Here is a 66886-nt window from a genome sequence, read left to right as displayed (position 1 = left end):
TGTGCCGATGACAATGTCGTCTTGGCCGGAAAGACGTGACAGGACAGCGCTCCAAGCAGCAAGGATGGTCATGAACAGCGTCGTTCCATGCTGTTGGCTCAGCTGCTTGAGTGCATGTGTGGTCTCTGCACTCACACAGATAGGCACTCGTGCACCTGCAAACGACTGTCGAGGAGGACGAGGTCGATCGGTAGGCAAGTCGATCGACACTGGAGCATCGCATAGTGCTGTGCGCCAGTATGCACCTTGCTCGTGCAGGCGGTCTTCGCTGAGCCACTCTCGCTGCCAGGCAGCATAATCGGGATACTGGATGGCAAGCGGTGGCAGAGGGTTAGACTGACTGGAGCAATAGGCTGTGTAGAGCACACTCAGCTCACGGATCAGCAGACCCATGGACCAACCGTCGGACACGATATGATGCTGAGTGAGCAAGAAGACATGCTCACTGTCAGCAGTCTGAACCAGCTGTGCACGGACCAAGGGACCCGTTTCCAGAATAAAAGATGCGCTGGCCTCCTGTGTGCTCAGGTTCTCCAGCTGCAGGTCTGAATCGAGCTGGCCACGCAGATCCTTATAAACAACAGGCAGTCCAGTGTTTGCGTTCAAGAGTTGGACCCGAGGCTGGCCATCGACTGCTACAAAGACAGACCGCAATGACTCATGGCGAGCGAACAGGGTATCCAATGCGCGCTGCCAGACATCCCGGTCGAAGTCACCTCGCAGTCGCAGAGCTAGTGGCATGTGGTACACATCGCTGACGCCCTCCATCTGGGCCAGGAACCATAGCCGCTGCTGTGCAAACGACAGTGGCAAAGTGCCATCACGAGAGATAGGGGCAATCGTCGACAGCGCCTGGTGCTCTTCCTCGAGCTCTCTGGATACGATTGCTGCGAATGCCGAAAGAGTAGGGGAAGCAAATAAGGATGACAGCGGCAGCATCGCTCCAAGGTTGGAGACACGGTTCATCAGGCGAACGGCAAGGAGAGAGTGACCGCCGAGCATGAAGAAGTTATCCTTGCGGCCAACCTTGTCGACCTTGAGCAGCTCGGACCAGATGGTTGCCAGTGCTGTCTCGATCTCACCCACAGGTGGCTCATAGTCCTGACTGGCAAAGGCATCTGCTGCAGGCTCGGGGAGAGCACGCCGATCGAGTTTGCCGATAGCCGTCAGTGGCAGAGCATCGAGTCGGACAAATGCTGCTGGGACCATGTACGCTGGTAGCTTGGACACAGCATGAGATCTGAGTGCACCAGCGAGTCCCTCAACAGGCTGGGCGACGACATATGCAACAAGCTGCTTGCCACTGCCATTGCCGCGTGCAACCACAACTGCCTCGCTCACAAGGTCGTGCTCTGCAAGCCGAGCCTCGATCTCGCCGAGCTCTACACGGTAGCCTCGTATCTTGACCTGATGGTCGCTGCGGCCCATGAACACCAGATTGCCATCGAGTAGGTACCGCACCAGATCACCGGTCTTGTACATACGCGCATCTTCCTTTTCTGTAAACGAATCTGGGATGAACACTGCGGCTGTCAAGTCTGGTCTGTTGAGATAACCACGTGCAACACCGGCTCCTCCGATATGCAGTTCTCCTACGGCTCCCAATGGGACGGGTCTTCCATGGGTGTCCAGGATGTAGACCCGCTTGTTGGCAATCGGCCGTCCAATCGGAGCCGAGTCACCGTCAAACCCAACGGGACATCGCCATGCTGCAGCTGCAACTGTGGTCTCAGTGGGACCGTAGTCGTTGACGATGCATCCGTGAGGAACCAGGGTCTGCAGGGTCTGCAGCAATGAGAGTGGGAGTGCTTCACCGGCCATGATGAGTGTCAGTGATGTGCTCAGGGGCGGTAGATCCTTGCAGTCCTGGAGCACCGCAGGCGTCAAGATCGTCTGTGTGATCGCATGCTCCTCAAGGTAGGTCCACAGCTGGGATCGGTCGAGACGGATGCGATCTGGCACGAGATGCAGACTTCCACCAAAGCACAGAGCCGAGAAGATCTCACAGATGCTGCCGTCAAAGCTGAAGGAGAGGAACTGTAGGACCCTGCTGGACGGACCACTGCCAAAGACTGCAGGTCGTGTCCAGACGAGGTTTGTGACACCTTGGTGCTCGATCATCACTCCCTTTGGCTTTCCAGTAGAGCCCGAGGTGTAGATGATATAGGCGAGGTGCTGTGGGGTCAGTTCTGCAACGAGTGGATTGTCTGTGTGTCCCTGCAGCAATGTGCTGGGATCGATGACGACAGTTGAGGCAGGGACAGAAGCGCCCAGTGCATCACGTCCAGGCTGATCTGCGAGAAGGACTGCAGGAGCGGCATCGGCTAGGATGTCGCACAGACGGTCGCTCGCAAAGGACGGATCCATAGGTACATAAGCACCTCCAGCCTTCAGGATGGCGAGTAGGCCGATAAACATCGCCAGCGACCGCTCCACGCAGAGACCTACAGGTGCATCTGGCTGCACACCTAGCTCGATGAGATGGTGTGCAAGGCTGTTTGCACGCTCGTTCAGGTCCTGGTAGGTCATCGACTGTCCGTCGTGGACAAGTGCAATGGCATCCGGCGACCGCTCGACCTGGGTCTCGAACAGCTGATGCACGCAGAGGTGGTGTGGGTAATGACTATCGGTGGCATTCCACGTGTGCAGCAAGAGGTTCTGCTCGGATGGAGAGAGCATATCCAAGGCGCTAATGGGCTGTGTAACATCAGTGGCCATTGAATCGAGCATGGCACAGAGATAGCCGACATGTCTGTCGATGGTTGCGCGGTCGAAGAGAGCTGTCGAGTAGCTCAAGCCTCCTGCAATGCCATCATTGGTCTCGAAAAGCGTGAGCTCCAGATCGAACTTGGCAATGTCATATGTCAACTCCTCAGGGACTACTGCAAGTCCAGGCAATTGCAGGTCATCAGTATCATTGTTTTGCCATGCAAACAGCACTTGGAACAATGGTGTCTGGTCCATTCGACGCGGCGGTTGTACAATCTCCACTACCTGTTCGAATGGCAGATCCTGGTGGGATTGAGCTGCCAGTGTGCTGTTGTGGACTCGCTCCAGAAGCTGTGTCATGCTTGGGTCGCCAGAAAGATCAATCCGGAGTGCCAGGGTGTTGACAAAGAACCCAATCAGTTGCTCAATCTGCTGGTGGTTGCGGTTGGCAGTTGGTGTGCCGATGACAATGTCGTCTTGGCCGGAAAGACGTGACAGGACAGCGCTCCAAGCAGCAAGGATGGTCATGAACAGCGTCGTTCCATGCTGTTGGCTCAGCTGCTTGAGTGCATGTGTGGTCTCTGCACTCACACAGATAGGCACTCGTGCACCTGCAAACGACTGTCGAGGAGGACGAGGTCGATCGGTAGGCAAGTCGATCGACACTGGAGCATCGCATAGTGCTGTGCGCCAGTATGCACCTTGCTCGTGCAGGCGGTCTTCGCTGAGCCACTCTCGCTGCCAGGCAGCATAATCGGGATACTGGATGGCAAGCGGTGGCAGAGGGTTAGACTGACTGGAGCAATAGGCTGTGTAGAGCACACTCAGCTCACGGATCAGCAGACCCATGGACAACCGTCGGACACGATATGATGCTGAGTGAGCAAGAAGACATGCTCACTGTCAGCAGTCTGAACCAGCTGTGCACGGACCAAGGGACCCGTTTCCAGAATAAAAGATGCGCTGGCCTCCTGTGTGCTCAGGTTCTCCAGCTGCAGGTCTGAATCGAGCTGGCCACGCAGATCCTTATAAACAACAGGCAGTCCAGTGTTTGCGTTCAAGAGTTGGACCCGAGGCTGGCCATCGACTGCTACAAAGATAGACCGCAACGACTCATGGCGAGCGAACAATGTGTCCAGAGCCTTTTGCCAGGAGTCCCTGTCCAAGTCACCCTGCAGACGCAGGGCCATTGGGATATGATACACACTACTGATGCCCTCCATCTGAGCCAAAAACCACAGTCGCTGCTGTGCAAATGACGGCAGCAACATGCCATCGCGAGGGATGGAAGTGATAGTGGTTGATGAGAACTTTTCACCTACAAGATGTTTACCAACTGTCTGTGCAAAAGCCGAAAGGATAGGCGAAGCAAAGATCGAAGACAACGGCAACTGAACGCCGAGCGCTGAAATGCGATTCATCAGGCGCACGGCGATCAAGGAATGACCACCTAATAGGAAGAAGTTGTCATGACGCCCAACTCTGTCGACTTTGAGTAATTCAGCCCAGAGGGTTGCTATCGTCGACTCGAGCCTGCTCTGAGGTGGCTCATACTCTTGAACGGCAAAGGCATCACTTCTTGGATCAGGTAGTGCGCGACGGTCCAGTTTGCCGTTGGCTGTCAGTGGCAACCGGTCTAGACGCACAAATGCTCCAGGCGTCATGTACTCTGGCAGTCTCACAGAGATATGGGAACGCAGCAAGTGTGCAAGGCCCTCGTGTGCCTCAGCAACCACATACGCTACCAGTCGCTTGTCTGTGCCTTCGCCCACTGCAACCACCACTGCATCCTCGACCAGCGAGTGCTCGACAAGACGTGCCTCGATCTCGCCAAGCTCTATGCGGAAGCCTCGGATCTTGACCTGTTGGTCGTTGCGGCCGAGGTACACAAGACTGCCGTCTGGGAGATACCGAACGAGATCGCCGGTCTTGTACATGCGGGCACCTTGCACCTCGCTGAATCCGTCGAGAGCGAACCTTTCTGCTGTCAGCTCTGGCCTGTTGAGGTACCCCCGGGCCACACCTGCACCGCCGATGCACAGCTCACCTATTGCTCCCAGCGGCACCGGCTGGCCGTGCCTATCCAAGACATAGGTGGTCAGGTCTGGAACTCGCACTCCGATCGGACTGATTGCCTGCGAACAGTCCTCGGGGCCCATCACACGGTATGTCGCATAGACCGTAATCTCGGTTGGACCGTACATGTTCACGACCCGAGAAGAGTCCCTAGGCCGGCTTGCATACCACGGCTGCAGAATGGCCGGATCCAGTGCCTCGCCTGCCAGGATGACATTGCGTAGTCGGTCGTGCTGCTCACTTTCAGCCTGGACCTTGATCAGCGGCTTGAAAGCACTGGGGGTCATGTTCAGGACTGTGACCCCTTGGTCGCAGATCACACGGTAAAGGGCCTCGGGAGAGCGAGCGGTGTCGTTAGCCAGGAGGACCAGCTTGCCACCGTAGCGAAGGGCTCCCCACAGTTCCCACACGGACACGTCGAAGCTGAAGGAATGGAACATGCACCAGGCATCGCTCTCGTCAAAGCCGTACCAGGACGCAGTGGCATCGAACAAACGGGTGACGCTTGCATGCTCGACCATGACCCCCTTGGGCCTTCCAGTAGAACCAGAGGTGTAGATCACATAGGCAAGGTGGTGGGCGGTCAGAGTGGGGACTTGCGGGTTGTCGATAGGGCCCTCCGGCATCAACTCCAGATCCACCACGGTGAACGAAGAAAGAGCCAGCTCACCTATGGTGCTGCGTCCATGGTTGTCAGCCACAACAATGGACGATGCGCAGTCGGAGAGGATATCGAGAAGGCGCTCGCTGGCATGGACGGGGTCGAGGGGCACATAGGCACCGCCAGCTTTCAGGATGGCAAGGATGGCGATCACCATTGCCGGAGTGCGCTGCACACAGAGTGCGACAAGTGAGTCCGGCATGACACCGAGACCGATGAGATGGTGAGCAAGTCGGTTGGATCGTGCATTGAGGTCCGCATAAGTCAAAGCCTGATCTTCATAGACCACAGCAATCGCGTCCGGTGTCTGAGCAGCCTGCTTCTCGAAAAGCTGGTGGATGCAGTGCTGGTCGGGATACGGACCCTCAGTCGCATTCCATGAGCGAAGCAATAGCTCACTATCTTCAGCTGGCAGGACCTTCAGCTGGTGCGCAGGCATCTGTGGCGAGTGTTCGAGCGCATCGGCCATGCTGACAAGCGTCTGCTGCATGTATCTGCACACCTGGGCAGCGTCGATTGGCTGCAGGATTTGAGCTGACAGGGCAAGAGCAGATCCGAAATCGTCCACGGACATGACGAACGGGTAGTTGGTGCGCTCTTGTGCATCGATGATCTCCATACCAAAGTCCCCAGAAGCCTGGTCAGCAGTGGTCGATTGATGGCGGTAGTTCAGCATCGCACTGAACAGCGGCGTTCCGGCAGAGACGCCACTGCACCGCTGGGCAAGCGCCAACGAAGCATGCTCATGTTCGAGCAGCGAAGCCAGGTCTGTTTGCACCTGACGCACGCTGGCTTTGACGCCGGTGTCGTCCACATCTACTCGGAGTGGCAGCGTATTGATGAATAGACCCATTGCACGGCTCGAGCCCGATCCAGCATCCATGCGTCCAAAGAGCACGGTGCCAAAGACCACATGTTGCTGTCCGCTAGTGCGCGCGATCACCTGTGCCCAGGCGAGGTGGCACAAGCTGGCCAGACTCACTCCCAGACGCTTGGAATGACTTCGCAGGCGGTCGTTCAGACTCTGTGGCAACACCATATGCGACTCCACGACATCGAGGCCATTCTGGTGGACATCAGATAGGCCGTATGGCAGAGCAGCAGTGTCGATGTCTTTCAGCATCTTGGAGAAATAGCGCTCGTGGTCCTCGATGCTGACGCCAAGGCGTGCTTGTGCGATAAGGTTACGGAACGGCTGTGGTGGAGCCAGCTCTGCACCTCGGCCTTGTAGGACTGCCTGGATCTCATCATTCATCACTTCCAGAGTGGAGTGGTCGCCAATGAGATGGTGCAACAGCTGGACGACGATCCATCGACCATCCGTATCCTGGGCAATGACAAAGCGCGTCAAGGGAGCCTGTGTCAAGTCGATTCGGTTGATGCGAGGATCACAGAGGTGCATCAGCTGCTCTGCAACAAGGCCATCAGCCGGTGCTAGTGCATGCTCAGTGACGGACAGAGTAGCCTGGCGCAGTACAACCTGGGCAGGAGTGGCAATGTTCTCCCAGACCACAGCGGTCCTCAGGATGTCATGGCGGTCGACCGCTCTCTGGACTGCATCCAAGTAGCGGTCCAGCACAGCTCTGTCGTCGAAGGCCATCTGAATGATGGTCAGATAAGGATCGCCCTTGTCGGCCATGATGTGGTGGAACAAAATGCCATCCTGCAGTGGTGACAGCGCATAGATGTCCTGGACATTGACGGTTCCTCCTGCGACTCGATTGACGACATGATCGATGTCGTCCTGCGTGAGGTCGATGAGAGGCAGCAGATCAGGGGTAATGCGCTCGGTGTGTGGCATAATGAGGTTCGACGGCACCACGACTGCTTGATGCTGACTGAGGGACTGGGCCAGAACGCAGAGGGTCGGTGTCTCGAAGAGAGCACGCACAGAAATGCTGCGACCGATGCGGCGCAAGCGATCGATCATCTGCACAGCGAGCAAGGAGTGTCCTCCGAGCATGAAGAAGTTATCCTTGCGGCCAACCTTGTCGACCTTGAGCAGCTCGGACCAGATGGTTGCCAGTGCTGTCTCGATCTCACCCACAGGTGGCTCATAGTCCTGACTGGCAAAGGCATCTGCTGCAGGCTCGGGGAGAGCACGCCGATCGAGTTTGCCGATAGCCGTCAGTGGCAGAGCATCGAGTCGGACAAATGCTGCTGGGACCATGTACGCTGGTAGCTTGGACACAGCATGAGATCTGAGTGCACCAGCGAGTCCCTCAACAGGCTGGGCGACGACATATGCAACAAGCTGCTTGCCACTGCCATTGCCGCGTGCAACCACAACTGCCTCGCTCACAAGGTCGTGCTCTGCAAGCCGAGCCTCGATCTCGCCGAGCTCTACACGGTAGCCTCGTATCTTGACCTGATGGTCGCTGCGGCCCATGAACACCAGATTGCCATCGAGTAGGTACCGCACCAGATCACCGGTCTTGTACATACGCGCATCTTCCTTTTCTGTAAACGAATCTGGGATGAACACTGCGGCTGTCAAGTCTGGTCTGTTGAGATAACCACGTGCAACACCGGCTCCTCCGATATGCAGTTCTCCTACGGCTCCCAATGGGACGGGTCTTCCATGGGTGTCCAGGATGTAGACCCGCTTGTTGGCAATCGGCCGTCCAATCGGAGCCGAGTCACCGTCAAACCCAACGGGACATCGCCATGCTGCAGCTGCAACTGTGGTCTCAGTGGGACCGTAGTCGTTGACGATGCATCCGTGAGGAACCAGGGTCTGCAGGGTCTGCAGCAATGAGAGTGGGAGTGCTTCACCGGCCATGATGAGTGTCAGTGATGTGCTCAGGGGCGGTAGATCCTTGCAGTCCTGGAGCACCGCAGGCGTCAAGATCGTCTGTGTGATCGCATGCTCCTCAAGGTAGGTCCACAGCTGGGATCGGTCGAGACGGATGCGATCTGGCACGAGATGCAGACTTCCACCAAAGCACAGAGCCGAGAAGATCTCACAGATGCTGCCGTCAAAGCTGAAGGAGAGGAACTGTAGGACCCTGCTGGACGGACCACTGCCAAAGACTGCAGGTCGTGTCCAGACGAGGTTTGTGACACCTTGGTGCTCGATCATCACTCCCTTTGGCTTTCCAGTAGAGCCCGAGGTGTAGATGATATAGGCGAGGTGCTGTGGGGTCAGTTCTGCAACGAGTGGATTGTCTGTGTGTCCCTGCAGCAATGTGCTGGGATCGATGACGACAGTTGAGGCAGGGACAGAAGCGCCCAGTGCATCACGTCCAGGCTGATCTGCGAGAAGGACTGCAGGAGCGGCATCGGCTAGGATGTCGCACAGACGGTCGCTCGCAAAGGACGGATCCATAGGTACATAAGCACCTCCAGCCTTCAGGATGGCGAGTAGGCCGATAAACATCGCCAGCGACCGCTCCACGCAGAGACCTACAGGTGCATCTGGCTGCACACCTAGCTCGATGAGATGGTGTGCAAGGCTGTTTGCACGCTCGTTCAGGTCCTGGTAGGTCATCGACTGTCCGTCGTGGACAAGTGCAATGGCATCCGGCGACCGCTCGACCTGGGTCTCGAACAGCTGATGCACGCAGAGGTGGTGTGGGTAATGACTATCGGTGGCATTCCACGTGTGCAGCAAGAGGTTCTGCTCGGATGGAGAGAGCATATCCAAGGCGCTAATGGGCTGTGTAACATCAGTGGCCATTGAATCGAGCATGGCACAGAGATAGCCGACATGTCTGTCGATGGTTGTGCGATCGAAGAGAGCCGTAGAGAAGTTGAGTCCTCCGTGGATTTCATCGCTCATCTCATGCAACTCCAGCTCTAAATCGAACTTCACAATATCGTAGACCAGTCCTTCCGGGATCGCCACGATTCCTGGCAATTGCAAGTCATCAGCATCATTGTTTTGCCATGCAAACAGCACTTGGAACAATGGTGTCTGGTCCATTCGGCGTGGCGGTTGTACAATCTCCACTACCTGTTCGAATGGCAGATCCTGGTGGGATTGAGCTGCCAGTGTGCTGTTGTGGACTCGCTCCAGAAGCTGTGTCATGCTTGGGTCGCCAGAAAGATCAATCCGGAGTGCCAGGGTGTTGACAAAGAACCCAATCAGTTGCTCAATCTGCTGGTGGTTGCGGTTGGCAGTTGGTGTGCCGATGACAATGTCGTCTTGGCCGGAAAGACGTGACAGGACAGCGCTCCAAGCAGCAAGGATGGTCATGAACAGCGTCGTTCCATGCTGTTGGCTCAGCTGCTTGAGTGCATGTGTGGTCTCTGCACTCACACAGATAGGCACTCGTGCACCTGCAAACGACTGTCGAGGAGGACGAGGTCGATCGGTAGGCAAGTCGATCGACACTGGAGCATCGCATAGTGCTGTGCGCCAGTATGCACCTTGCTCGTGCAGGCGGTCTTCGCTGAGCCACTCTCGCTGCCAGGCAGCATAATCGGGATACTGGATGGCAAGCGGTGGCAGAGGGTTAGACTGACTGGAGCAATAGGCTGTGTAGAGCACACTCAGCTCACGGATCAGCAGACCCATGGACCAACCGTCGGACACGATATGATGCTGAGTGAGCAAGAAGACATGCTCACTGTCAGCAGTCTGAACCAGCTGTGCACGGACCAAGGGACCCGTTTCCAGAATAAAAGATGCGCTGGCCTCCTGTGTGCTCAGGTTCTCCAGCTGCAGGTCTGAATCGAGCTGGCCACGCAGATCCTTATAAACAACAGGCAGTCCAGTGTTTGCGTTCAAGAGTTGGACCCGAGGCTGGCCATCGACTGCTACAAAGACAGACCGCAATGACTCATGGCGAGCGAACAGGGTATCCAATGCGCGCTGCCAGACATCCCGGTCGAAGTCACCTCGCAGTCGCAGAGCTAGTGGCATGTGGTACACATCGCTGACGCCCTCCATCTGGGCCAGGAACCATAGCCGCTGCTGTGCAAACGACAGTGGCAAAGTGCCATCACGAGAGATAGGGGCAATCGTCGACAGCGCCTGGTGCTCTTCCTCGAGCTCTCTGGATACGATTGCTGCGAATGCCGAAAGAGTAGGGGAAGCAAATAAGGATGACAGCGGCAGCATCGCTCCAAGGTTGGAGACACGGTTCATCAGGCGAACGGCAAGGAGAGAGTGACCGCCGAGCATGAAGAAGTTATCCTTGCGGCCAACCTTGTCGACCTTGAGCAGCTCGGACCAGATGGTTGCCAGTGCTGTCTCGATCTCACCCACAGGTGGCTCATAGTCCTGACTGGCAAAGGCATCTGCTGCAGGCTCGGGGAGAGCACGCCGATCAATTTTTCCATTGTTTGTCAAGGGAAGTACATCCAGGCGAATAAATGCACTTGGGATCATGTACTCTGGCAGACTGTTAGCGAGATAGGCGCGAAGGGTGAGCGCCAGCTGTTCTATGGGCTGAGCCGCGACATAAGCAACCAGTCTCTTGTCACTAGTTTCACCCTGCTCAACCACAATGACCTCATTCACCAACGGATGCTCCACAAGGCGCGCCTCGATTTCACCAATCTCGATACGGAAGCCTCGGATCTTGACCTGGTCATCGTTGCGACCCATGAACATCAAATCGCCATCTGGTAAGAATCGAACGAGATCTCCAGTATTGTACATCTGAGCTCCCGGGACCTTGCTGAATGGATCGGAAACAAATCGAGCAGCAGTGGTATCTGGACGGTTGAGGTAGCCGTTTGCCACGCCAGGACCTCCAATGTAGAGCTCGCCGACAACTCCAACAGGCACAAGCTGTCTGTGCTTGTCCAGCACGTACGTCTGAGTGTTGCCGATAGGACGACCAATCGGCAACTTGTCCAATGCACTGCTGGACTTGGTGACCTCATACGTAGTGGCAATCGATGAGCCCTCGGTTGGTCCATAGACATTGATAAGGTGAGTTGGTCCTCCGAGTTGCAACTGACCAGCGAACGTTTCGAGATTTCCTTGCTCTCCGCCGCAGACGAGGTACTTCAACTTTGCCAAGGTTGGACCGATGATTGGCGCAAACTGGTGGAACAATGCAGTTGTCAGGACAAGGGCGGTGACTTGATGTCGGCTCAGTGCTTCCGCAAGAAGGTGAGCATCTGTGAATGTATCGACATCGATGATGATGAGCTGGCCTCCATTAAGCAATGCTATCCAGACCTCCAAAGTACTTGGGTCGAATGAAGGGTTTGCTCCAAAGACTACACGGTCCTTTGCTCCAATGTCGGCGTAGCCGTTATTGACGACAAGACGAGAGATTCCACGGTGGGGCACAAGCACACCTTTTGGCAGCCCAGTTGAGCCTGATGTGTACATCAGATATGCAGTATCCTGGCTAGTGCGCGTCGAGGCAGCATTTGGATCTGGTAATAGAAACGAAAAAAAAAAAAAAAAAAAAAAAAAAAAAAAACGTGTTAAAGGTATGGCATTCCCATAATTTGAAAACAGAATCCCTCCGTTGCAGTATCCTGTCTTACATTGATCATTCGGTTCCACAGCGCATGCTTCAGTCCAACGCAAGAGCGGGGTTTGGATCGTGGGCGGGATGGCCGTCTGGCCATCTGTGATCAACAGGCGCGCTGAGCAATCACTCAACATGTAGATCTGGCGATCCTCAGGAGCCTTGGGGTCAATGGGGACGTAAGCGGCCCCGATCTTGAGAATGGCAATCTCCGCGATAACCAGCTCGAAGGAGCGCCTCAGCAATGTGGCAACAAATTCTCCAGACTTGACACCCAGATTGATAAGTTGATGTGCAAGACGGTTGGCACGCTCGTTCAACTCGCGATAAGCCAGAGACCGGTCGCCGTGCACAAGAGCAATGGCATCAGGAGACTGCTCCACCTGGAGCTCAAACACCTGGTGAACGCAGAGATGATCAGGATACTGGCGGTCGGTAGCGTTCCATGTCTGGAGCAGTAGTTCGCGCTCACTATGAGGCAGGATGTCGAGATGTTGCACTGGCATTTGCGGCTTTTGCTCAAGCGCTTCGGCAAGGGCTGAGAGCGCCCGCTCCATGTATTTGCATACATGTTCAGACTTGATCGGCTGTGCGATTTGGGCTGTGAGACCAAGGGAAGAGCCGTAATCTTCGACAGACAAAGCGAATGGGTAGTTGCTGCGCTCCTGTTCATCGAGAAATGTCATACCGGCAATACCTTCTGTCGAGGTGGATAGTGCGGTATAATGTCGATAGTTTAGGATCGCGTTAAAAAGCGGCAGCCCTACTGGTACGCTACTACACCTCTGTGCAACTGCTAGGGATGCATGCTCATGCTCAAGCAGCGAGGCCAAATCGCGTTGAACCTGACGCACGCTTTCCTCAACGCTATTGTCTTCCAGATCCACTCGGAGGGGCAACGTGTTGATGAATACGCCCATCGTATTGTCCGATCCGACTCCAGCATCCATGCGCCCAAACAGAACAGTGCCGAAAACTACGCGCTGATGTCCACTGGTGCGTGCAATCACCTGCGCCCAGGCAAGATGGCACATACTAGCAAGGCTCACTCCCAGACGTTTAGCATGGTTACGCAGACGATCGTTCAGGTCTTGCGATAGCATGTGGCGCGCCTCAACGACATCGAGGTCATCACGATAGACATCAGACATCCCATATGGAAGAGCTGGGGTGTCGACCTCTTTGAGCATATTGGTGAAAAAGCGCTCATGTTCCTCAACACTCAGCCCAAACCGTGCCTGCGCAATAAGGTTACGGAAAGGCTGTGGTGTGGCAAGTGTATCGCCTCGACCCTCAAGGATATCTTGGATCTCTGCATTCATCATCTCCAACGATGAATGGTCGTCGATAAGGTGGTGTGTCAATTGAATCGCCATCCAACGTTCACCAATATCCTGTGCAATGACGAAGCGCGTCAAGGGTGCCTGCGTTAGGTCAATGCGGTGATGACGCGGATCGTAGCGTTGCATGAGCTGTTCTGCGATAGGTCCGTCAGCTGGGTCCAGAGAGAGTTTGGTGATCGACAAAGACGCCTTGCGCCAAATGACCTGGGCAGGTGCCGATATATTCTCCCAAATAATAGCAGTGCGCAGGATGTCATGACGGTCGACGACTGTTTGAACTGCACTCAGATATCGATCCAGCACGTCTCTATTGTCAAAGGCCATGCGAATAATAACTAGGTAAGGATCGCCCTTGGTAGCCATAAGGTGATGGAAAAGTATGCCGTCCTGTAGTGGCGACAGCGCATATATGTCCTGGATATTGCTGACTCCGCCGGGGACCTTGTTGACGATGCGGTCGATATCATCCTGAGTAAGGTCGATGAGAGGCAACAGATCCGGCGTAATCCTTTTTGTATCTGATTCAATGAGGTTTGGTGGCGCTTCCGCTGCCACATGGCGTTGATCGAGGGACTGAGCCAGCACCCTGAGGGTAGGAGTAGCGAACAAAGCACGCACCGACATACTGAGTCCAGCACGACGGAGTCTTTCGATCATCTGCACCACAAGCAGCGAGTGTCCTCCAAGCATAAAGAAGTTGTCATTACGCCCGACCTTATCGATTTTTAGTAGGTCTCCCCAGATTGTAGCCAGTATTGACTCGATATCTCCATGAGGTGCTTCATATTGCTGGCTAACAAAGGCCCCACTGTCTGGCTCTGGTAGCGCGCGACGATCAAGCTTGCCGTTAGGCGTCAAGGGCATTGATTCCAGTCGAACAAATGCAGTTGGAGTCATATAATCCGGCAGTCTTGCAGCAACGTGAGAACGGAGCATATGTGCGAGCTCCTCTTGAGGTTCGGCAACGATGTAAGCAACAAGACGCTTTTCAATGCCATCACCAAGCACGAGCACGGCCGTCTCATTCACCAGAGGATGTTCGACAAGACGCGCCTCGATCTCTCCGAGCTCGATACGGAAGCCACGAATCTTGACTTGGTGATCGTTACGCCCCAGATACACAAGAGAACCATCCGGCATGTAACGTGCGAGATCGCCAGTCTTGTACATCCGTGCTCCTTGTACCTTACTGAATGGGTCCAGAGGGAATCTCTCGGCTGTCAGCTCAGACCTGTTCAGATAGCCACGAGAGACTCCTCCTCCGCCGATACAAAGTTCTCCCACGGCTCCCAATGGCGCAAGCTGACCGCGCGTGTCCAAGATGTAGGCTGTCAGATCCGGGATCCTCTCACCAATAGGGCTTATGGCCTGGACGCAGTCTTCCTTCTTCATGACGCGGTAGGTTACATGCACAGTCGTCTCGGTGATGCCGTACATGTTCACCAACTTGGGAGAATCATCTGACCGGGTGGCATACCATGGCTGCAAGATAGCCGGCTCGAGAGCCTCACCTCCGAAGATAACATAGCGCAGCTGATCCTGCAGTTCGCTTTGCGCCTGCACCCTGACCAGCGGCTTGAACGCACTGGGAGTCATGTTTAGGACCGTGATTCCCTGCTCGCAGATCAAACGATACAGGTCCTCCGATGAGCGAGCCACTTGGTGTGACGGGAGAACCAACTTTCCACCGTAGTGAAGGGCGCCCCAGAGTTCCCATACCGAGAAATCAAAGCTGAAAGAGTGCAACATGCACCAGGTGTCACTCTTGTTGAAGTGGTACCACGCTTCCGTTGCATCAAACAGTCGGGTAATATTTGCGTGCTCGACCATGACGCCCTTGGGCTTGCCAGTTGACCCTGACGTGTAGATGACATAGGCAAGATGGCTCGAGGACAGACTGGGAACCCTCGGGTTGGCGACGGAGGCATCGGTCGGGTCGTTTGGATCCACTACTGTCAAAGAAGACATAGCTGCCTCTCCAAGTGCGTCGCGTCCATATGTGTCAGCCAAGAGGATGGGTGGCGAGGCATCGGACAGAATATCAAGGAGACGCTCGCTGGCATGGATGGGATCCAATGGCAAATACGCGCCACCAGCTTTCAAGATGGCAAGGATGGCGATCACCATTGCCGGAGTGCGCTGCACACAGAGTGCGACAAGTGAGTCCGGCATGACACCGAGACCGATGAGATGGTGAGCAAGTCGGTTGGATCGTGCATTGAGGTCCGCATAAGTCAAAGCCTGATCTTCATAGACCACAGCAATCGCGTCCGGTGTCTGAGCAGCCTGCTTCTCGAAAAGCTGGTGGATGCAGTGCTGGTCGGGATACGGGCCCTCAGTGGCATTCCATGTCTGAAGGAACAACTCGCGCTCATCTGGAGGCAAAATATCCAGGTCCTGAATCGGCATGTCCGGCGTGTGTTCGAGCGCATTGGCCAAACCGGAAAGCGCCTGCTCCATGTATCCACATACTCGCACAGGGTCAATGGGCTGCAGAATTTGAGCTGTCAGGCCAAGAGCGGACCCAAAGTCCTCCACCGACATGACAAACGGATAGTTCGTGCGCTCTTGGCCGCCCAAGAACTCGATGCCTGGGTAGTTGACGCGCTCTTCCTTGCTGGTGAACTCAATGGACGAAGGTTCCGTGCCGTCGCTCGGCGGCATCAATGTGTGACGGTAGTTCAGTAATGCACTGAACAAAGGCGATCCGGCCGGTACTCCGCTACAGCGCTGCGCTTGAGCCAGAGAGGCATGCTCATGTTCCACTAGAGCCGCAAGTCGCGAATGAGTCTGCTGGATCCTCTCCTGCACACTCTGCTTATCGATGTCGCAACGAACAGGGAGTGTATTGATTGAGAGTCCCATTGCATGGTCATCACCTTGTTCGCTTTGTATTCCACCAATTAGAACTGTTCCAAACACTACCCGCTCCTGTCTGCTGGTCTGTGCGAGCACTTGAGCCCATGCTGCATGGCACAAAGTCGCCAGACTCACGCCAAGTCGCCTGGCCTGAGAACGGAGGCGGTCGTTCAGGTCCTGCGGCAGAACTCGATGGGCCTCTTCGATATCCTCGCCGTCATTGTGGACCTCGGCTAGCTCAAAGGGAAGCGTGGGCTCCTCGATATCATGTAACATCTCTTTGAAGAACTGTTCGTGAGCCTCTGGGACTGGTCCTGAACGTACTTGGGCAACCAGGTTCCGGAATGGCTGGGGCGATGAGAGGGTGTACTCCAGACCATTGAGGATACTCTCGATTTCACCGTTCATCATCTCCAATGCTGCATGATCCCCGATGATATGATGCATCATCTGTACTAACAACCATCGGCCATCTGTATCTTGCGAAATGATAAAGTGCAACAATGGTGCTTTGGTCAAGTCCAGACGATAATTGCTGCGGTTAAAATCTCGGCTCAGTTGATCCATGATAGGTCCATTGCTCGGGTCCATGCAGAGTTCCTGGACATGGAGAGGTGCATGGCGAAGTACGACTTGTGCTGGCTTAGATATGGTTTCCCAGATGATCGCCGTGCGCAGGATGTCGTGGCGATCGACGACCTTCTGGAACGCTTTCAGGTAACGATCCAATAATGCTCGGTCTTTGAATGCCAAATGGGAGGTCAGCAGGTATGGATCACCTTCCGTGGCGAGTAGATGATGGAACAAAATACCATCCTGCAATGGTGAAAGGGAGTAAATATCTTGAATGTTTGCCAGGCCACCGGGTACTTGATCGACAATGCGGTCGATATCACCTTGCTTCATATCAATCAGTGGCAGCATCTCTGGGGTCAAGGCCTCAGTTTCCTTCGTGATGAAGTTAGGTGGCGTAGGTACAGGCTGATGTTTGCTCAGAGCTTGTGCAAGCACGCAGAGAGTAGGGGACTCAAATAATGTGCGCACCGAAACTGTCCAGCCTAACCCATGCAGACGCTCCAACATCCTTACTGCAAGCAATGAGTGCCCACCAAGGGCGAGGAAGCTATCATGACGACCGATTCGGTTCACTCCCAGTAGCTCCGTCCAGATCGCAGCAATAGCACGCTCAATTTCGCCCATGGGAGCATCGTAAACCTGACGCGCGAAGTCACCGTCCTCTGGCTCAGGCAGTGCGCGACGGTCTAGTTTGCCGTTGGCTGTCAGTGGCAACCGGTCTAGACGCACAAATGCTCCAGGCGTCATGTACTCTGGCAGTCTCACAGAGATATGGGAACGCAGCAAGTGTGCAAGGCCCTCGTGTGCCTCAGCAACCACATACGCTACCAGTCGCTTGTCTGTGCCTTCGCCCACTGCAACCACCACTGCATCCTCGACCAGCGAGTGCTCGACAAGACGTGCCTCGATCTCGCCAAGCTCTATGCGGAAGCCTCGGATCTTGACCTGTTGGTCGTTGCGGCCGAGGTACACAAGACTGCCGTCTGGGAGATACCGAACGAGATCGCCGGTCTTGTACATGCGGGCACCTTGCACCTCGCTGAATCCGTCGAGAGCGAACCTTTCTGCTGTCAGCTCTGGCCTGTTGAGGTACCCCCGGGCCACACCTGCACCGCCGATGCACAGCTCACCTATTGCTCCCAGCGGCACCGGCTGGCCGTGCCTATCCAAGACATAGGTGGTCAGGTCTGGAACTCGCACTCCGATCGGACTGATTGCCTGCGAACAGTCCTCGGGGCCCATCACACGGTATGTCGCATAGACCGTAATCTCGGTTGGACCGTACATGTTCACGACCCGAGAAGAGTCCCTAGGCCGGCTTGCATACCACGGCTGCAGAATGGCCGGATCCAGTGCCTCGCCTGCCAGGATGACATTGCGTAGTCGGTCGTGCTGCTCACTTTCAGCCTGGACCTTGATCAGCGGCTTGAAAGCACTGGGGGTCATGTTCAGGACTGTGACCCCTTGGTCGCAGATCACACGGTAAAGGGCCTCGGGAGAGCGAGCGGTGTCGTTAGCCAGGAGGACCAGCTTGCCACCGTAGCGAAGGGCTCCCCACAGTTCCCACACGGACACGTCGAAGCTGAAGGAATGGAACATGCACCAGGCATCGCTCTCGTCAAAGCCGTACCAGGACGCAGTGGCATCGAACAAACGGGTGACGCTTGCATGCTCGACCATGACCCCCTTGGGCCTTCCAGTAGAACCAGAGGTGTAGATCACATAGGCAAGGTGGTGGGCGGTCAGAGTGGGGACTTGCGGGTTGTCGATAGGGCCCTCCGGCATCAACTCCAGATCCACCACGGTGAACGAAGAAAGAGCCAGCTCACCTATGGTGCTGCGTCCATGGTTGTCAGCCACAACAATGGACGATGCGCAGTCGGAGAGGATATCGAGAAGGCGCTCGCTGGCATGGACGGGGTCGAGGGGCACATAGGCACCGCCAGCTTTCAGGATGGCAAGGATGGCGATCACCATTGCCGGAGTGCGCTGCACACAGAGTGCGACAAGTGAGTCCGGCATGACACCGAGACCGATGAGATGGTGAGCAAGTCGGTTGGATCGTGCATTGAGGTCCGCATAAGTCAAAGCCTGATCTTCATAGACCACAGCAATCGCGTCCGGTGTCTGAGCAGCCTGCTTCTCGAAAAGCTGGTGGATGCAGTGCTGGTCGGGATATTGCTTGTATGGTTCGTTCCAGGTCTCGAGCATGAGTTTTCTCTCAGCAAGCGAAAGGATCTCAACGTTGGTGACAGGTCGCTTGATGTCCCCAGTCATGGCTTCAAGCATCGCAATCCAATATCCAACGTGCCTGACAATCGTCTCCTTGTCGAAAAGGTCCGCTGCATAGCGCATGCGCCCAGCAAGCCCGTCACCTTCTTCCTGCAAATCCAACTCGAGCTCAAAGCGAACGGTGGTTGTGTCCGGCGCTTTATGGCTCAAGCCCCCATCGCCCCACCGGAATGCCGCCTGGCACAGCGGTGCATGGCTTCTCTGATCTGGTGGCTGTGCATGGTCGGTGGTTTTTTCGAAGGACACATCAGTATGAGCCCTTGCGGCCTGGATCCTCTCATTAGCGAGTTTGAGCAATTGGGTGGTGTTCAGGTCTCCAGAGAGGTCGATGCGCACAGGGAAGACATTTGATGAAGAGCGCATAGAGTTATCCTCGTCTCCGGCTTGGTTGTTATGCATACCGAGGACGATGTCGTTTTGGCCAGACAATCGCGAAAGCACCGCACCCCATGCAACCATCAGGACATCGGCCAAACACATATCGCATTCACGGCTCAAGTCCGTGAGCATCCGCTTCAGTTGTGCATCGACGCAGACTTGATGATTTTCTCCCGTAAATGGCTGCATCGCTGGGCGAGGGCGGTCAGTGGGTATATCTAGCGATGCTGGCACATCCGCGAACACCTTGCGCCAATAATCTTCCTGGTCCTCAAACCCCTTGTACGCGGGTACTTGGTATTCTGGTTCGACAGAGTGGAGGGTGGTCACTGAAGCGGTCTCCGATGCTGTTCGGGACATGGGCGTTCCACAATGACTAATATTATAGTAGCGATCATGAAGTTAGTAATCAACGTCCATGGCCAAGGCTATCGTGCACGAATTCCTAGCTCTTTATCACTCTCACCTCCTTCTGTTGACCACTGAATCGGTTGCAGCCATGCTAAAGGCGTCGTCAGAGAGTTCGCTGTCCGGAAACTGCTCTCAAATTCAGTAGAGGGGTTATGATGAGTAAACAATTGCAAAGTACTACCTTTTTTCCGACACCAAAGACTGTAGACCATACCTTATCGACCGTACTGATGACAACTGTTGAAATCGGTGTGCAGTCGCCGCTGCTGCCTTCAGCTCTAATGGCTACAAATGAACTGGCATGATGGTCCATCGTGGGGCGTAAAGTCTCTTCTGCAAACACTAATAGTAGGTGACGGGAAGGTGCTTCAGTACGACACATTGACCTTTGAGTTTGACTACAATACTTCTTTTTTTTTTATATGTATAAAAGTCGACACTATCTAGCCATTACTGGAACAGATCCATTACCTGCAAGAGTGACAGAAGTACTAATGTCGGCATGTCCTTTAGAGACAGCGCGTTGAAACAAAGAGGGCTCCTAAAATGATTAAGGTTAAATAATTAAGTGTGTAAATTCCAGACGCCTCAGACACATGTATTCATGTAACGCCATTGTGATGGAAAGCATACTTACATCTTGGTCAAGAGCCCCAGGAATGACGGAAAGAGAGTTTCTGTTATCGTGTTTTATAGATCAATGGATGAAAGGTCGTTGAGTATTTTTGTATTCTTAAAGATGTATACTTCACACGGTGTCAATTACATGTCCAGCGATCGTACCTCTTGTCGATTGACGATCTCTCGAAATTATCAAAGACTTCGACCTATAAACATGAAAACAAGATCCTCTGTTGGTCATCATTTTACAAGATACGTGTGCAGCTTTAGGGGGATTGATATCCAATGCTTTGGACCATATATACCTCCTTGATCCCCTTCGTGTCCAGGGTGGAAATTGAGACGCTGTGGATGCTGCCAAAAGCAGTTTGAATGGTCACTCGAGGGCCAGGAAGTCCTTCTACACGGTGAACAATGATATAAAGAGGTGGGTGATCTGCTGTACTGCACGAAAATCGCTGTCTATAACATCGTACCAATGCAAGTTAAATACCTAAGTCCGTGGCGGATTGCCCAGTGCTCGAACTGCCATCCAGCAACACGGAGCCCTAAGTATTGAGGATGGTTCCGTGTTAGCGACCGCTTGAATGCTTGGCGATAAAATGTACGCAGAAATAAAATGAGACAAATGCTCAGGTAACCTACAGAATCAATGCTGGTCGATCCTTGGTGACCGATGTCATGGCTGAAGACATTAGAATGGGTGCCCATGCTGGTAGCGATGTTGCTCGCACGGCTATTTCAAATGATGTCGTCAGTACATTCGTGAAGTTCTGTGTAGAGTACACTCCTTGGTACTGGCTGCTTGATACATACATGCATTTTTCCTGAGAAGGATTGAGGGATTCAGGCATCTACAAAAGAGCAGATTTACAGTTAGCAACGTTCATCTCTTACACCAGGTGTCATTGTGATTGACGGATGTAAATGTATCCTATGGCCGCAGCCCAGTCCATGTCGCACCTTGGTCTGTACTAGTAGGTGTTATTGGTCGTTTTATTAGACGTAACGGATGGATCTCTGAAAAATGAGAAATAGGAATATTTCAGTGTAAAAAAGACAACTGAGTCCGACCTTTTATATGAACACACACAGGAGCCCCAGCGACAGACGAAAAAGCGCCATGGTAAAACTTAATGCGGGTAGAGGCGCTGATATGGACATGGGATGACATGGGCTTGGATGGGCACCTATACGAGACCCATGGCCCATGATCATTTGTGCTTTCGTTACATATTCAGCCGTCGATTTATCTCGCGTCAAAGTTTGCAGTAAACGCTCCCAAACGTTGTATGAACAGAAATCCACGTGGCGTGGACCTTAATGTTACGGAATCTTGTGCACACAATTCGATGATCTATGCCGACTCTACACACATTGATCCGATAAGATATGGATATTTGTACTCCGTATTCAAAGTTACTTCCAGCGACCTGTCTGTTTTCCTTCCTTTTATTTGCTTCTGCATGGATGGATAGGCAGATGGCACTTCTTTGTGTTGCTTGCTGGCAACCTTAATGCTCCAATCAGACCAACCATGTCATTGGATCGGTTGCTCAACACAGAACGATTGCACTTTTGTTGTTCCTGCGCCCCCAACGATTGCTCTTTTGCTGTTCTTGCGCCCCCAACGATTAAGCAAAAATTGGCGAGAGTAGGGGTGATGACGATGCTGGATAGCCATGTCCTAGGCCATGCAAATATGTAGCGTTGATGCACCCATGTTAGGAGCCGTGCGCCAGACGTGGTCGATTTGGGCTGCAATTTGGTCTGGTCTCAACACAAGTGTGATCTGGTCGCGCTCATGAATGCGTCCTTTCTTCCTTCTGCCACCTCAAGCTTCCTTCCCCGCACCTTGAGCCTTGCATTGTCCTTCCAATGAGTATTGTTTCAGTAGACTATCGGCGTGCTCTACTACGAAGGGTCACGATTCTAACCCGCCTTTGCATTACAGCGGGCCCAACATTTCCGTATGACAAGCTTCATGCAGCCGATAGTTTGTTTTTTCGTATCTTCATTTATTATACGATGGAAAGTTCCTTACACCCATTGCGAGTTATGAAATCCAACATCATGATGGGTCCATACCCTTGCGGGGCTTTGTTGAAAACCACAGAGTAATTTAACTTTGTATCTTGTATCCAATGTCTCTTGAGTGCAAATCAAAGATCGTCTATTATCTCTTCTGTCGAATACCAAACTCCAGAAATGGCTCTCAACTTTGAGGTTAGACTATCTATGCTCACACTGGGTTTCTAGACTACAGTTCTGAAAACGCTTACAACTGATCCATAGATGAATGAATCTTGTTTGGATGCGCTGTTAATTTGGTGGCACTGATCCTAGAGAGTCGATGCCAAGTGCCCGCATTTATTCTTGGTGGTGAAGCACGAAGCACACTATAGGTGGCATTTCTATGTGCCACGTCCAAATAATCCCAACTATCTATCCTTTCATCGTAATCCTCATGCTCTCTTTTTTATTTTATTTTTCGAGTTGCAGACGCTTTTAGCCTTGAAGCTTACGCTTTTCTTATTATCATTGCATCCCACTCCTTTCAATCACCATTCTAGTTCTCTCCCTCTCTTTCGCATTTGTGGCTTTAATACCATTTCAGTTTGATTCGGACATGCCATAGGCACAGTCCACATGCTGACATAAATCTATGCAATATAAAGCCCAGAGCACAGGTATTTCGTTCGCAAGGATATTTAATAGCAGCACATATACAGGGGCATTAAGCGCAGCTGTTGAACTCTTTTGACAAGGCGAATATCCTTCCAGGGAGAAGAGGAAGAGTAACCAGGCGGGCTGTAAAATATTTACTGGGCGTAGTCAGAAAAAAAAATATATATACTGCGCGCCACCAATTTGATGTCGCACACGGAACAATTGCAAAAATGCCTGATTTGGTTAGCTCTGGACCAGGTGGATAATATTTTTGAAAATGGTAAACCGTGCAAGAGGCAAGGGGCAAACGCAAAAGAAACCAGAAGGACGGAGGTGCCCACGCTTCGTGAAGGAGCGGATGTCCCCTGTATGGTGGTTTATGACGTCAGAGGGGTCAGAAGAATACTTGCAAAGACATACTCCCTGCAAGGCCTGGATGACTACATTCAATACATATTCTTCGTCCATAGCACCATACTGCAAGGCCAATACCGATTGCGGTTGCTACTCTACCAATGTCCAGTTGAATGGGACTCCATATCTCAAAGCCGAGTGTCCTATGCTGCTATCACTGCTGCCGTCTCTCAAATATTAAGAATAAAGTGTAAGACTGAGCCCCATTAGCACAATACCCACCTCTCCCCCATGTTTGTCGGAACAATTAATCTGCTTTGTCACGGCTTGAAGTGCTTAGTTGAATTCACACTTTTAGCGGTTTTTTTTTTTTTTTTTTTTTCTACGCCCAGGTCCCTGATTATTTCTCAAGGAGTGGAGCTGTATAGCTGCTTTGTGTCAACTCTAGTCATAATGGATACACCTCCGCCCCCCTTTCGCTTTTCCTTTTCACACTAGGCGACCTGGACGGTTTGTATGCGCAGGAAAGACACGTTAGCGGATAGAGGGATGTGTAAAGTCATGCAGGTGTGCCTTGCATCGCTTAAACCCATTCTGAGAATACCCTGTGGTGTGAATGATCCAAACAAACAAAGAGTCAAGCAAAGCATCCTCTTATGGTAAAATGTGGGGATTGGCGCAATTGGGGACGGATATAGCAAACTATGAGCCATAGTGAAGCAGACAGACGGCAGGAGTGAGTAATAGTGTGAGGGAGGGTGTTGGTGGGACGGAGGATGGAGAGAGAGAGAGGAATGAAGATCAAACAACAACAGATATACACATACACATGCACAGACAGATGCACACGACAAGGACAAGCGACAGTAGCGAGCAGGACGACCAACAGCGACAATTTAAAGAAGATGTGTCATCTAACAAAAAAAAAATTGAAAATGAAAATGCCCTTTCTATCTTGGGCATTCCGCGTCCGTGCAAAAGGGTGTCCGTCCAAGTTTATTTTCTTTGTTCCGGCGGGTTGTTTCCTCGGGTTGTTTATAGGATTATAGGAAGGGAGGGGAGGGGAGGGGAAAGGAGGGTGTGTCCGTGTTCGAGTGGGCCAATGAGTGCGGTTAGCGAGCGACCCAACATCTTCACATGCTTGCGGATCTGAGGCGGATAAAGTTGCATGGGTCTACTGCAGGCAGGGCCGGTGTGACTGTGCAGGCCCTGCCCATCCTGGCCCCCGTGTAAAGTAAAACAGAGTTTCCCTCTGGGCCTGACCCCGCAGGCACAAATGTCCATATTCATCCTGAGCCAGCCTTACCCCGCACTCGCTCGCCTCGATCCACAGCAACACGTCAGGGCAGGGGGATCATGACGATGACTACGACCATGACTATGACTGATAGGGCCCATATAAAAGGGCGCCCCTTCTTTGATCCCCTCCACCCGTCCTTCTTTTCCCTCTTCTCTCCTCTTTCTTTCCAACCACATCATCCTCTCCCTCCCTGCCTCTCTTCCTCCCAGTCCTCTTCTTCTTCGCCCCTTGATCTATTCGCACTCCCCACTCTACCCCCCTTAGACCAGCAGCAACACCAACAGCCTCTCTTTCCACAATGGTTCATCAAAACTCCACCACCGCTGCCTTCGTCGACGCCGAGGATAAGCACTTCCAGGAGGAGGTCGCCAAGGTCAAGGCCTGGTGGGCCACCGATCGCTTCCGCCTCATCACCCGCCCTTACTCCGCAGAGTCCATCGTCTCGAAGCGCGGTAACATCGAGACCGAATTTGCCTCCAACATCCAGGCCAAGAAGCTCTGGAAGCTCTTGAAGAACCACCGCAAGAACGGCACCGCCTCCCACACCTTTGGTGCCCTTGACCCCATCCAGGTCGCTCAGATGGCAAAGTACCTCGAGACCGTCTACGTCTCCGGCTGGCAGTGCTCCTCCACCGCCTCGAGCTCGAACGAGCCCGGTCCCGATCTGGCTGATTACCCCATGGACACCGTCCCCAACAAGGTCGAGCACCTCTTCTTTGCCCAGCTTTTCCATGACCGTAAGCAGCGCGAGGCCCGTCTCACCGCCTCTAAGGAGCAGCGCACCAAGATGGCCAACATCGACTTCTTGCGCCCCATCATCGCCGATGCCGACACCGGTCACGGTGGTATCACCGCCAACATGAAGCTCGCCAAGATGTTCGTCGAGCGCGGTGCCGCCGGTATCCACTTGGAGGATCAGATGGCCGGTACCAAGAAGTGCGGCCACATGGCCGGCAAGGTCTTGGTCCCTATTTCCGAGCACATCAACCGTCTCGTTGCCAGCAGAGTCCAGTTCGATATCATGGGCGTTGAGAACTTGATCGTCGCCCGCACGGATTCCGAGGCTGCCACTCTGATCACCTCCAACATCGATCCCCGCGATCACGCCTTCATTCTCGGTGCCACCAACCCCAAGCTGAAGCCCCTTGTCGTCGAGATGGCCGAGGCCCAGGCTGCTGGCAAGAACGGTGACGATCTCCAGGCTGTCGAGGACAACTGGGTCCAGGCTGCCAACATCAAGTTGTTCCGCGACGCTATTGCTGATGAGCTCAAGGCCAAGGGCAAGCAGAGCAAGGTCGACGAGTGGTTGAGCAAGTCCGAGTTCCTCTCCAACCCCGAGGCCCGCCAGCTCGCCAAGTCCTATGGCGCCGAGGTCCACTGGGACTGGGATCTCCCCCGTACCCGTGAGGGCTACTACAGATACCAAGGCGGTACCCGCTGTGCCATTAACAGGTAATTACAACTGCTTTCTGTCTTTATCTTTTTCATCCTATCTTTGTTCATCAGCAAAAGCCAGGGACAAATAGGAGCTTACCCCACGCAGGACCAACTTCCTCTTTTGGATGAGTCGAATTACATCAACAAACATCAGTGTAACCTCAGCAACACTACCGCCAACTCGATCCAACACACCCGATACTCGACTCGCATCCGAAGGGCTCTTCGCATGTTTCTTGTGTCATTTCTTATCATTAATGGGTTTCTATGCGCCCCCCATCCTTTAAACTCATACTAACAACATTGTTCATTATTCCATTGAATACAAACCCAATAGAGCTGCTGCCTTCGCTCCCTACTCTGACCTCCTCTGGATGGAGACCAAGTCCCCCATCTTGGCCCAGGCCACCGAGTTCGCCCAGGGCGTCCTTGCCAAGCACCCCGAAGTGATGTTGGCCTACAACCTCTCGCCTTCCTTCAACTGGGATGCCGCCGGCATGACCGACAACGACATGCGCACCTTCATCGCCAACCTCGGCAAGCTTGGCTTCTCCTGGCAGTTCATCACCCTCGCCGGATTCCATTGCAATGCTTTGGGCATCGACGTCTTTGCGCGCGAGTTTGCTGATAAGGGCATGTACGCCTACGTCAACGGTATCCAGCGCCAGGAGCGCAGCAACGGTGTTGAGACCTTGGCTCACCAAAACTGGTCTGGCGCCAACTACTATGATAACCTGATCAAGACCGTCAGCGGTGGTGTCTCCTCGACCGCCGCCATGGGCAAGGGTGTCACCGAGTCCCAGTTCGGCTCGCACTAAGAAGGATTTGTCGACTGAAGAGATCTTTTTCTTTATTTTTTCTCACCCAAGAAAAGAAAAGAAAAGAAAAGAAAAAAAAACCCCGGGGGGTTGTAAAGAGGGGGGAGCGTTATCCATGACCCCCCAAATATGCCCAGAACCAGACCCCAAGGAGTCCATCAAGTGAACCCCCCTTGTAACATATCCATGCATCCACCAAATAAAGATACACACTCCAAAAAAAAAAAAAAAAAAAAAAAAAAAAAAGACTCCCACGTATGAGTAACCAGATTCAATTGAAACCTTACCCAATTATGAACCCGAAAGTATCCGATACGACGTGACAAATTAGGAACAACGGCGTTCGTCCAATTCGTTGCCTTTGCGGCGACCCCTCTGATTCCTTGACATCCGTGTTTTTATGTCCTATATTTCTGAATCCTAGAATCGCTCCATTTTTTTCGTAGTCTATCGAAAGAAGGGGGCATTGCACTTCTTTTGCTTCCTACCCTGTTCCTGAGTAATTGGGTGGTACAAATGCCCCCCAAATGACATCATTCTCACGTGCATGTTTTCCGCTCTTCATTCAGCCCACAGTCAACAGCCAAAAAATAATATAAAAAAAATGCTCCGTGGAACGATCGGCTTCAAGCAACGCATTCGCCCAAGGGAAGGTACCACAAATACCATGACAGAAGACTACAAGACTACAAGACTAGAAAACCAGGTCTTTTTTTTTATTATTAAAACGCGCGGCGCGGTATCCACCAAAAAAAAAAAAAAAAAAAAAAACACGTATACTTTAGACAATTGACATTGTAAGTCTCTATCATTCTTCTACTTAAACTCGTTCCAGAACCCCTTCAGCTTCTCCTTGACCTTGGAGGAATCGCTCGACCACGACGGATGAGGCTGATGCTGCTGCTGCGATTGACCCGTCGGTCTCGGAGGCTGTGGCGGCAAATGGGGTTGCTGCTGTTGCTGCTGTTGCTGCTGCTGTTGCTGTTGCTGTTGCTGTTGCTGCTGTTGCTGCTTTTGTGGTTTCGGAGCTCCTCCACCAAACACGTTCTTGACACTCGCAAACGGATTGCTACCGCCAGTGCCGGCACTGGTCTTCACCGGAGGCTCGGGAGGTGGTGAGGGTGAACGTGGTGGGGGTGGAGGTGGCGGTGGGGGTCCATTCCTCAACATGCGCATGTCCTCCATAAACGTTGGTGGCGTGATGATATGTGTCGATCCGATCAAGATATCCCAGTTGTGTGTGGCAGCCAATTCGTAGGCCATGCGGATCTCGGTATAGGTGACTCCTCCTGCAATAAAGAGAATCAACCGTCCTTGAGGTTCATTACGACGACCCTTGTGGTGGAACGTCGGTTGTGCTGATCGGAGAGATCGGACCGTCTTGCGGGCCTGGATTGTCTCAAGCTGATCGGGCGCCAAGGTATATGGGTATTGATCTCGATCCAATGTTCCGTTCACCACTCCCTGCAAAGAACGCGAACACAAAAATTAAAAAAAGGGTTGTTAATAATCTGATCGATTATCAGGCTTGCAGGCACAGGACATCATCTCGACACACACGTAAAAAAAAAGAGAGAGACGTACATCGATAATGGCCTTGATAACAGGCGAGTAGCGCGGCAGGTCGTACTCGATATCATCCTCAGTCACCGACTTTTTCTTCAGCAATTCTGTGATCCACCATTTCTTTGTAGGGGGTGGTGCCGCCACATCCAGTTTGACGCCCAAAAACTCGAGATTGTTGGCGATCTCTCGATCGGCGTAATTGCACCGACTCAGCTGGAAGAGCTGGTTTCGCATGTCCTGAGGCACCGCCTGTGTAATGAAGAACAGCATCAGCAAGCGAAGACGGTCCACCATCCTATAGGCATAAAAATATATAATATCCAAAATGATGATTAGTTGATACCTCCTGCCACCGTTTCCAGCACACCATCTTGCGTCAGCCTGCCTACCTGACACTACTATCATCCAGGAACACAGCGATCTCAGGATCAAACGACTTGGGAATTTCTCCGCTGGCAAGCTGTCCAGTCGCCAAGGATTGCTCCAATACGGAAATGTCGACCAGCTTGTTATGTTTAATGAACTCCAAGCACTCGTTCACGATCGACAGGTGCACAGAGAACTATACGATACAAAGAACAGCAACAATCATTAGGGGGGTATTGGTACCCAACAAACTTTGACCCTATTTTTTTTAAAAAAAAAAAAAAAAAAAAAAAAAGATGCTCAAAGTAGTCGACAAGTACCTTCTCTTTGTTCTCTTGGAACTGAGGCAACTTTGCCATTTGCTCCCTGATCACATCCAACTGATTTCCAGACGTCCTAATTGTTTGAAGAGAGAGATACAGCATGAAACCCCCCATATCAGTAACTCACTCATAGTCCAGACCTCGCTAACGACCAGTTACACTGAAGACACTGTCCTTACGATTTAGTCATGGCATCGGCCACAAAGCTATCAACATTACTCTTCAAGAATTTGATGCAGTCCGTGATATGGTTGTGACGGATCTTCGTGAACGTCTTGTCATTCTCGTCCAACACCGCAACCTTTTCACATGGCTGTCCGTCCTGACCAAACGAGCTGTATTCGTACTTGGTACCATCCTTGATCGACAACAAATCCGTTGCCAGTGCCTGATAACAAAAGTCGTGCAGGATAGGGGTAATTGGGTCGACTGTGCGGTCGATAATGACCAGTTGCGGCTGCTTGAACTATATGCACAAAAAAAAAAAAAAAAAAAAGGAGAAAAAAATGATCTGGTCAGCGACAATTTTCTCTTGTTTCGGGCAGTGAACTCGTCAGATCCATGGTGATTAGAGTACTTACTCCAATGCGTGGTTGTCCTTTGTAATATTCATCCAGATCTGTCTGCACAGTCATAGCAATGTTCTTTGAAGTTTGCATGGTGATTTCGGAAGAGCGGTAGTATGATACAATGGGGTTGACTTGAAGTGAGGCGCACACTGAGACCAGCTAGAAACACACGCATAGTCAACATTTGGCTGTTAATAACCATGCAACCATGCAATCCGCTCCTAAAGGCCTCTGCTCCTGGTGGCTCTAGTCTTGAAAAGGTAATGCAGTACCTGTTTGGAAATTGAGTTGATCTCAGAATGCTGGTTCCTATCCTTGATGCTGGGCGAAAACAAGTTGAAGAACGCGTTCCTGTTTCCCAACGAAAACACCCTTGATTCGACGGCTATGAGTTTAACCGTGGACACCACAAGATTTGCACGTTAGAGCTTCTGCAGCGGTGCCGAGAAAAAAAAACCTGCTTCGATCTAATCTGCAAGAGTCTTCAAGGATTTGAGCTCTCGTACCGAAAAAGTCCATGAACAGCTCCTTCAAACTCTTGATGTATTTTGCATCTGTTGATGCCCGCAGATGATCGAATGTTTTGTCGTCCATGGCTATATCCCGTGGAGTAGTAGGAAAACCCCTTTATCAGTTAATGAACCTTCTGACTGTAAAACAGTACGGTTCAATTTGCATAGCCGAAAAGAAGACTTCTCTTACCTGCTAAGAAGAACAAATGTGCGGCGGCATACGTGGCAGGTCGTCCGGTCTTGAAGTCGCGAATAATTCGTCGCACAGAGTCCTCTGTTGGCATAGCAAAGTAGATTGCCTCAACATTGGCAGACGGCGAACGTCTCTTTTCCAGATTCTCCAGATCTATTTTTTTTTTTTTTTTTTCGTACAAAGAAAGACGAACGAACGCGTGGAGAAAAATCCCAGGTCAGGAGGCCATGGTTGGTCGATAAATGACTTTCATGATACAATGACAATGTCGATGAAAATAGGGCTGAAAGACCAAGCAAAGGCTCCATCGGCTGTTCTTATTCCTTTGCCCGTGTTTTCCTGGTTTGCTTTTCCCCCCCTCCTTCTCGAAATAGAAACAAGCATTAAAACGATGAAGACCCACTTACACATGGTGCCCTCGCGTGCCAAGACATCAGCCAAGTGACATCCGGCTGAGGTCATGATCTCGGATGCACGCGCATCGACAATCACGTACTTGTAGCGACCTGGTTCCACCTTGGCATTGTCAATAGCCTCCAGGAATCCTAAAAAAAAGGAGCAATAACTTTGAGTGAGACCCACCAAACTTATTGCCCATCAACCCCCCTGTCCCCAATGGCACACAGCAACAAAGGCAGCCCGAGACAATTTTTGGGATGGTTACATGGTCTTCATGTAGGCCAATGTCCAGTCCATAAGAACTTACGGCGCTTTAAAGTATCGGTTATTGAGATAGGCTGATTCATATGTGGGGGTTGCCGACGGGTGGTTTCAAGCGACGTGTAGAGCGACCAGGGATAGTATCGATACGATCAATTGAATAAGAACCGAATACGTTGTTGTTTTTTTAAGAACCAGTTGCGGCAGTAAAAAAGTTGAGAGAGTAGTAACGGGATTAACGAGCGAAATTTATTGCCGAATGATGAAAGCAGAAGGGAGGGATGTGAATGTCGATGGTCAACATCGCAACCATGCGCGCTTTTCTTTTTTTTTTTTTTTTTTTTTTTTTTTTGGTCGGTCCCCTCAACGAGCTCAGCCAATGACGTGCCTTCGCTCGTTGGTCCACATTTGGGCAAATGCATATTTGATCATGTTGGGTTGGGCTGCCGCGAAGTCCAGGTTTTGATAGACCCATCAACACTTGCAGAACACATCCTGTCTTCTGTCGGGTGGTAGGCAATGGACGACACAATCTTGGAATGCCCTTCGAGCTGGTGGACAACTTCGCCCTAGATAACAAAACCCAGTTTGGCAAGATTAGAAAATAACAATTGTATCTGGTATCTCAATTCCTTTTTTTCTTTTTGCTGTTGTTCTTTACCTCCATGAGATCCCAGATATAGATCTTTCCATCCTCTGATCCACTGATAACATGCGCGTCCGAATTGGAAAGGCATGACCGGATCTTGTACTGACTGTTCTTGTGACCCTTGTACGCGTTCAACATTCCGCCATTTGCACGATCCATGAGCCGCACAGTGTCGTCCAAAGAACTCGCCAGTACACAATTGCCATCCTTTGAAAAAGTAACCGACGTGATGGGTTCTACTCCATGGTAAATAATAAATGCATACATTCCGCTTTTTTTTTTTTAGTATCCTGCGCAACCAAAAAAAAAAAAAAAAAAAAAAAAAAAATGGACGACCTGCAACAAACGACAACCCAAAGGACCTACCGAAAATTTGGTCCGCGATCAACGATCCCATCCTAATATCGTATATCCTTATAGATCCATCCACACAACTATTCCGGGATGGAAAGCGTTGGCATTAGCTCCTCAGTCATCATTGTTCATTCTTTCATTGATACATCTCTGGAATAGACTAAGTAGATAAAAGTACCCTGCCAGCAGATCGCTTCCTTGGATGTGAATCGATGTCACACTGTCCTTTGGTTCCTCCAATACCTGGATCGGTGCTCTCAACTGCGACCTATTTTTCGATGAAAGGACCAAAGGATGATGGATTTAATAAAGCATCAGACTTGGTGAATTCTGTCCTGACGACTTTTGGGCGCGAATATGTGCAAGTTAGTACCTGCAATCCCACAGTCGTATTGTCGTATCATAAGACCCTGTGGCGTTATATCAGGATAGCACATAGTTAATAAGAGAGAGGTTTTGTTCTCACTGTACCATAGCAATGCCCTCCTGTTCCTCCTTTTACCTGACGCCAGCACCGTCCCTTCTTCATTGAAATCTACTGCATTGACTCTCTATGCAATAGCATGAACTAGAAATGTCAGAAAAAAGAAAAAAAAAACGGTCGGCATATCTTGTAAACAAATCCATGCCACCCTGTATTTTTTTTTTTTTTTCGCCAAAGCATTCTCGCTTTTTTTTTTACCTGAGTATGTCCGCTAAACCTCCGTATCGTCATCCCGGTGAGCACATCCCACAGGAACACGGACTTATCGCCTCCACAACTTGCAAACTTGCCGTTCTCGGGCGAGACAGCCAGATCCAATACCTCCCACCCATGCGCCTCATACGTCTTGATACAGAACCGTGTCTCTGGATTCCACAGCCGAACCGTCCGATCTACTCCACCTGCGAGGATATATTCCCCGCTACTGTTGTAGACGCAAGCATTGATCTGTGATCCTGTGGCGTCTGACACAACTGTGTCCTCGTAGATTGGGAGGGACGCCGTTGATGTGGATTGAGACGCTATCGAGGGTTTCGTCCGTCCCGTCGTAGGCGTTTGCGGAAAATTGTTGCTGACGCTGTGTGATTGTGCGATCGACGGTGGTCTAGGCGGTGCGACAAGAGAGGTAGAGGTAGTGGTGGAGGTAGAGGGGGACGGTGCTACAATTGAATGAGAACTTGAATCTGTCGAGAGTCCTGCTCGCGTGGGCGGTGGCTGTTTTTTGGGCGTTTTCTCGGTCTTGTTCCTGTGTGCAGCCAGAGTCGCCGCAATCGACATCGCTGGCAGCGCCGATCCCCTCGAAGAATCTTTGGGCATGGTGTTGGTTGAATGAACTTGTCGTTGATGAAAAAAAGGCATTCATGCCACCACAGCCGCTCCTTTTCTATTCCAAACTTTATTATTTTTATTGTCAAGTTTAAACTACAAGGCTGCCAAAGTCAAGTGTCGTTATTATAATATTCACAAGTCCATGTTCAGCTCGTCGTCGTCGTCTTCGCCGCTCTCAGTCCTTTTGCCCGTATTGTAACTTGGTGCAGCTGCAACGGTCCTGGTTCCTCCTTTCGTGCCGCTCTTTCTCTCACTGCTTTCTTCATCGTTGTCGTCCTCGTCCTCGTCCTCGTCTTCGTCTTCGTCTTCAATGAGATGATGTCCGAGTTTGACCGCCTCCTTCATCTTGTAGTGTTCTGCACGCATCTTTGCAAACTTGTCATGGTCCACTATAAGTAATTGGAATAAAAAAAAAAAGAAAAAAAAAAACCGGATATTACGTCAATCGTTGTGTTATGTTATGGCATACATTTACAGGTGCGCCCTCCGCACATGGTGTAATACTAACCCGAATTGCTTCCAGACTTCCTGTCACTATCATCATCTTCATCATCCGAGTCCTGCCACTCGTCTGGATCCCGCTCCCTATTGTCGCCTTCATCGCCATCATCATCTTCATCGTTGTTCAGACTCGCAAGATAGGATGGGACAGGAGGTGTATGTGCCAAGGCTGCGTGCTTTTTCCTTGGGCCATCTAACGAGAATACCTCTAAACAAGCGGAGCACAAAAGATGTTAATGAAAGAACAGAATTAGCCTTTTTTTTTTTTTTTTTTTTTTTTTACTTTTACTTTTGTCCAGGAACTGCATGTATAGAGACAAAAGGTCCATCTACCTTCAGGATCCATGACTCTATCCAGCACATGGTCGTAATGGACATAGGGCGTCTTGGGTTCGTCAATCTTCATGGTCGAATCCTTTTGTGCTTCTGTGATCATTAAGTTTTCTTCGTCCCATTTGAGCCTATCGGGCAAAGAAGAAAAAAAAAAAAAAAAAAACGCGGAAACGCGTTTAATCGAAGCCCCCCAAAACGAGAAAGCGTGGGTGGAGGGAATTCTAGTTTTCTCGGTATGTGTGTGTGGTATATACGACTCTCTCTCTCTCTCTCTCTCTCTCTCTCTCTCTCTCTCTCTCTCTCTCTCTCTCTCTCTCTCTCTCTCTCTCTCTCTCTCTCTCTCTCTCTCTCTCTCTCTCTCTCTCTCTCTCTCTCTCTCTCTCTCTCTCTCTCTCCATGCAAAAGTCCAGCGCTTTTCCTGATCAGTCTAATGCCTCCTCCATCTCTCCGGCGCGCTCACCTTGTCGTGTTCTCGTCATGTGGGTCCTGTTGGTCTTGATGCTGGTGTGAGTCCATTGTCTTTTTGAGGATGCCCCTGACAGGATGATGCTGCTCGTCTGAGGACCCCAGTATAGGGCTGTGTCGATGAGGTGGTTCCATGAGCTTGCAGTTTTTTTTGGTCGTCTGCTTGAGGAATGTTAGAAAGGTGGATTCAAAAAGAAAAGAATGAGAACAGGTTCCAACGGTCTTGTGCCACAAGCAAGCAAAGCAAGTAGAGGGGATTCTCCAGTCACGCGCCACCAAAAAAAAAAAAAAAAAAAAAAAAAGCACAGCACAGCAGCAACATGTAATATACACTACATGTTGGCAAACCTGCCTGGGTCCGACATGGCATATAAAGAGAAAGAATGGAGCACCGTTCCCTCGAAATCCATCCTGATCACAACCTCTTCCTTCCCTCGAGTATGGCATGACTCTCATTGAAGGAAACGCCACGGTCATGACAAGACGTCAAAGCCTCCTCGTCCCCCCTTCCCCGCCTCCCAACTGGCACCCCCTCTCTCATTCCCCATTTCACCTCTACTCTCGCCCTAAAAACTCCTTCTCCAGAGCTTCCTTGTATCTGGGTCTGGTGTCCCTTTCTCCTTCTCTCTCTATTTCATCTTCTCCGGTCCGAACGTGGGTCTTCAAAGTTCAAACAACATTTACAATTGAGTTTTCAATTGAATTGATTACGGGACTGTTACGCCCAACCCATCCATCCCCATTTCTTCAAAATTCGATTGCATGCGGCCGGTGGTCTTTCACCAGAACGCGAAGAAATAAAGTCCTGAGAATTGTGTCACCTCAAGACTGATACATTTACAAAACTCGGGCCTTGAAGAGCGAGGATGGATGGCTTAAAAGTTTTATTATTAGTCAAAAGAACTCTCTATCTGACTTCCTCCTCACACTCACTCTTACGCAGAAGTACTCTCAGCTCCCTCTGCCGTCGTCGACGCTGCGTTCTCTCCTGCTGCTGCTGCTGCTGCTGCTGCTGTTGACGATGAAGCTTTTTGCGCAGCGAGTTGCCATGCTGGGATCGATGCCTTGTTGTTCAAAAAGCTCATCGCACCCGTTGCCTCCTCAGGCTTGGGTGTCGACACTGCCATCGCAGTCGTAGTCGCACCGGGGGTGCTAGGCTGCGAAGGCGTCGCGTATGCGGCACTCCATGGCGCTGCGACCGACCCTGCGGGCGACGCGGGCGCACCGGGTCCACGACGGTTAAGAAGCAAACTCTTGAGCGACTTGATCTCCGTCTGTAGCTCGTTCAGCACATTCGCCTGCGATTCCTTGTTCTTTTCCATCAACTGTACGCCGTCGTGAAACAACAGGGAATAGCAAGAAGGGATAACAGGAGAGAATAGGAAGGAGGAATATGAGGAAGGAGCGAAAGATAGAGCAAGAAAAAGAAGAAAAAAAAGTTAACGACTAGCTGGTATCAACAACAAGTTCCTGTATGGGAAGGATATAGTTTACATAGCTATTCCTTCTTACCTTAGGGATCATAGTTTTGATGTTCTCGATGTCAGACTTGAGTCCCGATAGCTCCTGCTCTCGCTTCTCATCGTTTGTCTTCATGCTATCCAGCACACCGGTCATGCCCTCGAGTGACTCCTTCACATGCGCAGTTTGGTCCTCCACATTCTTGGCCACCGTCGTCGTGCTGTCCTTGACCTCCGTCAGACTCTTCTCGATCTCCTCAAATTGCTCGTCCAGCTTCTTCTTGTCCAGCTCAAGCTCCTCCTGTGAGGGCCATTGCAGCTTTGGACCAACCACTTTCTATTTGCACAGGGATAATGATAATGGTAATAATAAAGAAGTGTGAGTGAGTGAGAGGAACAATAGACATGAAGTCATTAGGGTTTTCTCCAACCGATCCGGTCGCCCTTGATCCGCTTTTTTCTTCCCTCAACCAACAGACTCCTCTTGAAGCCCTCCTTACCTTCGTAACCTGCCACAGTCCATAACTGAACCCTCCTGCGACGACTGCCGCAATAAACATATCCTTCCAATCATACTTCTTCGGCAGCGGTGGTGGCGCCATCATCACCTGTCCTCCCGGTCCCTGCACCGCTCCATACGGACCCATCGGTACCATCGCCCCCGCCGACACAGGGACTGCGGGGACGACTGCGACTGCACCAGCAGCCGAGGCCGTACCGTTCGCACGTTGCATCGCCTCCTCGATCTCTTCCGAGGTCAGACCCTTGGATTCCAGAAAGGCGACTTTTTTGCCCAGGGCCGAGGCCTGCACTTTGGGGTCCTGCAGGAACTTGACCGCAGAGGCCAGGATATCTTCACGCTTTCCAGACATGGTGTTTCGTTCGTTCGTTCGTTCGTTCGTAGCCTGTTGTTTTCTTATTCTTTTGCTCCCTTGCTTATCTGTTCCTGGTTGCTTTTGGGAGATCGTATAGGTAGGGGTGATCGCGGTGATTTGTCTTCCTGCTCCTTTATTTGGTGGCCTGTGTAGGTAAGGGTTGTTGTTGGGGAGGGGAGTGGCGTGCAAAGGAAGAATGAGCAAGACGAGGGAGGGAGAAGAGAGAGAAGAGAGAGAGAGAGAGAGAGAGAGAGAAAGAGAGGAGAAAGTGGATGAGAAGATGAAAGAAGAAAAAAAGGAATGAGGTGTCTCTTTGGGTCGTCGGCTACAGGAACGGACGGTCTCCGGTCCTCTGTGGAGAAAGCGGGCAGCTGCACCGTAAAGTGTGTGTGTGTGTGTGTGTCTGCAAGAGGTTTGCCAGTCATGTTTTTCATGTGCCAACTTTGTCTTTGCCCGGAACACGCTCTCAGTGGTCGATCCACACTCCTCCCATTCCACAGCGCAAATCCTCCCCTTGTAGTCGAGATTTAGTATTCAATAGTCTAATATATATATCAGCGTGATCCCTCTTCGTCGACAGCATCATCCTTTCTCAACCTCACCCACCATCCCTATACTCAACACGAATCCTAAGACTGAACCATCAAGAGTTCTACGGCTCATAGGATCTAAGGAAAGAGCGAGATTATCTACCATCTTAGAAAATAGAAACCCACAGAAAAAAGAGGCCGGCCGTCTGACATGTCGGCTATCTGGTAGACCATCGATGAAGCAACGTCTATCGAATCTAGGCGCGTGCTTTCTCACCTGGCTTCCGACGTGAAAACCCCGCTCTGGATCGAATCCAATTGCTGGCACATAAGACAGACGATGAGGACGGTTACGAGCAGGAGGAGGGGGAGAAGGAGAGTAGCGATTTATAAGTTTTGTGAACACAGACATATCACAATATGTATTTAAATTTCCACTACAAAAGATTTTTGCGCTGAAGATTATTTTTTACGCAGACTTGGCGCGTTCAATGAACGCCTTGATCTTCTGCTCGTCCTTCTCCCCGTTCGTCTCCACACCGCTCGACACATCCACGGCCCACGGTCGAACCTGACGCACAGCCTCCGCAACATTCTCAGGGTCCAGTCCACCGGCCAACAGCACAGGGAACCCTCCCTCCTGAGACTCAACCACTGCCTTGGCAACCGACCAGTCAAACGTCTGGCCCTCTCCTCCACCATAGCCACCAGCCTTGCCTGCAGCATCCAGCAAACAATACGCGTTCAGTCCGCGGGTGCCCGCAACTGTCTGGATCACATCCTTCGGGTTCTCGTCACCACGGATATGGAACGCCTTGATCACCGGGACAGGCAAGAACTTGGCCATTTCCGGGTTCTCACCTCCATGGAACTGCACCAGATCAATCTTGAGTGTATCGACCACCCGCGTGATCTCCTCCAATGACTGGTCTCTGAACACGCCTACAAGCATCGGTTTCCGAGGGTTGCGTTCTGCTCTCCTGGCATGCATTTGAAACCAATCCTCGTTCGCAACACCGTCCGTCTTGCCGTTCAGAGCCCCATGCGGCCCTTGCAGATCATCCCCGTCCGCCGCCGCCGTCGCATTGGCGTACTCTCGCACCGCCTCCACAATCTCTGCCGCGACCGGCAACTTGACCTGACGCTTCGACCCCTCTGCAAAGATCATCCCGATCAAATCCGCGCCAGAGTCCGCCGCCTGCAACGCCGCATCTATCGTCTGGACCCCGCAAATCTTGACCAGCACCTTTGACTGCTCCTCCTCTGCTTTCAGACCCAGCAATCCACGGATGAACGCCCTCTTGTCCTTCGACAGCATCAGCGCCTCGCCGACCAAGACACCAGCAACACCTTGCTCGACATACCGCTCCACATCCTCGCGTCCCTTGATCCCGCTCAAGGCCACCAGGAGCGTTCCCTCGGGCACCATATTGACAAGCTTGGTCGTCGTCTCCATATCGACCTCAAAGTTGTGCAAATTCCTGTTATTGACTCCAACGACCTTGGCTCCCAATTCGATCGCGACCTCCATCTCCTGTGCATTGTTGACCTCGACCAAGGGCTCGATTCCCAGCTGGAGTGCAAACTTGTAGAGCGTGTGCAATTGCTCAACCGAGAGCATCGCCACGATCAACAGGATCGTATCCGCTCCATAGACGCGCGCCTCCAAGATCTGATACGTGTCCACAATAAAGTCCTTGCGCAGAACTGCAGGTCGGTTGGGTAAACTGTCGATCATGGCCCGAACGACCCGCATGTCGTTCAACGATCCCTTGAACCACTTGGGCTCCGTCAAAACACTGATCACACTCGCACCCGCGCGCGCATACGCCAGAGACTGCTCCGCAGCATTGGCCCCCAGATCAATGTTACCCTTACTGGGGCTCGCGCGCTTGATCTCTCCCATGACCGCCGGCAAAGGCTGACTCTTACGGATGCGTGCCACAAAATCAATCTGCTTCGGTGCCAATCCAAGATCGATCAATTTCTGGAGATCCGCAGCCGACTGTCCTGGAAGCGCCTTGGCGGCGGCGACGTCCTGAAGGCGCTGTTGCAAGATCTTAGTGAGGATGCTGGGGGTAGCTGCCTTGGCTGCCTCGGAAGAACCAACGGGCTTGACGTTCGAGTCGACACCGTATTGTGGGTTCTCCTTCCAGGTGCCTCCCTGGAGCTGCAAAAAGTTGTTGAAAAGGGTCTGTCCGTGCTCGGAGAGGACACTCTCGGGGTGGTACTGCACACCTTCGACACAGAGGGTCCTGTGGCGAACGCCCATGATGACACCGGACTCGGTTCTGGAGGTGACCTCGAGGGCCTCAGGAACGGTCGAGGTGACGCCCGAGAGGGAGTGATAGCGTGTGCAGAGGATATCCTGGGGGATGTTAAGGTAGAGTCCCTTGCCGTCATGCTTGATGGGCGAGACCTTTCCGTGGACAATCTCTCCTGCAAAACCAACAGTGCCGCCGTAAATCTCAAACATGCATTGCTCGCCCAGACAGACACCAAGGACGGGGATCTTGCCGGCAAAGTGCTCAATCGCTGGCTTGGAGATACCGGCAGAGTCGGAGGGGTGACCAGGGCCGGGCGAGATGACAAGGTGAGTCGGGTTCAGGGCGACGATCTCTTCGAGAGAGATAGCGTCATTGCGGAAGACCTTGACATCTGCGCCGAGGATGCAGAGGGACTGATAGATGTTCCAGGTGAAACTGTCATAGTTGTCGATCATAATAACTGCCATGGTGAGGAAAACTTACTCCTTGCTGGGGTCGTACACGTAACAATAAAAAAAAAGAAAGAAAACGATATTAGAGTGAGGCATACAATTGGTGGCAAATATGAGCAAGTCCCTGGGATCCACTTACAGTTGCAAGGGAAGGAATTAGGGAGGAGGTGATAGTTGAGAGGGGGAGAAGAGTAAGGAGGAGGATGAAAAGAGTGGATGGAATGGAATGGAGGATGAAGGATGAGGGATAAAGGAGAAGGGAGAGGAGCGAATGAGGGGAAGCAAAAAAGCGCAAAGTACAGTCAGTGTATATATTATTTTTTTTACGGCACACCCACACCAAGCCAGACAACTCGGACGCCGTTTACACTGACTCACAATCGATGGGGAAATGAAATGCGTTCAACTGTAGGACAAAAAAGAAAAGAAAAAAGCACCCTCCATCGAATACGCTGTTTCTGAGTCAGTCAAGCAATACTGGCGTTGACAATCCACGGCTCCACGCACACAAATACCATTGTCAATGAAGCCATATACCCCATGCGTATTATCCTGCTTAATAAAACATGTTCTGTCACAGCAAACCATTTCAACAAGATAAAGCACATTGCCAGGGGGGGGGTTTTTTTCATTTTTTCATTTTTTAATAATAATATACAAGTCTCGACAAAGCAAGGCCGGTTGGATGAGAAAAGAGGACGATACAATGTCCGTTCTACAGAAAATAAAATAAAAAAAAAGGAACGAGAAATACTTCTTGGGTTGTAATACCAAAGGGGACAAATGACAAATATGAATACACACAAGGGCCAGAATGAGCAGGCATGAATGAGAATGAGAATGAAAATAAAATAGCAGAGCTGGTGGTCGCTTTGTCGCGATACGTCGCCACCGCTTCTTTTTTCTTTTTTGTTTTTTGTCTGTCCGCAATATCCGCTCCGCCCCAACGATCGAATCGTAAAATATAATAAAGATAGCGATGACAAACAGACAACACGTAAAAATACAAAAGTATCGATGGCAAGGCCAAGGTCGTGGATGCCATTGAGCACCCAAGTGAATGGTGCGCGAAGAATGGGGAAAAAAATAAAAATAAAAATAAAAAGATGTCAATGAATGTTAATACAAAGAATAGAAAGAAAAAAGAATCGGTTAAATAAGCAAAGAATGCTTCGAGGACAAGCACAGCATCTCTACCAGATGCACGTTGATCCTGTTATGCGGCCACCTTGGTCGGATCGGCAGTCGCAACACCTACAGCGTCATCCAAAGGCGTACTCTCGCCACCGAACCCATCCTGGGGAGGGGCAGGCATCGTCAGTGTACGGCCACGCAGCTTCCTGAACTTGACATTCTCACGCCTCTCGATCTCAACATCGTCTCGTGCTGTCAACTCCTCGATGGTCTTTTCCCCGACTGTGTAACGGATCACCTCCTTTGGCTTTGGAGGTGGGGGCACAGGCACTGCCGGCAAAGAACTGCGCCTGACAATAGTCTTCTCCTTTGATCCTATTGCCTTCGTAGTGACCTTGGTGACCTTGGTGATCTTGGTAACTGTGCTGACCTTTGTCGTTTTTGCTGAAGTGGGCTCGGAAGATTCCTTTGTGGCCACCTTCTTTTTGAGCGTCGCAGCGACAACCTTGCTCTTGGCTGGCGTAGGGGCCATACTGGTCTTTTTCGTCTTTGTTCCTGCAACCTTGGATGCGGACTCTGACTTGCCCTTCTTGCTGAGGGTCGCAGCATCTGTCTCCTGCTTTATCGGCGACACGATCTTGCCCATCGTCGCTTTCTTGCTGGTCTTGGGCTTTCCGGCCTCCACTGCATTTTCGCTGGCTTCGATCTGCTTGATCAAGACGCTGCTGATTTTGGGCGCAATGTGAGGACCTGGAGGGTAAATACGGAGGTTGCCACGAATGATGGGTGCTACCGCAGCCGGTTTGGACGCCATGGGCTGACCCGATCCATTGGCAGGCTGCATACTCGAAACCGATCCATTGGCGAGTCGTTTCTTGACTTTGGGCTTCGGCATGTCCGCGTCATCATCCTGAGCCACAGACATCGCCTTTGACTTGGTCGTCTTTGGCTTCTCCGACCCTTCCGTCTTGATCTTCTTGGTCCTACCCTCTCTGACCTTTGAGGACGCACCAACCTCGCCGGCGGTAGAATGCTGAGAATCAATGTCAGCTTCAGATCCAGTGGCAAGAGGACGCTTGGATCCATGAGGCAACGCCTTGCCCAGTGCACGGGGTGCTGCAGCTGTTTGATAGCCTGCATTGCTGACGGAATAGCTCATGGCCGTGTCTGCCAGGACCATCAGTGCCTCGTCCAGCTCCGGGGAGTGACTGTGGTGATGCTGATGTTGGAAACTACCAGCTGTTGGGGAAGATTCTCCGCTCGATCCCTGGCTCTCGTCTGAAGAGTCACAGTCTTCACAGTTCCAGCTGTAGCCACTATAAACAGTATTCGATAAAAAAAACCCAAGTGCACGTTAGCAACAAATATCTTCAAATATCCAAACCATAAACATCAGTGAGTTGGAGTATGGGAAGTACATACCGAGGAGGCACGCGCGCCATGGGTGGGTTGAGACACCTTGGATGGAACTGTCTCTGGCAGGTATCACAGCTAACCATTCGATTCAACATCTTGATCGTCAACGGGGATAAGACACCGTTCGCATCACGTTCCAGCTCCATCTTCTCCTCAGGAAGCGTCAATTGGTGGCAAACTGTGCAAGGTACAATAGGTCGTGCGATCTTCACTGCCGACATGCCGCCTAGCTGGCCTGAATGATAATCGGAACCAAACATCGATCCATTCGATCCATTGCCCTTGGTGTTGGTAGTGATGTAACAGTCGTCCGGGTCTGAAAAGTCGCGCTTGATCAAGCGTCCCCTGCTTGAGGTGAATACGACAGGCAGCGAGTTCTTGTTGGCCAAGGTTGGTTTCGGGTACACCTTCTTGGACTTTACATTCTTTCCTGCGCCATAGCCTGCCTTACTGCCCTTCCGTGACAATTTGCCATAAATTTTCTTGGAAGACCGGCCATGGCGCTGTCCACCTTCACTGTCGTCCAGGCCAGAATCCACATGTCCATGCGATCCGGGCTGTGTATAGGGGTTGTCACAAGCAAGGGAGCCGATATCGATCGTCTCGATAATATCCTGGATGTTGCTTTTCCACCGAGATGTGTCTGGTAGAGAGTTGTACCAGGCCAAGGTAGTGTCAATGGAGAGCGGGGCTTCCAGTTGCTCATCAGAGACACTTTCGAGATAATTGGCGCACTCCAGCAGACTGGACAGGAGGTTCCGGGTGTGTAACTCAATCCGACGCTGCTCCAACAACGCCTGCTCCGCCTTACTTGAAATGACCTCGAGTCGAGACCGAGACTTGTCAATTTTGTTACCAAGATAGTAGCCGATAGAGTACTGGCGCGAGAGCTCGCTTCTCTCCTTTGCAATCCGTTTCTCCCTAGCCTGCTTGAACCGAGAGTAGGAATGCTCAAAGAATTCAACAAGGCCCTCTCCGCCGTCCTCGTCTGAGGTCCCACTCTGTTGCATCTCGATCAATCGCATGGTACGCTTTCGGCCCTGCTCCTCCTGCCATTTTTTGAGGAATGCGTCCCGTTGCTTGACCCATTTTGCCCAGCCATTGAGTTTGGGATGTCCATCGGCAGCACCATGCTGTTTGCAATACATAAAGTACGGGTCAGCCATATCAGAGTCTTCAATGGTCTCCAAGAGCGAGTATCCTTGTGCGCAAGTGATATGGAACGACTTGCGGCATTGACCTGCGTCACACTGCACACATGCACCCAGTCCGGCATCCTGAGGATCGCTACACATGTAGCATGTCTGAAGAAACAAGGCAGATTGTGTTTTCAGAATATCAGCGAAAGCAATTAAAAGCGACCATGGCAATATATATCCTGTCGTTGAAACTGCCGATAAAAAGATGTTCTTGCCGGCGACTTACCAAATTCCAGTTTTTCTCAGGTATGTCGCGGACGGAAATCCTGTCCACGTTGTCAGGATCACCCAGTGTCGTCTCTGGCAGCCAGAGTGCGCAAACAACGTGCACCCATCCACCGCTTGGGTCCTCTGGGATAAGTCTTCGGAACGCGCCATCTTTGGAGGGGCAGCAAACGCAGGACTAAGAATAGAAATTGTATGTGAAGTCATATTATTATTGTTTTTCCCGTTAACAAAAACTCTGTTTTTCATGGTAAAACATCAGTGGTAAAAAAAAAAAAAAAAAAAAAAAGGATGAAGCGGAAAGGAGGAAATTCTTACCACAACTTCTTCTGGGGGTGCCTTGCAACGATCACACAACCATGGCTCACTCTCTGAGGGAAGTATCTTGACGCCGTAGCAGGCTTGGTGGACACACAGGGCGCAGTCGAGAGTGTCGCAGTATACAAACACATTATCCGCCTCTGTCGATCGACCCAGGCACACACAACACACCTCAGGATCATTGTCTTTCTATGAATCAAATGTCAGCATAAAGAAAAAGGAGGGAGCGTTAACGGGTGAACGAAAATCAATACTATAGCCCGCCACACTCATAATATAGGAGGGAGGGAAGAAGGAAGGTCGACAGCAAAGAAAGGATCGTATCAAGTACACATACCCATTGCCACAGCGCGGTCAAGAGATCTTGCTCGTCACTGAACGTTACTTGCTGATCAGGCTGGACTTCGTCTTCGCTGGCAGCATCCTCGGGTATAGCCATATCCTCTTCCTCGTCATTGCTATCAACCTTGGTATCCTCAAAGTCCGAATCGTCCTCGTCGGCTACAAGATCCATAGGGATCTCGTGGACGGACTTTGTTTTGATTTTGCGCTTGCCTGGATCACGATCTGCGACTGGACAGTAGAATATAGAGAAACACACAAAAAAAAAAAAAAAAAAAACCAGTCAGTCAGCGAAAAAAACTGCAGTTGAAGCAAATACTGCTTGGTGGATCTTGTTGAAGAAACAGAGCACTTACAGATCTTTTGAAAGAGACTGGCGGTATCGTTCTCACCCTTCTTGATGGATTCAGTTTTGGCCTTTTTCTTTGCGGGCATGGTCGTAACTTCCTTGGATCTGCCTGCTGCTGAAGTGGTCGAGGGGCTTGCAGAGTTCATTTGACGACTCCCACGCTTGAGCCCGGCTCCCACGGGGCCACTTGACTCTGTCGGGGGGTTCGACTCCAATGCGATGCCCTCAGAGAAAGCCGGGAGGGGTGCTGGAGATGTGTGATCCGGCTCCAATGCGTCTGCTGACTTGCTCACGATGTGTACCCCTTTTGGCTCTGAACTGACATCATTCTTTGGTTGACGTGGATCCTGCTGTTGATCCTGTGAATTTGGGGACCCTTTTTGGATTTCCACTGGGATTGGATCGGTCTCGTTCTCTGGCTGCTGCAAATCCCGGGGTGGTGATGGCGGCGGCAGTGACAGTGGAAGCGCTAGTGGTACCTCTTGCTGATGTTGAAGCTGGTGGAAATGTGGGTGGTGGTTCTGCAGATGCTGTGAATAGGCACCGAGATCCTTTGCAGACCGACCGGGGCCGTTGTGACTATGATGAGTGTCCTGGTCCAGCTCTTGGTGTTGCTGATGATGTTGATGCGACTGATGCTGCTGCTGCTGCTGTTGTTGTTGCTGTTGACCGACCATCATCATCATTGGCATGTCACTGTACTCTGGAGGAAACGGAGGTGGACAGTGTTGAGGAGGCACCATGCTTTATGATCTGGATATGAACTCTGTAGCAGTTTGGAGACTATGGACAGGATATTGACGGACAGCGGCAATCAAGGCGACCATGAGGACAGCAGCAACAACAAGGGAAGCGAAACAAAAAGGCATAATGGGTTAGTGGCAACCTTTGGCTTTCCCCCCGGATCGTGCTAAGACATATCCATGCACACGATCAACACACACAGAGTGAACAAGAAGAAGGGCGCGATTTGAAGAAGAGGAAGAAGAAGACGAAGAAGGGATATATTACCACGGGTCAGACTGGGTTGAGCAATCGCACTCCCCACAGCTACAAGAGAGGGGGAAGGTTGCAGTGGGTGGGTCGAGAGGGTGGAGTTGCGAGAGGAGGATGGTGTGGAGGAGGAGGAGGAGGGGAGGGGAGGAATCAATGCATGGATGAAAAGAAGGAGCAGATATGGGGGAGCGGGGGGATGAAGATAATGGGGGGGGAGGGGTGATGAAGAGAGGAAAGAGAAGAAGAAGAAGGAAAGAAGGAAAGAAGGAAAGAAAGGAAGGGAGGAAAGGCTGAAGGACAGCAAAAAAAAGAAAAAAAGAAAAGAGAAAAAAAAACTTTTTCTGCGTTCTGGGACGAGGAGAAGCGACAGAGAGGAAATCGAAATTCCGCCAGAGCTCATTTGGCGTGCCTGGCTAATTTTTTTTTGTTATTTCCCTTGCCTGCTACCCCTCACCCTTCACTTCTTTCTTCATCCTCTCCAGACACACCCCCACTGCCTCCCCTCTCTCTCTCTCGTTCTCTCCTCCCCATTCTGCCCATGTCTCTGGTGGGTGCATCGCTACGGGGCGTGTGGGGGGGCCATGCGGGTGTGTTGCAAGGTGCATGGGTGGGGGTGGGGGGTGGCTACAAGGTTTCTTGGTTTCTCTTTGGCAAGTGGGCCAACTCTTTTTCTTTTTTTTCCTGCCTCTTTTGTTTCCTGCACACCCACCCTCTGTCGCCATCCATCCGTAGTCCACGGGAAAAAGAAGCCGTGCCATCACCACCACCAGAGGACAGACCTGTCACAGAAAAAGAGGGGGGGAAGTGAAAGGGAAAACACAACCTTCTTTACTTCTTCTTCCTCTTCCTCTTCTTCTTCCCCTTCCTCCTCCTCTTCCTCCTCCTCCGCTCACCCGGTCCGCACCAGACCCCTCCTACTCTCTTTCTCTCTCCCAGCCCCACTCGACCTCGCCCCCTTCAATTGCCCATGGCCACCAATCCACCCCAAGCACAGTCTGGGTACGTAGCCATACTCAGGTACAATGCCTGGTGCTAGTGCAAAATCTGCTTCTCCATCAAATTCCATTCTCAGCAGAGTGTGAGTGGAAGGAGGATCCGACTCGGACAGAGGTCACAGATCAGAGAGAGAGATATAGCTCGCCACTCGACCTGAACCCGGCATTCACTCAACCAATCCGGTACTTTGGGAAGGGTGGGTCCCCAATCAGATCCATCAATTGATCTCTGCTCTGCACCTTACTTGCTTCACCGCCCCCCCTTCCACGTTATTATTATCAGACTCGCGTGCATGATCCAGACATGTTTCTTTTTTTTTTTTTTCTTTGCAGTTGATAAATAAAATAAAATAAATACCGATCATCCGAGCAGTAGGGCGAAGACCCAATCATAGGAATGCAGGGAAGTTACACTTCTATTTTATATTTCTTTTTTGTTGTTTTCTTTGTTCCCAGGTGACCCCCTCTTCCCCTTCCCCCCACCACCCCCCCGTTCGATGGTTGCACAAACGTTGCACAACCTTTCTGCAGGAAATAAACAAACAATTGGGCGAATCCGTTTTTTTTTGTTTTGGTGATGAAATACTTACCTTGCTTGCATGGCTACCATTCATTCAGGTCCAAGGTCTAAGGGATATGTCATATGTCATAGACTAGACCATGCAAGGATAAAAAAAAAACTGCGCTTTTCGTGTCTCTCAGGAACGGACGCTAACACGAAATAACTTCCACACTCCGATTTCGGACAGTCGGGTTCCGACAGAATTCTTTGCGTCACCTTTCACTCTTTTTCATCCCTCATTTCCAGAGGAGTAATTTCTAGTGGAGTTTTTTTTTATTTATTTCTGTCCTCCCAAGATAAGGGAGCTGAGAGGAAAAGAAGGAGGAAAAAAAAATCCTATTTCTAGGGTTTGGAATGGTACAAGAAAGAGGAGAGAGGGAGAGGAGAGAGGGGGTAGGGGCGTGCAGCGTTCTTTTTTTTTTTTTTTTTTTTTTTTCGTCCTTCAGGGGCAAAGCAAGCACAGCGCACTGACCCCACAAGTGCAACAAAGAGCAACAGCAACAGCAACAGCAACAGAAAAGACCCTTGTCCCCCCCCCTCCCTTCTTTCCCCCATCCGAATCAGGTCTCTACTCAGGTTTCGCCCTGGATTCCTCACATCAAGCGTCGGCGCGTGTCCTTCGCTCCCCCACCCACCTTGACGAGACTTTAGTACCCCAGTCCCTTATTCAAACCATTCCTTGATACCTGCTTCATCCTCAGCCGTAACTGAGGATCGCCTCACAAAAGAGTTGCCTTAAAAATAAAAAAAAATAAAAAAAGCACGATGAATTTTTAATTGATTCTAAAATGAATGATGAAATGATAAAAAATGCTATGGTACAAGGGTGTTCCTGCTGTTCTGGCTTGCTTCCGTACGCCGACGACGATCAAGGGAGGGGGGAGGCTGCTCTATTACTTCTTCATCATCTTTTGCTTCTTGATGTGTGCATGCAATTGGACCTATTGTAGAGTTGTAGAAGAAAGAAAAAAAAAAAAAAAAAAAAAAAAAAAAAGTCAGTATTGCGCATAAAATATGTATACATCCTTCGGTTCAAGAAACGTGAAAACTCCTTGCTGCTTACCTGCTTCTCGCGGAGACTCATCTTCTTCTTTTCGCGGACTTCACGCTTGTGAGCAATCATCATAAAGTTCTTGCCCTTGGACTTCTCCTTGTTGGTCGTCGATCCACGCTCGGTCGAGCCCTTGCGCGATCCAAACTTATCACGACCCTCGCGTCCGTTCTTGATCGACTCCATGCGCTCAGCATAGTCCTGCTTGGCCTTCTTGCGTGGTCCGATAATCGACCCAATCGAGACCTCGCCCTCGGCCTGGTTCTCGTCCGTAGGAGCCGGACGCTTGCCCGATCCCGCGCGCGCAGGGTTCAACTTCTGATCTGCCTGTCTCGCCAGCTTGAGGGCCTCGATCTTTGCAAAATCTGCTGGTGTCAAGATCTTGGTCGTCGCCAGCAATTGGGCCGCAGCCAACTTTTCCTTGCGCTCGGCCGCCAGTTGCACACGCCTAGCCTTCGTCGCCTCATCCTCCTCCTTGACAGCGGTCTCGGACTCGTCATCCTTGGGCAACAATCCCTTCTTCCTCAGGCGACGCTCCTTGTTGGCGGTCAGTTGCTTCGGCCTAGGCTTCTTGTTTCCGTTCTCATCCTCTGATCCAGAGTCTTCATCGTCCGACAGCTTGATGTTGAGGTCATTCTCATCATCCGAGACATTCACCCAGCCGCCCCCTTCCTCATCCTCCTCATCTGAGGCCTCCTCCCACTCGTCCCAGTTGTCGCCGCCCTCGGTGCCGTTCTCGTCTACGTTCTCGGCCAAGAGCTGGAGTCCCTCCATATCGCCGTCGTTATAGCTCTCACCGTACATCGAGGGCTTAATGTCGCGCATGTTCATAGCCGCGCTGCGACCACGGTCCTTCTTCTTGAGCAACTCTGGGTTGATCTCACGGAAGAGGCCGATCAACGAGCGCGAGGCCATCATCACTCCCTTGTCTCTGTGGTTCTTGTAATCTGTCAGATCCTGAAGCAAGGTCGCCTCCATCGCCAGGGGGCAGCGCGCCACAACCTCACGGATACCATTCAGTCCTGCGGCCATGACCTCTGCAGAGCAATGCTCCGTCACAAAGTTGTTGGCCAGCGTCTGGATCACGGCCTCGATCACATCTGGAGGCACCAGGTCGTGGGATGCCTGTGCACTGATGGCAATGATCTGGGTCACGTCCTTTTGTGTAGGCTGAAGACGTTTCTGGAGGTACGGGTAAAAGGCGAGGACGGTCAACCTGTGGACACCAATGATTCGAGAGATCAGGTTCATCAACATGAGTTGAACCTCGTGACGCTCGCGAGACGAAGCCAAATGCGTGTACAGCTTTTCCGTGAATCCTGTTTGGCACGAGTCATGAAGTTATAGTAGCGAGTGTAATGATTAGGAACTCTACACTTTCCATGCTTTTTCTCTTTTCTTTTCTTTTTCTTTTCTTTTCAAAAAGCAACAAATCTTTGTTCGCTTTACGCTCCATGACTTACCCTGGGGATCGTTAAGGAGATGAAGGGCCGAAAAGTTGAAAGTCTCGGCCTTCTTCTTGGCCTTCTGCTTCTTCTTCAAGGTCGACATCATCTTTTCCATCTGCTTGGCCTTTGATTTTGTCTTTTTGCCGACATTCTGCTTGTGCTGCATCGCCTTGATGTCCGGCAACTCGTCCTCGTCCTCTGAATCCCCATCGTCCTCGTTGTTTCCCAAAAAGAACTGCAGTGCTGTGACCATGATCTTGGTGACGGGCGAGAAACAGGCATGAGCAATAACATTGACCGTCTTGGCATCGTTCCTATTTGTCAAAAAAAATAAAAATGAGAAATAAAAATAAAAAGCAACGTATTTTTCAGCGACAGATCCGTTTGCGCGATAAAAATCCAAAAGAGAGAGAAAAAAAAAACGATCAGGCTCAATGTCTACGTACCAAATGTTCTTGCGGTAGAGCTCGATACAGACGTCCAGACTACGCTTGGCAGCAATTGCATTCTCGCTTCCGGTTCCTGCAGCGCCTTCAGCAGAGGTCAACATGGTGTACATGAATCCCTGGAGGGTCTTGTTCATCTTGTTGTTCTTGGCCTTTTGGTTGCTGACCTTGATGTCGTTTACGATATGGTTGTAGAGGATGTCACGAAGAACCTTGTCTCTGCAGCGGAACAGGGTGAAGAACAGCGAGAGCAAGCTGGTGGACGAGATCATTTCTCTGTTGCGGAGGAGGACCAATGCCTGGACCATGGTGCGTCGGAGCTCAGCATCGAGAATCTGGTAGTGCTTTGACAACAGGGTGATAATCTGGTCCGGAAACTCTTTTGTCTCCTCTGGGTAGCATGGTGAAACCTATTCAGACAAACGTGTTGATTGTGAATACGGTGGGGTTTGGATGGGTGATAAGACGATCTGACATAGCATTGGGGATTCCATGAGGTCTATCTGTACCTGGGCAATAAAGTTGATGAGGTCCTGAAAATCGGTCGAGACTTCCTCGGGCTTGAGTTCAAAGATGGCCCTGGAGGACTCAAAGTGGCGGAGCTGCTGCAGGAACTCTTCCTTGTAGGAGAGGGGGTCTCGCTTGATGAGGTTCTGCAGCTGAGGGATGTTGGTAGGCAGCAAAGCGGCCCTGTTGCGCTTTCCCATGGCTTCTTATATGTAGTTAAACTTGGAGAAGGAGGGGAGAGGGGATGGGGTGATGGAGCAACGAGAAAAGGGCACAGCGGTTTCTGAATCAGCTCAACCCTTGGCTAGGCACAAAAAAAAAAAAAAAAAAAAATACACAACACAACACAACACAACACAACAAGCAACAGCAGTCACCGGAGAATCTGTGGGAGGAAGGGGAGGAGAAGTTTTTTTGCCACCAATTCTTGGAAATGAAACAAAGCGCCGATCAGTGATACAAAATGCGACGCCTCTCCTGATTGAACGAAGCGAACGGAGCGTGCTCGTTCAAAGTTGTGTTGGACGCCCTTTTTTTTATTACTACTACTATTACTATTACTATTATTATTATTGTTACATATCGTGTTGTTCTGTATTTTTGGAATGTCGGGAAACTGGAGGGACGAGGCACTGCCTCAGCAAAGAAACAGGGGGAAGCGGGTTGTTGCACTGTCGAAGCGACAGATAGACAGATAGACAGATAGACAGATAGACAGAAAAGAAGGAAAAGAAAGGTTGCGGTTGCACAGTTGGAGTGGACCCCGGTAAGCAAGGAGGGCGCAGGACAGTCAGTAGGGATTACACATGAACAAGATGACACACTCCAGGGTCCACAAGAATCAACAACAGCCCTCCGTCAGGATTTATCCATATTGCTTTTTTCCGCCACTGTGCGCCATGACAAAGTGAGGTGGGAGTTGCTTTGCATGCGGCGTATGCGGCCGGTGTCGCCTGTTGCGGGCTTGTATATGTCACAGGGCTTCAGCCTTTAAGCAGACAGGCAGGTGTAGACACGGGGGGAGGGGGGGAGAGTCGAGACCGCTACAATATCTGTCATGCCATATCTGTCTGTCTTGTCTTGAACTTTGGATGAGAGTGCGAGAGTGCGCGAGAGAGAGAGAGAGAGAAAGAGAGAGAGAGAGGGTAATAATGTAATGAGGATGCAATCAATATACGCTTCCCGGGTAATAAAAAAAAACTCTATCCAGGTGCAGTGCAGCACAGGGTGTCTCTGGTGTAGGGGAAGTAAGCTTTGGGAGGATCGTCATCATCAGAACGAGGTCGAGAGGAGGAGGAGGTGGTGGAGGAGGAAGGAGGGAAAAAGGAACGGAACAGCGCCTTGGTTTTAATGCGCTGTTATGCTGTAATAGTCTGCCCTCTTTTTTTCATTTTCCTTCTTTTCTCTCTTCTCTCTCCCCCTCTCTCTCTCTCGCTCTCTCTCGCTCTCTCTTGCTCTCTCGCTCTCGCCCTCGCCCTCGCCCTCACTTCCATCACACCCTCGCTCCCAATCACCCGCTGCAATCTCTGTAATCTCCATAATCTCCATAATCTCTATAGTCTCCATAGTCTCTATACTCTCTATAGTCCAGAGTGCGAAACACCGGTGCCTGTCTCCGTGCGCATAATTATAGACCCGATCGGCACCAGTGCCTCGTTCCACCAGATCCAGCCAACGGCGGCTCTCAGGAACCAGTTCCATCCTCTCACCCCAACACCCCCCAGCGCCCCTTTCCTCTTTATCTCCCTCACACAACCGCTGCTGTCCATCCGCTCTTTGTCCCCCCTCTATCCTATCCATCCTATCCATAGCAGAAGGCAACCCACCCCCCGCTCTTTTCTGTCTCTTCTTCTTCCTCTTCTTTTTCTGACTGACTGACTGACAACTGTCTGACTGACTGTGTGTCTGTGTGTGTCTGTGTGTCTGTCTGTCTGTCTGTCTATCTATCTATCTTTGTGGGTGAGTGTGTGTGTGTGTGTGTGTGTGCATATAGACAGCAGCCAAACGAATATATCAAAACGCACCGCCGTCGTCATCATTGTCCGTCTCCACTCCACTCCTCCACTCCTCCACTCCTCCACGCCTCCACTCCTCCACTCCTCCTCCAAGAAATGGTCCGCTCAACAAGGGCCAGCCTACTGGCCCTCGTATCCGTCCTCTCTCTGTCCATCGCCACCCTGACTGCCCCAGCGGAAGGTATCTACCATGCCATGCCAGTCTATCTGTCTATGTGCCCCTACTCCGCGGCAGCTGCACCGGACCCCAACTTCATATCTGACAAACCATATTCTCCTTCCTATTTCCATCTCATCTATTTATTCGTCCTGGTACACAGCCCACTCCTCAGCCTGGCCCACCATTACCCGATCGGAGCATGTCCTCTATCTCAGGCACGATATTTTGCCCAGAGCACCGCCATACGCCCTCCACAGGGACCAGCCCCTCGCCAAACGGACTCTCGATCAACAACTCAACGCCCAACCAAACACCATCCAAAAAGACGACACCGTCCGGCTCCAATTCGTCGCATTCAACACCACCTTTCATCTCTATCTCGAACCCAACACTGAGCTCATCCACCCAGACGCAAATCTGGGGCCAGATCTCTCCATAGATGACATCAAGCCCTTCAAAGGGGTCGTCGTCCAGGATGAACACCATTCGGACCACAAGTGGACCCGAGCCGCAACCACAACTCGAATGGCCAAGAGAACCGTCGAGCATATGCTGTATGAGGAGGGCGTCGTTGGCTGGGCCCGCATGATGATTGAACACGACCCTGACAGGTACAGCTGCGCTTTAATTGCAACCTGCAACTTGCGACTTGTAGTTTGATGTATTTATTCAATTCTTGCTGCCTGTAACATTGAAGTATGTACACATCCAAATGTATATTTCACTGATGTTGGGTAATTATTACTATTATATTTTCAACAGCGCGGATAGTCTAGTGCTTCGGGGAGCATTTATGGTTCATGGAGACACCTACCATGTCACTTCGCAACAGTCCTACCACATCCAGAAGCGATCCGACGATGCCTCTCCTGCCTCAACCTTCTCAGCGTCCCGTCTGATCATCTACCGCGATTCCGATCTCTATAACCCATCGACTCTCTCCAGAAGGAAGCGAGGCTTGAACACGGACGAGGTCTCATGTGGAGCGGACCACATGCTGAACAAAACTGCGGCCTACATAGAAGCGACCTCATCTCGCGACTATTACTATCCGCCAGATCTGTCAGCGACCGTACCCATGATGGGCGGATTCGACGCGAGCTCATCCTGGACTGACATGCTGACAGCGCCCTTGGTCAAACGGCAAGTCGCCGTCAAAGTTGCAGGACCCAGCCCTGTCCCCGACGGCTGTCCCGCCAACCGCCTCGTCAACTACATGGTATGGAACAGACACAATGCGCAAAGAGAACAAACAGAAACTGTCGGTTGTTTGTCTTGCATGATCCTAACCGCAACATCTTCTTTCCTTCTTTATGTATCATCACATAGGGTGTCGCTGCCGACTGCGCTTATGTTCGGAGCTATGGAGGACAGGCTGCGGCCAGGAAGCAAATCTTTGCCAACTTCAACACTGCCTCTGCAATCTATGAAAGCACCTTCAATGTCGCCCTCGGAGTCATCGCGCTCAATATCACGTCCGAAAATTGCCCCGCCACCCCTGTCAAGGGTGAGGAATGGAACCAGGATTGCTCCGCAACCTATTCAATCGATCAGCGTCTGAGCGATTTCTCGTACTGGAGGGGTCAAGAGGGCCGCGCAAGTGATGGCGCTGGGCTGTGGCACCTGATGACGAAATGCAACTCTGGACCGGTTGTCGGGATCGCATGGACAAAGGCTCTTTGCCAGATGAAGTCCCAGTCCCAGAACGCACTGGGACAGGGGATCCAATATACCGCAGGCACGGGAGTTTCCTCCGTCACCCCGAACGAGTGGATGGTCGTCGCACACGAGATCGGTCATGGCTTTGGAGCGATTCACGACTGCACTGCCCAGACTTGTCCTTCTTCCGCCGGACAGTGCTGCCCACTCTCAGCAACGACATGCGACGCTGGCGCGCAGTACATCATGAACCCTTCGGAACAGACAGCAACCAAGGTCTTTTCGCCCTGCAGTATCAAAGCCATCTGTGGAACCATTAAGAGCTCGTCAGGACAATGTCTTCAGGCCCCAGGAACTCGGGAAACACAAAGCTCCGAAGCCAACATCTGTGGAAACGGTCTCAAGGAAACGGGCGAAGACTGCGACTGTGGATCAGCCGAGGAATGTGCCGCGGACCCTTGCTGTGATGGCACCACCTGCAAGTTCAAGGACGACGCTGTGTGTGACGATTTGAACGACGACTGCTGCCAGAACTGCCAGCTCAAACCGGCGGGACAAGTGTGTCGACAGGCCATTTCCGAGTGCGATATCCAGGAAGTCTGCTCGGGCGCCAGCCCCGCTTGCCCACCCGATGTCAAAGTCAAGGACCAGTCACCGTGCCAAGGCACCGGAAACGCCACAGGACTCCAATGCGCCAACGGTGTGTGCACTTCACGCGATCTGCAGTGTCAGCAACAGGATCGACCCGGCATCACCAAGCAATGCGGAGCCTCGAATTCGTGCGATCTAATGTGCAATGACCCTGGCGGAAGCGCGTTGAGTTGCATGCAGATTCCTGGCACCTATTTTATCGACGGCACGCCCTGTGGATTTGGAGGCACATGCAATGGAGGACAGTGCGCGTACAGCAGCGGTATCAAGGGTGTGTTGAACTGGGCCAGGACCCATTTGACGATCGTGATCCCTGTAGGCTGTGTGCTGGGTCTGATTTTGCTTTGCTGTATTTGGGGCTGCTGCTGTTCAGGATCTGTGCGTCGCCGAAGACAGAAGAGCATGCTCCGGAAGCCATCCATCAGACCGAACGGCGCCCGCTCAGTGGTAGGCCCTCGACCCGGCGCAGGAGGTCCCAATGAAGTTCAGAGAGCTCAGCACGTTGGCCAACAATACCCTCTGGGACCGTTACCGCCACCGCCTGTGTATTACGATCCATCTACGCTGCAGCAGAGATCAAGGGAGGACGAGGAGCTTCAGCGGGCGATCGAGGAGAGTCGGAAAGAACACGAGAGGCAGACGCGAGCTATGGCCGGTAGTGGTGAAGGTACTACTCCTCCTCCTCCCTTCCCCGAGGTTTCCAATCCAGCATCAGCGCAATGGAATAATGGAGCAACAGTGGTCTCGACACCGTACGTTGATAACACCTACTCGCAGCGCTTCTCCCGCCAACCCAGCAGCAACGGAGGCAGCATTGGTAGGAACGGAGGTAGCATTGGCAGGAACCGAGTCGCCAACGATCCCTTTGCGAACCCAACAGTCATGTCGCAGAACACGACTGGATACACGTAGTCGATCTTTCTCTCTCTCTCTTTCTCTCCATTCTTTTCTTTCATTCTTTCATTCTTTCATTCTTTCATTCTTTTGTGTAATTTATCGCACTCCATCCACTTTGTATATATGCTACATCTATGTATTTCGTGTAATAAAAATGCCGGATGCAACCTTTAGATTGGTCATCGAACCCGCTCATTAGCAACAGTTCATCCGTATGTAGGATATATAAAGGCCGACAGAGCATTTCTTATCCCCCCCCCCTCCCCCCTCCTCCTCCTCCCCTGCACATAAAACCATCAACTTTTGCAAACATCCATGACACTCCAAGTCGTCCGAGCAGTCGATAACCTCGAGCGATACAACATCACCCGGTCGAACCTCAACATCTACCACAATGTGGTGATCGGGAACCGTATCCGTTCATTACACCCTGCTCAGCGGCTTCCTCCTTTCACTTTACCCGCAAGTCCACAACAACCACAACAACAACCACAACAACAACAACCACAACAACAACAATGGGCGCAGCTACTCCTGGACCCCATCACCCAATTACTGGACCAACACCCCTCCCTCGCCGTCGTCATAGGCGACCACCTCACAGCTCGCCCAATGTTCTTGCGTCTAGAAACCATTGATCTCGTCCCTTTGATCCGGGTCGTGACCCTCAAGGATTCATTGGACATTAGTCGCGTTTTGGAACAGGAACACAATTTACCTTTTGACCTCTCGGACCAGACTAGGCCGCTTTGGAGATTGGTGATCGCGTTGATGATGGAAGGGGATTTATCGTCGGTTTATGTGCTCTATACGTTCCATCATGTTATCGCGGACGGTCGGTCGGCCATGGCTCTTACGGCGCAGTTGATCGAGCTCTTGAACCGACAGGCACAGGCACAATCACAGGCACAGGCATGGGCAGGAGCGAACAACCGTGCTGGCAACACAAAGATTCCTGTGAGATCAATGAACCCAATGCCTGCATCGATCGAACAACGTGTGAACTGTTACCCTTCCCTCCGAACCCTAGTCCTGGAAGTCATTCGGGCTTTACTCCTACCGGGAATTTTAAAAAAGGCTCTCGAGCGTCGGTACTGGGCCGGAGAGATCGATAGCTCACTCGAGGTCCCCAACGAGACCGAACTCGGGTTCTTGCGGTTTTCCAAGGAGGAGACCCAAAAGATCGTTCAGGCCGCCAAGACGCACGCGACGACCGTCCAGGCTGTCTTGTACGCGGCCTCGGTGTTTGCGACCAAGGCGGTCTTTATGTCCTCGGGATCGATAAGCCGGGACGGTGACCATGAGGATGGGTCTGGGTCTGGGTCTGGAGGGAAGAAGGCACGTAAGGAGAAGGAAAAAGAAGAAGAAAAAGAAGAGGGGATTGTGTTTGCGACACCGGTGTCGTTACGGAACCTGATCCCGAACAAGATCGCACCTGAGGATCAAGGGAATTACACCTCCGAGATCCTTCACCCAGCCATCCATGTGAACAACTCATCCGAATTCTGGGAGATGACACGGATCTATCGAGCTCAGGTGGTGGCGAGCACAACGACCACCAGGGGTGTGCAGGAACTGTTGGAACATTTCGGGATGTTAAACTTGCTTTCCAAGAAGGATGGAGGCTGGGAGACATTTATGACGAGCAAGGTCAAGAAGGATCAACATGGACGGAAGGCTTCCATCAAGCTGTCGAACCTCGGGTCGGGGTGGGGACAGCAGCCCAGTCGGCATGTTTGCGGCAGTGGTCATGATACTGTTACTGATACTGGTACGAGGACTGGGCCAGAGAGAGAAGGCGAGGTGGAGTTTTTGATTGAGGACGCGGTGTTCTCACAGTCTTCGGGGGTAACGGCTTCGGCCTTGACGATGAATGTGGCGACGGCGAACGGGGTGATGACGGTGACGACGACATGGCAGAAGGCCGGGTTTAGGGGAAGGGAGAGAGGAGATGTGTTCGTGGAGGCGTTCCGGAGGATCCTGTTTGAGGCGATAGAGGGTGATGATGGTAGTGGTAGGCGGCAGGAGAAGTACTTTTTTTCGCAACTGCTTTTGCAATAAGGGGATAGATAGATAGATAGATAGATAGATAGATAGATAGATGGACATGTACTCAAAATGAGGTAGTGATAAATGAAGAGTTTATTGCAATAATATCGATCCGTTTACTAACAGGCCTGTTATTTTTCTTTTTTTTTTCTTTTTGGCAGGATATGGAGTGAATAGACTGAGTAGATCGCGTTGTTGTTGTCGATGGTAGCTCAGTGCATGAACAGGGACAACAGGAGGCAGCCGCTGAATGCCTTTTGTTCCCTGCAGCAGCGAGGGTCAGGCTGATTCCAGCTTTGTTAGTGTTCACCTCCAATCGAGACGAAAAGGAGACGCGTTCGATTGATAGGCTGCTTCCTGTGTCCTGCATCGGCACTTGCTGTGGTCAATTAAGCAAACCCTTCTTCTTCCCCCCCCCCCCCCCCCTCCTCCTCTCCTCCTCCTTCCCTCCCTAGTCCTCGGTCCCTGTCCTTGACCCTGTCGCTCATCCCTGATGTCCTTCCTGTGCTGTACTATGCTATGCCATGCTTAAGTGTGCTATGCTGTGCTTGAATGCGCTATCCTGCACAATGCATTACAAGGGCTGGTAGAAACTTCAGCGCTCATTATGCTGCGGAGAAGAAAGAAAGAAAGGAAGAAAGAAAGGAAGAAAGAAAGAAAGAAAGAACAAATTAGGGGGCGGTGGATGGGCAGAGAAGACAGACATACCATCATAGTATGACATAAAGGCGGTCCGTTCATGTTCGTGCTTTGGATCTGGATGAAAAGAAGACGGAGAAGAGGACAGGAGCAGGAATAGGAGTAGAAAGAGAGATGTCACCCGTGCTTGCTCCTCCCCACGATGTTGCGGGCGAGCCCCGAAGGAGAAGGGGGATGGAGTAGGGCGGCTCTCGTCCCCTCCATGGTACCATTGCAGAAGAGAGAGAGTGCGAGTGCATGCGTCCTGGAGGGTGTTCAGAGTCCACTGTGGAGTGTGTGGGGTGCAGAGTGTCCGGTGTTTGGTGTCCCTGGGTCGAGGCGATATAGATTTTTGGTCCCTGAAAAGAATGACCTGTGAGCCCATATAACTTTTTCTGTGGTCCTCTTGAAGCTTTTTTTGCAGGAGCACCAGCAAGCGGCAGCAGAGGCTCTTGTTCATCAACAAATCAACAAAACAAACAAACAACACCAAATTACAATCCGCACCATTCTCCATTCTCTTCCTCCTTTTACCATCACCTACACCATGTCAGCCTCACTCCTGCTCGAGATGCTCAGGCGGTCTGGCCTGGAGCACTACTACCCCAGGTATGACTACTAGCACACTTCAACTTTCACTCTGTCTCTCATCGAGTGCTTTGTTGTCCTGTGTTGTTGTGGGGTGGGGTGAGGTGGGGCGGATCCTTTTCTCCGACTTCTTGTTGGGCTCGTCACCGCTTGTTTGTTATTATTGTTTCTGTATACAGAACATGAACATCCTTCACGATCCAGAAGCAGCTGAACGTCTCGATCTTTTTTCCCTTGGCCCTGGCCTGACATGACACTATCCATCCACGACGGAAACATATCGGATTCTGTTTGCAACTGTAATCGTGATAGGAGTCGCAATTGGAGTTGCAATTGAAGTCGCAATTGCAATTGATCCCATATTGCATAGCAAGGATGAGCATCCTGATCCATGTTCGATGCGGAAGAAAGAACGAGAGAGCGAGAAAGAGGGTGAGATCTGAAGAGTCCATCCGTCCGGCTAGCTACAACAAACACACAAACACACTTGCACACATACACCACATACACCACATACACCACATACACCACATACACCACATACACCACATACACACAGACACACATGCACACAGACAATGGAGAAGAATGAGCCTGTCGCGCATAGATACGATAGCCCACGTTATTAACAACGACGTCTTCCCTTTCTTTCGTTCTGTGTCTGCCATGCTATGTCGCTCCTCCATTCATTGCGTCCAATGCACGCATCGATAGCTTCTCCACACGCGGCATCACGCAGGTCGACAACCTTGTTCAAGTAAGTTGCATGTGGATGAATACTATTGCCAGATCTGCATATGCGTACCCATCACTTCGTCCTCCTCCCTTCCCTTACCGTCTGCCTGTTCCTTTCACCCCTATGTCTTCTCTTGTTTATCTCAACCCATTATGTCTTTCCATGGCATGGGGGGGGGGGTTTCTGATCTTGGTATATGTCTCCCACAACAAACATCTCACACACGGACCTGTGATTTACCATTTCTTCCCGCTTGCCGTGGTATGTATATTTCTTTACAAATAGCTCACCATGCAGGATTACAACACCCTGGGAGTCACAAGTATGGACGACCGGAGGCGACTTTTCCAGCTTATCCAGACCATCAAAGCACAGTACATCGATACCCCAGAGCCCTCGCCTCCGCTCGTCCCACCCACTTACGCCTCCTCCCTACCGCCGCTCTCCCCAACATCGCCCTCCAATGCCACCGCCGCCGCAGAAGACGCGACCATCGCCGCCTTTACCCGTGGCTATGGTGCCCAGAGTCTGGACGAGATCTCCAAGAGGGTTTCGGACGCCCGTCTATCGATCGGTCGACGATCCGGTGCGAACATGGCCAATAGTCTGAGCCATTCCAAAAGTCTTTCCGGATCCATGACCCTCGCATATCAGCAGCAGCAACAACAACATCAGCAGCAGCAGCAGCAACAACAACAACAGCAACAATATCAACAATATCAGCAGCAGCAACAGCAAATACTCCAGCAGCAGCAGTTACTCCAACAACAACAGTACCGGCAGCAACAGCGTGAATTGATGCAACAGCAACAACACCAACAACAACAACAACAACAACAGCAGCAGCAGCAACAGCAACAACAGCAGCAACAGCAACAACAGCAGCAACAACAGCAACAGCAGCACTATTACCAACAAAGCTATCCTGATGGACAAAATTTTAGGGAGGCATCTGAAGACGAAGAGGACCCCATCCCAGTTCAGGAGGCAAAGCAGCGTGGACTCGATGGGTACTGCGTATCTTCAGGCATTGAACGGAAAGGGACTCTGGGTCGCGGCTCCCACGCGTATACTGTCAACGACATGACAGCCAAGATCCGTGTCTGTGTCCGCAAGCGACCCCTCAGCAGCAAGGAGATCAATAAAGCGGAGAAGGACATTGCAACAGTATCAGGGCGTCAATTGGCCGTTGATGAGCCAAAGTAAGTGTTTAAAAGCGACGGCTACTCTCTCTCTCTCTCTCTCTCTCTCTCCCTCATGTCGTCTTGCGTTAATCGGCATGCATTCCTCCGTTTCATAATACTTACATATTTCTCTTTTCTCACTTTGGCTACTGCTTCGAACAGGGTTCGATTGGACATGACCAAGTTCATTGAGAGGCACAAGTTTGTGTTTGACGAGGTCTTTGATTCGGATGCGACTAATGAGGATGTCTATCGGAGGACGGCATACCCGCTGGTCCAGTACCTATTCGAGGGCGGAAAGGCGACTTGCTTTGCATATGGTCAAACCGGAAGCGGAAAGACATATACGATGTTGGATGACAAGCAGGGACTCTATGTTTTGGCTGCACGCGACATTTTTGTGCGGCTGCGTAATCCGGAGAACTCGCACCTCGGAGTCTACATTGGCTTTTACGAAATCTATCAGGGACAGCTTCATGATCTGCTCAACAACCGCAAGAAACTACACGCGCGCGAGGACGGAAAGGGTGGTGTTGTGGTTGCGGGACTGAAGGAATATGAGATTGTGAACGTGCAGGGACTGATGCAGGTCTTTGAGTACGGAAACAATGCCCGGAGCACAGGTAAGGACTTTCCATGTCTCTTCTTCCTCTGCCCTTTGGTTTTTATTATTTCATCCTGTGCTGTTCAGTTCTTGCGGACAGCTTACTAAGACGGTTTCCCATACGTTTTGAATTGTAGGGAGCACAAATGCCAACGCAGATTCCTCAAGATCGCACGCAATCATGCAGCTCGTTTTGAAAAACCGCTCCACGAAAACTGCTGTGGGAAAGCTGAGCTTCATCGATCTTGCCGGAAGCGAAAGGGGCGCTGATCGCGGTGAAACTGACGCCAAGACAAGGTATGGCTTGCTCATCCTTGTCCCCCTCCAAAAAAAAAAAAAAAAAAAAAAAAAAAAGGCGCTTTCCTGAAGATTATCTCTGAAACTGACAGCGCTTTTACTTCCTTACCTTGTCGTCCGTGATAGATTGGAGGGAGCGGAGATCAATAAGAGTTTGCTGGCGTTGAAAGAGTGCATTCGTGCATTGGACCAAGATAAGAAGCACACGCCGTTCCGTCAGAGCAAGCTGACCCAGGTCTTGAAGGATTCATTTGTCGGAAATTCAAGGACCTGCATGGTGGCCACCATCTCACCCAACAACTCGAACAGCGACCACACGCTGAACACTCTTCGCTATGCTGATCGGTATGTTTTTTAGACAGGTGGAACGTCTGGCAAAAACAGGCATTTATTGTTACTTTTGGTATTCACGCATTCTACCATGATCTTACTCCGTCTAGTGTGAAGGAACTCAAGGCTGAAGGAGGAGCAAGGGAGGCGGTCAAGGAGCATGACGAAAACTCGGCTCGGGAAGAATACATGGACGATACCGAGAACGAGCTAGGCACGGCGAGCGCGTACGACGATGACGACCTCATTTCCTCCGCAAGCGACAACCTCGTCGACGAGTCGATTGATCTGCTGGACGACGAAGAGTTCCCGCACGCGCTCGAACATGAGGAGATGGTTCATCATCCTCTGGCGACTACCACGTACGATCATGAGCTGGAGGAGCCAAGTCCAAGACAGCTGAGGGGAGCCTTTGAAGAAGGGGAGGATATCAACGCGTCCCGTCGTTTGTCGCAGCAGCAGCAATCCCAGCGTATGTTGTTGCAGCAGCAGCAACAGCAACATCAACAACAGCAGTTGCAACAACAAATGCGACAGCAACAGTTGGATTCTGAGAGGTTCCGGGAACCGATTCCTTCGAGCAATGGCAATGGATCGCCACGGCTGAAGCACTCTGGATCGATCAAGACACGCAAACCAGAGGTGTTGAGTCGGTTGCCTATGCCACGCGGTGGTGCTGGCCAGCAGCAGCAGCAGCAACAACAGTCACCACGGACAGTATCACCGACGGGTGGCCTGAACAGTCCTACGACGACCTCGAGTCCTTCTTCAATCACGACAGCGCCGCACCGCCTATCGCTGGCTGGATCCGGGAGTCGTCGGAGCTCGTCCAATATTTCACCACCGCTGGCTAATCGCCGTGTGAGTCCGGGATCGACATCCCCCAATGGTACTAGTGAAACGAACGGCAGCAGCACACCGACGGGTCATCAGCGGGCGATGAGCGGGTCGAACATTGTGAACACACCCTCCTCGAATCTGAAGCGGCCTTCTGTGACGACGATGAGGCAGTCATCAGGATCCGGAGCGAGTGGTGGCGGTCGATCTAGTAGTACAGCATCTTTGATCCAGAGCAATGGCGAGGCTGCCTTTGGGCTTAACTCCCCTACGTCGCCGAGAGTAACGACCGCAGCAGCGAATTCCTCTGCGGCAGGGTCGCAACCTGGCAGTACAACGACGTCTACGACGACGAATGGAGGCTCAACCTGGACGTTTTCGATTGCGGAGATGCAGGAGTTTGTACGGGAGCACCGGATTGAGCTGCATGATTGTGGGGAGCTGATGAAGCGGGAGAAGAAGTTGTTGAGTAGTGCGCAGGCGACGGCTGCTGCTGCTGCTGCTGCTGCAGGGATGAGCAATGGCTCTGCTGAGGATCGGCAGGCGTTTGAACAATATCTGGCAGAGCTGGATGAGATCGTGGACGAGAAGTTGATTACGATTGTGGCCATGTCACAGAAGCTGAAGGCGCTGAGGTTGCAGATGTGAGAGAAAACCATGATTCTTTTTTTTTTTTTTTGGCTGAAAATATAAAAAGATAAAGATAAAAAGCAAAAGTGTATTATACTATCAATAAAAAAAAAATAAAAAAAAAAAGCATATAGCTGAAGATCCCGAGAAGGAGCATGCAGAAGCTAGCTAACCCCACACACCGACTCCAGATCTTTGACCCTTCTCACTGACCGGCCTCGTATTTAAAATACGGGTATAAAAATTCGCGCGCCCACTTCACGCACCCTTTTTTTTTTTTTTTTTTTTTTCCCCTTTATTCCTGTCTTTCCTTACACCATTGCACACGTATGTACACACACGCGCTTGTGCTTTGTTACATCTTTTCGATTCCTCTCATCTCTCTTTTTGTTCTTCACACACCGCCCAAGGACCTCAGTTTATTTCAGGAAATGTGGGATATCTTTTTAAAAATAAAATAATATTGGCATAGGCTCTGAGAAGGGAGATATTTACAGAGATATTTTTCATTAACACACTAATCAAGAAACACTTGTCAATGAATGGTGCGGGTTGGTTGCCTTGTCAATGGAGTCATGGCCTCAGATGCAAACGACGAGTACACAAAGCAAAGCTCGCCCAGGAAAAAACCACAGAGCTCCTTCAAATCAAATATCAAGAATTTTTGAAGCTGGAGTCTAAAATTGATCGTACAAATATTTTGAAAGGATACCCCTTGGTCTGTGCGCGCTACCATTGATTAGTCAGCAGATGCAGGAAGCTGAATTTGCGTCAAAAGTCCTGGAGCTTCCACTTTGTGGGTGCTCGCTCTGAGTTAATGGACATTATGTCGAGAAGTTTGGGTCGGCAGCTTGACAAAGACTCATTCGATCAACACGATCGTCTGGGCAAACTTACGAAAGGAGCGTACCAATTATGCTTAAAAACCAGTCATGACAGGTTTATTTTTTCTGGTCTTCGCGTCAACAAGACTCGATGCGTCCTTCGTCCTTCTTATCACCATATCCCTTTTCCCTTCTTGACACCCTCATCTCTCTCTTCTCTTTCCCGCCATGGCTACCTTCACCTTATTTTGCCTCGTCAATGGAGAGCCCGTGTTGAGGGCATTTCCCGTCGACATTGCCGCCAGCAGCACTGTTGGGCATCTTAGGGATGCTATCAAGAGAAAGAAAGCACCAGAATTCGTCAACATTGCATCACACCAACTAACGCTGTGAAAGGTGTCAATCCCCGTTGTTGCTGCGCACAAACACGAGAACATTACTTTTGACTCACTAGACCCCAAAGACCAAGAAGAACTCTCTCCAACGGACGAACTCTCTCAGGTATTTCCACAAGAGCCAGGCGACGACAACTATATCATAGTACAACGCCCGCCACCAGGTAATGCCGCTCACTACTCAATGCAGGCCTTCCAGCATACACTTGACTACGCTTCATAGGGCGCGTCTTTGTACTCGTGTTGTTTTATTTATTTCTATTGTAACTTATAACTTTACTTATTTCTCGTTGACTAGCATTGAAAAGGGGTCGTGAGCATGATCTCGAGGATCCATGGAAGCGTGCTAGGATCGACGACTGGGTGAGATACGACGCCAAAGACGGACCCGTATACCTGCCACCCGTTCTTATCAGCATGCTCAATAGTGAAATGTTCATCCCTGCACCGCGCGACGAGTTCAAACAGCAATTGGACAATATGCAAGTCGGTCAGCAAATTATTCTACCATCGATCGGTCAAAGTCCCAAGCATTACGGAAAGGGCTACCAGGGATTGTCGTTTTTTGTCACGGAGCAGATGATGGAGATGTGGCGTTTGCTCTCCAGCAATAGCAATCGGCCGATCAGAAGGGTCTTGTCGGGCCCAATGGGCGTTGGTAAATCATATCTTTCGCTCTTTCTTGCTGCCAAAGCATATTCCGAGGGATGGCTACTACTCTACGTTTCGGATGCGAACGATTTGGCCTTGGACAGCGAGGCCAGGACAGCACAAGAAATATGTAGGCGATTCCTAGCCCTCAACAAGGACATTTTGACTACCGCCGACTTCGAAGAGATAACGTTCGGGCTTCCAACTGAAGATAACGCAATCGTCACTGCTGCGGGTTGCAGGATCCTCAACCATCTACTGCAACAAAAGGATACGAAAACTCTCTTGGTCGTTGACGAACATGGTGCGCTTTTCGAAACTGACCCACCAGTGCCTAAAAAGTATCTGCTGCTAAACCCCTTAATGCGACTTGCGGCTTTT

General features: G+C 51.3%; 14 protein-coding genes across 14 annotated transcripts; 5 read left to right on the top strand and 9 right to left on the bottom strand.

The window, feature by feature from the left end:
• Positions 1-19468: 19468 nt before the first annotated feature.
• BC939DRAFT_510998 (uncharacterized protein) lies at positions 19469-21272 on the bottom strand (the record flags this gene model as incomplete). The annotated part of the gene is made up of 10 exons (XM_051561098.1): positions 19469-19549; positions 19578-19707; positions 19798-19868; positions 19924-20084; positions 20214-20283; positions 20380-20419; positions 20526-20569; positions 20669-20825; positions 21009-21217; positions 21261-21272. The coding sequence occupies 10 exons, from the start codon at positions 21270-21272 to the stop codon at positions 19469-19471; spliced, it is 975 nt and encodes a 324-aa protein (XP_051406552.1).
• A 3543-nt stretch (positions 21273-24815) lies between these two features.
• Positions 24816-27158, top strand: BC939DRAFT_469022 (isocitrate lyase). The gene is made up of 2 exons (XM_051557971.1): positions 24816-26139; positions 26462-27158. Exons 1-2 carry the CDS (start codon positions 24986-24988, stop codon positions 26940-26942), a joined length of 1635 nt encoding a protein of 544 aa, XP_051406551.1. The 5' UTR covers positions 24816-24985; the 3' UTR covers positions 26943-27158.
• Positions 27159-27709: 551 nt separating this feature from the next.
• BC939DRAFT_469018 (Sec1-like protein) lies at positions 27710-31483 on the bottom strand. The gene is made up of 11 exons (XM_051557970.1): positions 31178-31483; positions 30879-31016; positions 30469-30624; positions 30273-30362; positions 30039-30151; positions 29779-29925; positions 29377-29663; positions 29195-29270; positions 28898-29070; positions 28527-28803; positions 27710-28406 (listed from the first exon to the last, which is right to left on the bottom strand). The coding sequence occupies exons 1-11, from the start codon at positions 31215-31217 to the stop codon at positions 27759-27761; spliced, it is 2145 nt and encodes a 714-aa protein (XP_051406550.1). The 5' UTR covers positions 31218-31483; the 3' UTR covers positions 27710-27758.
• Positions 31484-31559: 76 nt separating this feature from the next.
• Positions 31560-33395, bottom strand: BC939DRAFT_403770 (WD40-repeat-containing domain protein; the record flags this gene model as incomplete). The annotated part of the gene is made up of 7 exons (XM_051552766.1): positions 31560-31700; positions 31793-32016; positions 32147-32214; positions 32313-32402; positions 32508-32544; positions 32637-32685; positions 32817-33395. The coding sequence occupies 7 exons, from the start codon at positions 33393-33395 to the stop codon at positions 31560-31562; spliced, it is 1188 nt and encodes a 395-aa protein (XP_051406549.1).
• A 183-nt stretch (positions 33396-33578) lies between these two features.
• On the bottom strand, positions 33579-34949 carry BC939DRAFT_510962 (uncharacterized protein; the record flags this gene model as incomplete). The annotated part of the gene is made up of 4 exons (XM_051561097.1): positions 34741-34949; positions 34281-34408; positions 33955-34155; positions 33579-33835 (listed from the first exon to the last, which is right to left on the bottom strand). The coding sequence occupies exons 1-4, from the start codon at positions 34878-34880 to the stop codon at positions 33579-33581; spliced, it is 726 nt and encodes a 241-aa protein (XP_051406548.1). The 5' UTR covers positions 34881-34949.
• A 701-nt stretch (positions 34950-35650) lies between these two features.
• On the bottom strand, positions 35651-37400 carry BC939DRAFT_429757 (peroxisomal membrane anchor protein conserved region-domain-containing protein). Its single transcript, XM_051553225.1, has 3 exons — positions 36706-37400; positions 36258-36542; positions 35651-36070 (listed from the first exon to the last, which is right to left on the bottom strand). Exons 1-3 carry the CDS (start codon positions 37075-37077, stop codon positions 35681-35683), a joined length of 1047 nt encoding a protein of 348 aa, XP_051406547.1. The 5' UTR covers positions 37078-37400; the 3' UTR covers positions 35651-35680.
• Positions 37401-37952: 552 nt separating this feature from the next.
• On the bottom strand, positions 37953-40603 carry BC939DRAFT_469012 (anthranilate synthase component II). The gene is made up of 2 exons (XM_051557969.1): positions 40469-40603; positions 37953-40366 (listed from the first exon to the last, which is right to left on the bottom strand). The coding sequence occupies exon 2, from the start codon at positions 40342-40344 to the stop codon at positions 38080-38082; it is 2265 nt and encodes a 754-aa protein (XP_051406546.1). The 5' UTR covers positions 40345-40366; positions 40469-40603; the 3' UTR covers positions 37953-38079.
• A 348-nt stretch (positions 40604-40951) lies between these two features.
• On the bottom strand, positions 40952-41496 carry BC939DRAFT_469011 (uncharacterized protein). The gene has a single exon (XM_051557968.1). The coding sequence runs from the start codon at positions 41372-41374 to the stop codon at positions 41045-41047; it is 330 nt and encodes a 109-aa protein (XP_051406545.1). The 5' UTR covers positions 41375-41496; the 3' UTR covers positions 40952-41044.
• Positions 41460-42863, bottom strand: BC939DRAFT_43586 (uncharacterized protein). Its single transcript, XM_051553545.1, has one exon. It carries the CDS (start codon positions 42641-42643, stop codon positions 41546-41548), a length of 1098 nt encoding a protein of 365 aa, XP_051406544.1. The 5' UTR covers positions 42644-42863; the 3' UTR covers positions 41460-41545.
• Positions 42864-48643: 5780 nt separating this feature from the next.
• Positions 48644-51619, bottom strand: BC939DRAFT_533533 (SDA1-domain-containing protein). Its single transcript, XM_051561703.1, has 5 exons — positions 51323-51619; positions 50814-51223; positions 50383-50681; positions 48932-50238; positions 48644-48809 (listed from the first exon to the last, which is right to left on the bottom strand). Exons 1-5 carry the CDS (start codon positions 51518-51520, stop codon positions 48762-48764), a joined length of 2262 nt encoding a protein of 753 aa, XP_051406543.1. The 5' UTR covers positions 51521-51619; the 3' UTR covers positions 48644-48761.
• Positions 51620-53431: 1812 nt separating this feature from the next.
• BC939DRAFT_508267 (Metallo-peptidase family M12-domain-containing protein) lies at positions 53432-56717 on the top strand (the record flags this gene model as incomplete). Its single annotated transcript, XM_051560977.1, has 4 exons — positions 53432-53516; positions 53656-54106; positions 54258-54714; positions 54825-56717. 4 exons carry the CDS (start codon positions 53432-53434, stop codon positions 56715-56717), a joined length of 2886 nt encoding a protein of 961 aa, XP_051406542.1.
• A 249-nt stretch (positions 56718-56966) lies between these two features.
• On the top strand, positions 56967-58790 carry BC939DRAFT_469002 (uncharacterized protein). The gene has a single exon (XM_051557967.1). The coding sequence runs from the start codon at positions 57018-57020 to the stop codon at positions 58761-58763; it is 1746 nt and encodes a 581-aa protein (XP_051406541.1). The 5' UTR covers positions 56967-57017; the 3' UTR covers positions 58764-58790.
• A 2761-nt stretch (positions 58791-61551) lies between these two features.
• On the top strand, positions 61552-63196 carry BC939DRAFT_403734 (P-loop containing nucleoside triphosphate hydrolase protein; the record flags this gene model as incomplete). The annotated part of the gene is made up of 4 exons (XM_051552765.1): positions 61552-61955; positions 62100-62560; positions 62679-62838; positions 62965-63196. 4 exons carry the CDS (start codon positions 61552-61554, stop codon positions 63194-63196), a joined length of 1257 nt encoding a protein of 418 aa, XP_051406540.1.
• A 2246-nt stretch (positions 63197-65442) lies between these two features.
• On the top strand, positions 65443-66650 carry BC939DRAFT_533529 (uncharacterized protein; the record flags this gene model as incomplete). The annotated part of the gene is made up of 4 exons (XM_051561702.1): positions 65443-65771; positions 65856-66018; positions 66153-66512; positions 66610-66650. The coding sequence occupies exons 1-4, from the start codon at positions 65688-65690 to the stop codon at positions 66648-66650; spliced, it is 648 nt and encodes a 215-aa protein (XP_051406539.1). The 5' UTR covers positions 65443-65687.
• Between the last annotated feature and the right edge of the window lie 236 nt (positions 66651-66886).

Source organism: Gamsiella multidivaricata (genome assembly GCF_025024155.1).
Source record: "Gamsiella multidivaricata strain RSA 2152 chromosome Unknown BC939scaffold_124, whole genome shotgun sequence".
NCBI classification, from domain to species: Eukaryota; Fungi; Mortierellomycota; class Mortierellomycetes; order Mortierellales; family Mortierellaceae; genus Gamsiella; species Gamsiella multidivaricata.
Note: the sequence above shows the minus strand (reverse complement) of the source record. Positions and strands in the feature narration are given on the sequence as shown.

Bases quoted from the DNA above. Each gene is read 5' to 3' on its own strand.
- BC939DRAFT_469022 (XM_051557971.1), top strand. From the start codon at position 24,986: ATGGTTCATCAAAACTCCACCACCGCTGCCTTCGTCGACGCCGAGGAT. The intron at 26,140-26,461 runs GTAATTACAACT...CAAACCCAATAG, and splicing joins ACCCGCTGTGCCATTAACAG to AGCTGCTGCCTTCGCTCCCT.
- BC939DRAFT_469018 (XM_051557970.1), bottom strand. From the start codon at position 31,217: ATGAATCAGCCTATCTCAATAACCGATACTTTAAAGCGCC. The intron at 30,625-30,878 runs GTAAGTGGGTCT...AAAAAAAAATAG, and splicing joins GGCACGCGAGGGCACCATGT to ATCTGGAGAATCTGGAAAAG. The intron at 28,804-28,897 runs GTAGGCAGGCTG...TTATGCCTATAG, and splicing joins CTGGATGATAGTAGTGTCAG to GATGGTGGACCGTCTTCGCT.
- BC939DRAFT_429757 (XM_051553225.1), bottom strand. From the start codon at position 37,077: ATGTCTGGAAAGCGTGAAGATATCCTGGCCTCTGCGGTCAAGTTCCTG. The intron at 36,543-36,705 runs GTAAGGAGGGCT...CTGTGCAAATAG, and splicing joins GACTGTGGCAGGTTACGAAG to AAAGTGGTTGGTCCAAAGCT. The intron at 36,071-36,257 runs GTAAGAAGGAAT...GACGGCGTACAG, and splicing joins TCAAAACTATGATCCCTAAG to TTGATGGAAAAGAACAAGGA.
- BC939DRAFT_469012 (XM_051557969.1), bottom strand. From the start codon at position 40,344: ATGGCAGTTATTATGATCGACAACTATGACAGTTTCACCTGGAACATC.
- BC939DRAFT_469011 (XM_051557968.1), bottom strand. From the start codon at position 41,374: ATGGCATCCACGACCTTGGCCTTGCCATCGATACTTTTGTATTTTTAC.
- BC939DRAFT_43586 (XM_051553545.1), bottom strand. From the start codon at position 42,643: ATGGTCCTGGCAGACACGGCCATGAGCTATTCCGTCAGCAATGCAGGC.
- BC939DRAFT_533533 (XM_051561703.1), bottom strand. From the start codon at position 51,520: ATGGGAAAGCGCAACAGGGCCGCTTTGCTGCCTACCAACATCCCTCAG. The intron at 51,224-51,322 runs GTACAGATAGAC...TTGTCTGAATAG, and splicing joins TCATCAACTTTATTGCCCAG to GTTTCACCATGCTACCCAGA. The intron at 50,239-50,382 runs GTAAGTCATGGA...CGTGCCAAACAG, and splicing joins TCTCCTTAACGATCCCCAGG to GATTCACGGAAAAGCTGTAC.
- BC939DRAFT_469002 (XM_051557967.1), top strand. From the start codon at position 57,018: ATGACACTCCAAGTCGTCCGAGCAGTCGATAACCTCGAGCGATACAAC.